The 72,089-nt window shown below is 38.8% G+C and overlaps 3 protein-coding genes and 1 pseudogene across 3 annotated transcripts; 2 read left to right on the forward strand and 2 right to left on the reverse strand.

The window, feature by feature from the left end:
- Window positions 1–3,287: 3,287 nt before the first annotated feature.
- On the reverse strand, window positions 3,288–5,640 carry DEFB129 (defensin beta 129). Its single transcript, XM_004746703.3, is given in 3 exon segments — window positions 3,288–3,406; window positions 3,408–3,855; window positions 5,583–5,640. Coding segments are annotated over 3 exon segments (570 nt in total). The 3' UTR covers window positions 3,288–3,342.
- A 23,506-nt stretch (window positions 5,641–29,146) lies between these two features.
- Window positions 29,147–30,947, forward strand: LOC101687764 (annotated as a pseudogene).
- A 3,918-nt stretch (window positions 30,948–34,865) lies between these two features.
- On the forward strand, window positions 34,866–37,102 carry DEFB128 (defensin beta 128). Its single transcript, XM_045084221.1, has 2 exons — window positions 34,866–34,914; window positions 36,867–37,102. The coding sequence occupies exons 1-2, from the start codon at window positions 34,866–34,868 to the stop codon at window positions 37,100–37,102; spliced, it is 285 nt and encodes a 94-aa protein (XP_044940156.1).
- Window positions 37,103–67,010: 29,908 nt separating this feature from the next.
- DEFB127 (defensin beta 127) lies at window positions 67,011–69,066 on the reverse strand. Its single transcript, XM_004782498.1, has 2 exons — window positions 69,018–69,066; window positions 67,011–67,264 (listed from the first exon to the last, which is right to left on the reverse strand). The coding sequence occupies exons 1-2, from the start codon at window positions 69,064–69,066 to the stop codon at window positions 67,011–67,013; spliced, it is 303 nt and encodes a 100-aa protein (XP_004782555.1).
- Window positions 69,067–72,089: the final 3,023 nt, after the last annotated feature.

Raw genomic sequence — 72,089 nt, forward strand, 5'->3', positions numbered from 1 at the left:
TTCCAGCAGCAATGGTAACTGCTGTGATCCACTCAACTACTATGCTGGAATTAGAAGTCAGACTCATGGCTTGCAAAGTATGTACAGGGACACTGAGCACAAACAGACTTGCCTCCCCTGCATAGCAATATTTGATTTATTAGTCAACTCAAATTATTAGTAAACTCAAACCCAGTGTTTGTGCAAAAATCCAAATTATTTGACAACAATTAAGTAATCGTTCTATGCTTGTTGCCTTCCTCTGTGTTCTGTGAGTTTTATTCTCATAATTAACAGTCACATCTGACCACCATTTTAATAAACTAATATCTTGGGTTTGAGTATAAAAATCCTAGTAAGGTTGTTTAGCCTTGTCCAAAGTTGGTGACTGATAAACCCAGAACAAAAGCTCAGGGTATTCTCAGAGACACCTGTGGTTCCTATGTCTTTTTACTTAGAGCTCAGAAAGGAGGAGGAAAAGTGTATCATCTCTTTTATGGGCTGTATCAGTCTGCTTGGGCTGCTATAACAAAATACCACAGTTTGGGTGGCTTCAACAACAGAAATGTATTTTCTCACATTCTCACATGTATTTCTCACTTTCTCACAGTTCTGGAAACTGGAGTTTAAGATCATGGTATTGGCAGACTTGATTTCTGCTGTGGTTTCCTTCTTAGCTTGTAGCTGAGAAGGATATTCCCCAGTATTACTCATCCTGAGAAGAAGGGTAAGTTCCATGATAGGACTCAGAAGAAGGCCTTACATTTAGACAGGAAAGAAATTTCTTTTCTTTCAGAGGGTAGACAACGAAGAGGGCACTCCCAGCTGTTGGAAGGTAAGCTGGATATTCAAGAGTTTGGCAAGTAGTGTAGCAGGGAGGGAATCTCATGTCTGTAAGATATTTGGGCTTCTTCAGGGGAACACATGTTTAGCAAGAGTTGAAATTATTCTTCATATGGCAACTCTTTTGTGTTATACAAAAACTTCCAGGAACATGTTTTATTTTTACTTTTTATTATTCTATCTATCTATCTATCTATCTATCTATCATCTTTAAAGATTTTATTTATTTGACAGAGAGAGACTGGGATAGAGGGAATACAAGCAGGGGGAGTGGGAGAGGTATAAGCAGGCATCTCACGGAGCAGGGAGCCTGATACAGGGCTTATCATGACTTGAGCTGAAGGCAGATGCGTAAAGACTAAGCCATCCAGGTGCCCCTTATTTTGTATTTATTTAAACATTTTTTTCATTTAAATTCAATATAATTAACATATACTGTATTATTAGTTTCAGACGTAGAATTTAGAGATTTGTCAGTTGTGTAAAACACCCAGTGCTCATTCCATCAAGTGTCTTCCTCAATGCTCATCACCTAGTTGCTTTTTACCCCACCCACCTCTTCTCTAGCAACCCTGTTTATTTCCTAAAGAGTCTCTTGTGGTTTTTCTCCCTCTCTGTTTCCATCTTATTTTATTCTTCTTTCCCTTACTCTATGTTCATCTGTTTTGTTTCCTAAGTTCCACATATGAGTGAAATCTTATGGTATTTGTCTTTCTCTGACTTTGCTTGGTGTGATACCCTCTGGTTCCATCGACAGCATTGCAAATGGCAAGATTTTGTTCTTTTTGATGGCCAAGTAATATTCCAGTGTGTGTGTGTGTGTGTGTGTGTGTGTGTGTGTGTGTGTGTAACATCATCTTTATCCATTCATCTGTTGATATAAAGCTAGACTCTTTCCATAGTTTGGCTATTGTGGACATTGCTGCTATAAACATTGTGGTGCAGGTGCCCATTCAGATCATTACATTTGTATCTTTAGGGTAAATACTCAGTAGTGCAATTTCTGGGTTGTAGGGTAGCTCTATTTTCAACTTTTGAGGAACCTCCATGCAGTTTTCCAGAGTGGTTGCACCAGTTTGCATTCCCACCAAAAGATCCTTGCCAACATCTGTCATTTCCTGACTTGTTAATTTTAGCTATTCTGACTGGTGTGAGGTGGTATCTCACTGTGGTTTTGATTTGTATTTCCCTGATGCTGAGTGATGTGGAGCATTTTTCATGTGTCTGTTGGCCATTTGTGTGTGTCTTCTTTGGAGAAATGTCTGCAGGAACATATTTTAAAAAGATTGTGGGAAAATCTTTGCCTTGGTTAGAGTGACAGTGTAGTAAAGAATCAGTAGGTTAAGAAAAGGTAGTCTCTAAATTGAGGGAGGTAGTGGGTAGTAGAGAGGAACATGCTCAAAAAGTGGAATAGGGGTCTATGCTGTTTTAATTTGGGCAATAAGAGAAGTGTGATGTGGGATAGAAGAAAGTAGATTCTGGGATATAATGCCATGTTTACATTTCTGTTTTGTGAATGATTAACAGATGCTCATATATGGATACATTCTATACCACAGCCCTTAGAAACATGGCTGGCTTTTGATTAGCATCATCTCCTTCACCTAACAGTTCAGTAGATGCTTGAAAGTCTCTAACTTGATGCTGTCCAGTATAGTCGCCACTGGCTACATGGGACTATTGAGCACTTGAACTGTGGCCAGTATGAATTGAAATGTGCTATAATATACATGTGAGATTGCAAAAACTTAGTGCAAAAACAGAATGCAAAAAACTCAAATATTTTTTATATTGATTATATGTTGAAATGATAATATTTTAGATTTATTGCATCAAATAAAATTTATTATTAATATTTGTTTGATCTAGTTTTACTTTTTTAAATGTAGCTATTATAAAATTCAAAATGACCTATATGATTTGCATCTGTGGTCTGCATTATGTATCTTTTGGAAGCACCACTTTGCCTATTGCCTGTTGTGCCTTGGGAAGTGCTTTGGGCTGGAGATAGAAATCGTATGCTTCTCCTTTATTGCTCTTCCCTTCCACTTTTCCCCTGTATTTTTACCTTAAGTGGCTCCATGAACTAGGTTAAGCTCTTGGGTTAGTGGGGAAGGTAGACTTGCCCCCCCTTAACCCCCCACATTCTGTTTTTGTATTTGGACTTTTCTACAAAATCTGTGAAAAAAATAATGTCTCTCTCTCTTTTTTTTTTCCCCCTGTTACCACAAGGAAAGCACATCTTATGAGAACCATAAACCCTTGTTAGAGCCCTAATCTGAGCTATCCATGAGCCAAATTCAATGCTACCCTCACCATTCCTGGTGCTTGCTTTTTCTTGGACATGCAAACTAAAGTTCCATTCCTCTCCAGTTCCACCTCCTCTGTGATGTTTCTGTAAGAATGATAACATTATATAAACTATAAGTGCTTAAATAGTATTTATTGAATGACTGATGACAGAGGAAACAGATCTGTGTTTCATGTTACAGCTAGCAAAGAAGAGAAGAACTTGGTGTTTTAAGGGAAAGGCCCACATCCCTGCTCATCTGCTTCCTCCAGCTCCAGTCATGTCGTTGGTAGTGTCTAAGGGTGGTGGTGCTGGTGGTGGGAAGTCAGCAGCTAAGTTTCTGCTTTCTTTGGTGTCTCTCTTGGTAGAAATAGCAGTATATGAAATCTTTCCTGAGAATACAGGGCTGGTGATGGCAGAGTTTACATTGGTGGTGTTTGGAATGATGAGGGTGTTGATGTTGGCAAAATGGTTGATGCTCATGATTTGGGGGAAAAGAGGTAAAATCTTATTTTTTGTTTGTATCTCAGCATCAGAATTCTTGGTAGTTTGTAGGTGTTCTTGGTAGCTCTCTCCAAGTGTGTGGGACATTTCATTTTGCATGTAGTTTTTTATCATTTGAACCACTTTTGGTCCAATACAACATTTTTTCTTCTTGCATTTCTGTATCTCTTTTTCATCCACACCACAGTGGTCTTTGCATCTTCCAAAACCCATTAAACATCTTCTCAAGCCAAAGTACTCTGCACAAAGAAAAGAGAAAACCATTGGGCTAAGGTTACTAACTATATATGATGTTAAGACTGCTGAAGGGTGAGGCATAGAATAAGAGGATGTTTATTAATGATAAGTGCAGTGTTTAGGGATGTTGATGGAAGCACCTGGATGGCCAAGAAAGTCTCTGCATACCCCTAAAATCCAAAGGGGTGGATCTGTACACCCCTAAAACCCAAAATAAATCTCTCTAGTCCCCCTCATTGAGTAACTTTAAAAATCTAGAGCACATAGAGGAAAGGAGAAAAGGAACACTTTTTTTTTCTTCAGGATAAGATTTTAGACCTACAGCTTAGACCCTTAGACACTTACAGAGCATCACTATCTCTCTTCATGATCCTAGAAAATACCAACAAGAACAAAGCCTGTCATAAAACTAATCCAAGGAAGACTTTCAAAAGGGATCAGTAGGATTTTCAGCAGTGCTGACTTCTTGCCAAACGTAGTGGTCCATGACTTCACTCTCCTTGACAACCGCTTGACCTGTGGTTCCTGGGGCATGGTGTTCTATCTTTTGTAGTCTCTCTGGACATTCTGTTCCTCAGAGGCCTTATTTATCATCACAGCCTTAGCCTCATCTCTATCAAGGTAACTCCCACATGGTTATCTACAGCTCCAGATTCTCTGCTCATTTTTAGTACTTCATGTGCATCTGCTGAATTTTTTTCATCCCAATGCCTCGCCTTTTTTTCTGAATCAAGAAAGTTCTCCCTCACTCTGTAATCTTAACAACTGATTTCCCGTGAATAGCTAGAAGCTTATATAGGACCTAATATTCACATACATTTTAATTTCATTTCTCTCCAGAGACAAAATAGTAAAATTCTTATATTTCAAGCAGCTACATTGATTAAACTGCTACACCCATGTGGAATTAGGGGCTCAAAGTGGCTAAGAGACTTTACCCAAGATGACACAGCCATACTTGCTTATGTTACTGCTCTTCTCTTAAGGTCCCAAGATAAAAACATTAGAAATATATTGACTCTTTCACTTTCCCTTCCCTGACCCATTGTCAGTTATTCTAAATATCAGGGTGATTCTTCTGTTCTGAACAAATTCTCAGAATTTGCTTCTCTATTCTTTCTAAAAAAACAGTGACCAATCATCTGCTTCAGGCTTTTGCCAAAATGTATTCCTAGATGCCCTGATGAGTGATTTGGGGGTTTCCAAGAAGACAAACCCTGAGAAGAAGGATGAAACTCTGTAAAAATCTGAAAAAGTTGTGAGGGAGAACATAGACCTATTTCCTGGATCCTTAGAGGAGATTTTTTTTAGCACAAGGGTAAGGACTTCCTCCTTGTTATACCAAGGTATAAACTAATATGAACGTTTGCTTCAAAAGATGATTTAAACTAGAAATAGAGCAGAATTGAGATAGATTTGGCTGAGTCCCAGATGATAATGATATAGACAGCAGGAAAGCAGCCTTTATATGTTGGATAGTTTCTGAATACACAGAAAACATCCTGCTTTCTCTGTAATTCCCTGTGTATCCCCATCAGACAGAGTCTAGGGTGGTTGGGGCTTATGGGATGCATGGGGGATGGTGCATGACTGAGGCAATAGTTAAACTCTTCAGCCATCAGTTTGGGCATCTCCTCTTTTCAACATTACTTGGGTTCCCATTGTCATGGACAGCCACATCCCTGCTTCCTAACACCGACCCCTTCAAAAACTCAGGATTCCATATTACCTGTGTTCACCTGGTACTGTAGCATGAGGCTGGCAAAGATAGGAAAAAGGAGCTTCATGGCTGGGTGCCAGAGAGGAAGCCTTGGATCTGGGTTGGTGTTCTTGAGCTCCAGCCTTTATTGGCCTCTTCATGGCCTTAGGCCATGAGCAGTGAAGTGCAGCCAAAGCTCCTAGCAGTTGTGTTTTCACTGATGCTGTCTGAGAACAGCCTTTCCTGAACACTTACTTCTATGCAATACATTCCCTGCTCTTGATCTTGGGGGAAACATAAGACATATAAGATGTGAAAGAAAGTGTAAGCCTTTTGCATCCCTTCTTTTTTTTTTAAATTTATTTTTTATTTTCAGCATAACAGTATTCATTATTTTTTCACCACACCCAGTGCTCCATGCAATCCGTGCCCTCTATAATACCCACCACCTGGTACCCCGACTTCCCACCCCCTGCCCCTTCAAACCCCTCAGATTGTTTTTCAGAGTCCATAGTCTCTCATGGTTCACCTCCCCTTCCAATTTACCCCAACTCCCTTCTCCTCTCTAACTCCCCATGTCCTCCATGCTATTTGTTATGCTCCACAAATAAGTGAAACCATATGATAATTGACTCTCCCTGCTTGACTTATTTCACTCAGCATAATCTCTTCCAGTCCCGTCCATGTTGCTACAAAAGTTGGGTATTCGTCCTTTCTGATGGAGGCATAATACTCCATAGTGTATATGGACCACATCTTCTTTATCCATTTGTCCGTTGAAGGGCATCTTGGTTCTTTCCACAGTTTGGTGACCGTGGCTATTGCTGCTATAAACATTGGGGTACAGATGGCCCTTCTTTACACTACATCTGTATCTTTGGGGTAAATACCCAGGAGTGCAATAAGTGAGCATGGCAAGAATAATATATTTGTTTTTCTATTTGTCAGCTAATTATGCCCAAGGCACTTAACATGGGAGAGTCAGAAGCATAGAAATTGCTATAACCATCAAGTTTTGGAAGATTGTCTCTGTCTAAGCAATCTCCACTGTTTAGTAGGGGCACTGGATCAACATTAGAGCTCAGTGCATGCATGCTGAATGAGTTTGTTGGAGGCAGCTCCTGGCATAACTTTAACTTCTTTTTTTATTGAGATATAACTGACACATATTTGTTTCAAGTGTACAACAAATGATTTGATATGTGTGTAAACTGTGAAATGATTATGTTTGTAAGTCTAGTTAACACCCATCACCACACTTTTAATACTCTCTAGCAACTTTCAAATATAAAATTCAGCAATATTAACTATAGTTACCATGCAGTGCATTATACCCCTGGACTTAATGATTTTGTAACTGGATATTTGTACCATTTGACGATCTTTACCTGTTTTACCCACTCGCTCCTCCTCTGTACCTTGGCAACCACCAGTCTGTTCTCTGTATCTGTGAGTTCATCTTTTATTTTGATGCTACATATAAGTGAGATCATGTGGTTTTTGTCTTTGTCTGACTTAATTCACTTAGCATATCCTCAGTGTCCATCCATTTTGTTGCAGATGGCACTGTTTTCCTTCTAATGGCCAAATAGTATTCTGTTATATATATTATATTTTCTTCGTCCTTCATTCATCAATGGACACTAAACATTGCTTTTATATCTTGCTATCGTAAATAATGGTGTAATAAATTTGGGGATGCATGCATTTTAAAAAAAATTTTATTTATTTTTAAAATTTATTTTCAGTGTTTCAGAATTCATTGTTTATGCACCACACCCAGGGCTCCATGCAATACATACCCTCCATAATACCCACCACCAGGCTCACCCAACCTCCCATCCCCGGCCCCTCCAAAACCCTCAGATTGCTTTTCAGAGTCCACAGTCTCTCGTGGTTCGTCTCCCCCTCCAATTTCCCCCAACTCCCTTCTCCTCTCCATCTCCCCATGTCCTCCGTGTTATTTCTTATGCTCCACACATAAGCAAAAACCATATGATAATTGACTCACTCTGTTTGACTTATTTCACTCAGCATAATCTCTATGTTTTTGAGTTAATGTTTTTGTTTTTTTTCAGAAGAGTACCCAGAAGTGGAATTTTTGGATCATGTGATAGATCTGTTTGTAATTTTTTGAAGAATCTCCATGCCATTTTCCATAGCAGTTGCCTCGATTAGCATTCCCACCAAAAGTACACAAGGGCCTTGTTTTTTCCATATCCTCACCAACACTTGTTATTTCTTGTCTTTTTGATAATAGCCATTCTAACAGGTGTGCGGTGATATTTCATTGTGATTTTGATTTGCATCTCCCTGATAATTAGTGATATTGAGCACCTTTTAATGAACCTCCTGGCCCTTTGTACATCTTCTTTAGGAAAATATATATTCAGATTCTCTACCCATTTGTTAATCACATTTGTTTTTGTTGAGTTGTATGAGTTCTTTGTATATTTTGGATATTAAATCCTCTCAGATATATGATTTTCAAGTATTTTATCCCATTTGGTAGATTGCTTTTTCCTTTTGTTGATGGTTTCCTTTGCTGTGCAGAAGCTTTTTAGTTTAATGTAGTCCCATTTATTTATTTTTGCTTTTATTGCCTTTGCTTTTGGTGTCAGACTAATTTCTTTGGTTTTAGTTATAACATCTCTTCCATTTCTGATTTTATTTAAATCTCTTTTTTTCTTGGTGAGAAGATTTGTCCATAAACAAATTATCTTTTCCAAAAAACAGCTCTTAATTTCTTTGATCTATTCTATATTTTTTAAATTCTTATTTCTCTAATTAATTCTTATTTTAATTCTTATTTCTCTAATCTCTAATTCTTAATTACTCTAATCTTTGTTATTTTCTTTTCTATTTCCCTGAATTGTAAACTTAGGTTGTTTATCTGAGACTTTTCTTGTTTCTTTCTTTTTTTTTTTTAAGATTTCATTTATTTATTTGACACAGAGAGAGAGACCACAAGTAGGCAGAGAGGCAGGCAGAGAGGGGGGGCGGGAAGCAGGCTCCCTGCCGAGCAGAGAGCCCGATGCAGGGCTCTATCCCAGGACCTTGAGATCATGACTTGAGCTGAAGGCAGAGGGTTAACCCACTGAGGCACCCATGTGCCCTATCTTTTCTTGTTTCTTAAGATAATCTTGTATCATTATGATTTTTCCTCTTAGGACTGCTTTGCAGCATCCCATATGTTTTGGTATGTTGTATTTTCCTTTTCATTTGTCTCAAGGCATTTTTTTATTTCTCTTTTTATTTCTTACTTGGCCCATTGGTTTTTCAGTAGCATGTTGGTTAAGCTATATTTACTTGTGAATTTTCCAGTTTTCTTCATGTAATTAATTTCTAGTTTCTATACAATTACAGTCAGAAAAGATGTTTGAGGGGGTCTCAGCTGGGATGACTGAGTTCGTTAAGTGACTGACCCTTGATTTCAGCTCAGATCATGATCTTGGGGTGTAAGATTGGACCTGTGTCAGGCTCTACATTCTGCTGAATGTCTACTTGTTTCTCTTTCCCTCTCTCTCTGCTTACATTCTCTACTCTTTCTCTAAAATAAAAATAAATAAATAGATAAAATCTTAAAAAAAAGAAAAGATGTTTGATATAATTTCAGTTTTCTTAAGTTTACTAAGACTTATTTTGTGGCCTAACATATGATCTATCCTGGAGAATGTTCTATATATGTTTGAGAAGAATGTATAGTGTGTTGATTTTGGATGAAATGTTCAGCACATGTCTGTTAAATCTGTCTGGTCTAATGTCTGGTTTGACCCTTATGTTTCCTTATTGATCTTTAATATAGATTATCTATTCATTGATGAAGGTGACTTATTAGTCTCCTACTATTATTGTATTGCAATTTCTCCTTTTAAGTCTGTTAGCATTTGCTTTATCTATTAGGTGCCGCTATGTTGGGTGCATAGACATTTAGAAACGTTATGTCATCTTGTTGGATCACTCCTTCGTCTTATATAGTTACTTTCTTTGTCTCTTACTGTTTTAGCCTTCGAGTGTATTTTTTCTAAGTGTAGCTGTTCCAGTTTTCCTTTGGTTTCCATTAGTATGAAGTATTCTTTTTCATCCCTTCATTTTCAACCAGTATGTTTATTTACATCTGAATTGAGTCCATTGCAGGTAGCATTTAGTTGGGTCTAATTGTTGCATCCATTCAGCCACTTTATGTCTTTAGATTGGAGAATTAAGTCCATTTACATTTAAAGTAATTATTGGTAGGCATGCACTTTTTTAGTATATGTGCTGCCGAAGTGAGCACAGTAGACATGCGCTTTATGTTAATTGTTTTCTGAATGCTTTGTTACTCCTTGATTCCTTTCCTTTTGTTCTCTTCCTTTGTGATTTGATGATTTTCTATAGTGTTATGCTTAGATTCCTTTCTCTTAATCTTTTGTGTATCTATTGAAGGTTTTTAGTTCATGGTTACCATGAAAGCTTACATAAAATATCTGATAACAGCCGATTTAAATTGATAACAGTTTAAATTCAAAAGCATTTTTTAAAAAGATTTTATTTATTTAGTTGACAGAGAGAGAGAGATCACAAGTAGGCAGAGAGGCAGGCAGAGAGAGGGGGGGAAGCAGGCTCCCTGCTGAGCCGAGAGCCTGATGTGGGGCGTGATCCCAGGACCCTGAGATCGTGACCTGAGCTGAAGGCAGAGGCTTTAACCCACTGAGCCACCCAGGCACCCCCAAAAGCATTTTTTTTTAAGATTTTATTTATTTATCAGAGAGAGAGAGGGGGAGAGAGCGAGCACAGGCAGACAGAATGGCAGGCAGAGGCAGAGGGAGAAGCAGGCTCCCCGCAGAGCAAGGAGCCCGATGTGGGACTCAATCCCAGGACGCTGGGATCAAGACCTGAGCTGAAGGCAGCTGCTTAACCAACTGAGCCACCCAGGCGTCCCCCAAAAAAGCATTTTTAAAAAGGATTTTATTTATTAATTTGCAGAGAGAGAGAGACAGAGCAGGAACACAAGCAGGGGGAGTGGGGGAGGGAGAAGCATGTTTCCTGCAGAGTAGGGAGCCCGATGTGAGGCTCAGTCCCAGGACCCTGGGATCATGACCTGAGCCAAAGGCTGAAGGCCAATGCTTAATGACTGAGCCACCCAAGTGTCCTCAAATGCATTCTAAGACTCTACAATTTCTCTCCCCTTCCTATCTGTTTTTTTTGATGTCACAATTTATATTTTTTATTTTGTGTATCCATTAACAAATTATTATGGTTATGTTACTTTACTACCTTTGTTTTTTTAACCTTCATATAGCTTTATAAGTAATTGACCCATCACCTTTACATTACATTGTTCTGAATTTTACTATATATTTACTTTTACCAGTGAAATTTATACTTTCATGTTTTCCTGTTACTAATTAGTTCCCTTTCATTTCAGCTTAAAGAAGTCCCTTTAGCATTTCTTGTAAGGGTGGTCTACTTGTGATGAATCCTTTAGATTTTGCTTATCTAGAAAACTATATTTCCATTAAATCTGAAGGACAATTTTGCCAGGTAGAGTAGTCTCAGCTGGCAGTTTGTCTTTCAGTGTCTTACAAATGTTGTGTGTGCCTCTTTACTCTGGTTTGTAGTTTCTGTTAAAAAAATCTGCTCATAGTCTTATGGTGAGTCCTTGTGGATAACAAGTTATTTTCTTCTGCTGCTTTTAAGATTCTCTTCTTGTCTTTACATTTTGAAACTTTAATTATAATGTGCCTGGTGTGGGTCTCTGTGGGTTCATATATTTTGGAACTCCCTGGGCTGCCTGGATCTGGATGTCTGTTTCCTTCCCAGGGTTAGGGAAATATTCAGTCATTATTTCTTCAAATAAATTTTCTGTCCTTTTGTCTTTATCTTCTCTGACACCCTTATAATGTGAATGTTGGTCCGCCTGATATTATCTCATAAGTCCCTTAAGCTTTCTTCTTTATTTTTCATTCTTTTTTCTTTTTGCTGTTCTGATTGGGTGAGTTTCTGCTGTCCTTTGTGGTCACTGATCCTTTCTTTCACTGCATCTAGTCTGTTGTCAGACCCTCTATTGTATTTTTCAGTTATTATATTCTTCAACGCTGTGACTTTTACTCTGTGATTTTTAATATTTTTTATTTCTTTGGTGGAATTCTCACTTTGTTTATCTAGTCTTCTTCTGAGCTTGGTGAGCAACTTTATGACCATTATTTTGAACTCATTATCTGGTAAATCACTTATCTGTGTTTCACTAAGATCTTTTTCCTGAAGTTTTATGCTCTTCCTTTGTTTGGAACATATTCCTCTGTTCCTTCACTTTCCTTGACTCTGTGTGTTGGTTTCTTTGCATTAGATAAAACATCCACCTCTCCCAGTCTTGAAGGATTTGCCTCGTGTAAGAGATGATCCTTATTTTTCAAACCTACCCTTGCTTTGACTCTCAAATCATCATGATTGTCCAAGCAGGTTACTTTATTTTTAGTGGCTACCAATAGCTGAGGTGTGACAAGACCTGTTAGTGTTCCAAAGGGAAGGATCTCAGTTAGCACTTAGGTTCAGGCTGATTGGAAGCCTGATTCTCAAGCAGCAGCTTTTAAAATATCTGAGTATACTTTTTCTAGGAGAAGACTGGGAGATGGGCATTCCTGTCTGCTCCCTCTGTACTGGGCTGGTGATTGGCCATTTGAAAGCTATTCTTTTTTTTTTTTGCTACCATCTCACTGAACCTGTGAACACAAGACTCACCAGCCACCAGAGCCAGGCTCTCAAGAGATGTGTTCTCTGGGTGGCAGACATAAAATCTGTGGCACAGATGTATATACACAAGCTCCTTGAGACACTGATAACCTGGGGCAGGTCAGAGGGAGAATATGAAGATGGTACCTGCTGGTCTTCCTGTCTCTGGTGAGGATTGCTGTTGCCCCCTAGATGTGTGTTTAATTCGAAGTCTATCTCCAGGCTATTGCTGTGAAGGAAGCTAATAGGCCTTTTTCACAGAAAGACTGGGGATGCATTTCAGTCTGTTGTCACTATGCTGGGCCCTTTAGGAGAGAGGGTGTAACAGGCTAAGAATTCTTCCTTTGTAACAGTGCTGCAGGCCTTGTGAGCACAAGCCCCACTGACTGCCAGAGCCAGGTGATAGGAGATGTCCCCTGTGTGGCAGCTGCAAAAATCTGGGTGCACCGTGAGTACACAAGCTTCTCCCTTGGAGATACTTGTGACCCAGAATGAGGCAGAGGCAAAGTAAAAAGATCGAGGCCACCAGCCTATCCCCAAAGAGCACCTCAGTAAACCTCTAGATGTTTTCTAAACCAGAAGTTCCAAGATAAGAAATAAGCTTCTTTCACAGAAAGACTGGGCATGTGTTTCAGTTTGCTGTCTCTGCATTGTGCTCTGTGGGGTTGGTAGCTAGCCAAGAACTGTCTCTCCATTTGTTGCAATCCCATGGGGCCCATGGATACAAGCCCTGCTGGTCATCAGAGCCAGGCAATCAAGAATTGTCCCCTGGGTGGCAGCCACAAAAACTGGGGCACCAGTTGTAAAAACAAGGCACAATTCATGTGTATAAACTCCCCTCTTGGCAATAATGGTATTCTATAGCGGCGGAGGGAGAGAGCAAAGATAAGTGCCTTTCTCTTGAGGTCTCTGGAGAGGATTACTGTTGGTTCTTAGATGTGTGTTTAATTAGATACTTGCTTCTTAGCTGCAGCTCTGAAGCTAATAGAGCCCTTTCACAGGGAGACTGGGCACCTCAGTCTGTTGCCTGTCTTCTCTGCCTTGGTGTTGGTAGTAGGTTAAGAATTCTTTCTCTCTTCTTGTCCTGTGGGATCTGTAAGTGTAAGTCCTGCTGGCAGCTAGAGGCAGGCAGTCTAGAGGTGTCCGCTGGGCAGCAGCAGCAAAAACTGGGGGGGCAGATGCTATACAAGCTCTTTTCTGGGGGATATGGGCGAGCTGAAGAGAAGCAGAGGGATAACACAAATATGGCACTCACCAGCTCCAGTCTCTGGAGAGTATTTCAGTAGTCCCCAGGATGTGTGTTAAAATAGATGCCTACCATGCTGGGGGGCGGGCGGCATTTATAGGGAGATTGTGTCTGAGCTTCTCCTACCTACTTCAGTGTGTAGGTCCATTTGTCCAATGTGTAGGAGTTATTCAGCTAGTCCCAGGCTCCTGCAGAAATTGTTCTGTATGTAGCTGTAGATTCAGTGTGACTATGGAAGGAGCATGTCTGCTTTATGACAATTAAAAAATACTAAAATAAGCCTTGGATCTTTTATGGGTCACTAATTATCTAGTGAAAAAATCCATCTATTTTTTAATTTGTGTTTTTAAATCCTTTACCATGATTATCAGTAAATTTGGATTTTGGCCTACTGTTTTAGTATTTGTTTTCTGTTTGTTCTCTGTTTTTTTAATCTCTCTATTTCACCTTTCCTGCCTTCTTTTAGATTATTTGAACACGTTTCTAGTATCTCTTTAAATTTTTTAGTTTTTTTTTGACCATAGAGTATTTTGGTGATTTCTCCAGGGATTACAATATATAAACTTATCTTTTCATAATCTACATAGAATTAATATTTTATCATTTCAAGTGGAATGTAGTATTCTTACCACTATATAAGTCCCATTATACTACCCTCTTTAGGTTGTCATATGTGTTACATTTATGTATAATAAAAGCCCCATGAGACATATTATAGTCATTGTTCTCTGTTGCTATACATATCTTAAAGCTCTTAAGAGAGTAAAGACTAGTCTATTAGCTCTTAAGAGAGTAAAGACTAGTCTTTACTCATATACATATCTTTACTCTATACATATCTTAAAGCTCTTAAGAGAGTAAAGACTAGTCTATTATATTTACCAGAATATTTACCATTTCTGTTGCTCTTCCTTCATTGTTGAAGTTCCAGTTCCCCCTGTTTCACCCTCCCACCCACCACCTTTTTTGGGAAGAAATTTCTTCAGCATATTTTTTTGAGCAGGTATGCTGGTTTTCCTTTATCTGAAAATGGCTTTTTTAAAAAAACATTTTATTGGGATATTATTGGCATACAAAATGTGTATAAACTTAATGTATGCAATTTGATGAGTTTGGAGATAGGTAGGTATACACCTATGAAACCATCACCACAATCAACATCATGTCATAACCATGTATGACCTCCAAAAGTTATTTAAAATCTATTTAAAATCTTCTTACATTTAAAATCTATATTTTTACATTTGAACATTTAGTATTTTATCATTTAAAATCTATTTTTTATTATTTTAAATTAATTTAAATTACTTTTTATTTATTTTTAAAAAAGTTTTATTTATTTAAGTAATCTCTACACCCACTACGGGGCATGAACTCAAGATCCTGAGATCACGAATCACATAGTCCTCCAACTGAGCCATCCAGGTGCCCCTAAAATCTATTTTTAAATTTATTTAGTGATAAGAACACTAAAAACATAATAAATACTGTTTTAGTAAATTTTTTAAAAAAGATTTTATTTATTTATTTGACAGGGAGAGACAGGCAGGTAGGGGTGTGGGGGAGGTAGGCTCCCTGCCTAGCAGAAAGCACGATGTAGGGCTCCATCCAGGACCCTGAGATCATGACCTGAGCCAAAGGCAGAGGCTTAACCCACTGCGCTACTCAGGTGCCCCTGTTTTAGTAAATTTTTAAGTGTACATTGTAGTATTGTTAACTATGTTCATTGTGCTATACAGTACTTATGTTTGCATAACTGAAACTTTGTACACTCTGACCAAAATTTCTCCCATTTCATCTTCCCTCCAGTCCCTGGTGACCACCATTTTACACTCTGTTTTTGTGATTGATTAATGTGGATTCCTTATTTCAGTAGGATCAGGTAGCATCTGTTCTATGTCTGGCTTATTTCACTTAGCATAATGTCTTCCAGATTCACCCATGTTGTCACAAATGGAAGGATTTCCTTTACTATTAAGAGGGAATGATATTCTAGTGTATATAAATACCATATTTTCTTAGCCATTCATTCATCAATGGGCATTTAGATTACTCCATGCATTGGCTATTGTGAATAATATGCAGTGAATATGAATACAGATATCTCTTTGAGACAGTGATTTCACTTCCGTTAGATATATACCCAGGAATAGGATTGGTAGATAATTATGGTAGTTCTATTTTTAATTTTTTGAGGAATCTCCATACTGTTTTCTATAGTGACTCAATTCACATTCCCAACAACAATGTACAAAGGTTCCAAATTTTTGCATATCCTTGCCAATACTTGTTAACTTTGTTTTATTGATAATAGACATCCTAAGAGGCACAAGGTGATAATCTCATTGTGGTTTTAATTTGCATTTGTTTCTCTAATGATTGTGTTGTCAAGCACCCTTTTCTTATACTTCTCGGCCATTTGTATATTTTTGGAGAAATTTCTATTAAGGTCTTTTACCCATTTTTAAAAATCAGGTTAATTTTTTTTTTTTTTTTGGTACTGAGTTGTAGGAGCTCCTTTAATATTTTGGATATTAATTTTCTATCAGATACATGGTTCAAAAATATTCACTCCTATTCTATAGATTGCCTTTTACTCTATTGGTTGTTTCCTTGAGTAGGAGCTTTTTAGTTTGATATTTTGGCAATTGTTTGCTCCTCTCCACTCTTCCCCTTCTTTTTTTTTTTTAAAAGATTTATAAATTCATTCATTCATTTATTCATTAGAGAGAGAGATTGAGAAAGAGAGAGGATGAGCAGAAGGGGCAGTGAGAGAGGAAGAAAGAATCTCAAGCAGACTCATGCTGAGTATGGGGCCTGATGTGGGGCTTGATCTCCTGACCTGTAGATCATGACCTGAGCCGAAATCAAGAGCTGGATATTTAACCAATTGAAACATCCAGGGACCCTAAGACTTTATTTTTTTAAATTAAATGTTAGGTTCATTGCAAAATTATTGGGGGTGGGGAGATCCAGAGATCTGTCATATACTCCCTGCCCCTGCATGTGCATGGTCTCCACCATTATCAACAAACTCTGACAGAGTGCTTTACTTGCTACAGTTAGTATATAATAATCACCAAAAGTCCATAGTTTACATTACGGTTTATTCTTGGTGTTATATTTTCTATGAGTTTAGGCAAATGTATTGACATGGATTCATCATTCTAGTATCATAGAATAATTTTACTGTCTTAAATACTTAACTATGCTCCACCTACTCATCCGTCCCCCCATCCCAATCCCTACAGCACTAATCTTTTTGTTTCCATAGTTTTTTCCTTTTAGCAAATGTCATACAGTTGTAATCTTGCAGTTTGTGTCTTTCTGAAATTGGCTTCTTTCACTGAGTCATATGCATGTAAGTTTCCTCTGTATCTGCTCATGGCTTAATAGCTCATTTCTTTTTGGCACAGAATAATATTCCATTGTCAGGATATATCAGAGTTGTTATCCCTTTACCTTCTAAAGTATATCTTGGTTGTTTCCACATTTTGGCAATTATGAATAAAGCTGCTTTAAACTTCCACATGCAGGTTTTGTGTGGGCATAAGTTTTCAACTCCTTTAGGTAAACACAGTTTTCCCCTAGTCTCCAAAACTGGAGCATTTCTATGAAGCCTTTTGTGAGATGAAACGGTGTAAAGTGAAGAGATAGTTATCATTAATTTTTTTTAAGGATTTTGTTTATTTATTTGACACAGACAGAGATCACAAGTAGGCAGAGAGGCAGGCAGAGAGAGAGGAGGAAGTAGGCTCCCTGCTGAGCAGAGAGCTCAATGCGGGGCTTGATCCCAGGACTTTGAGAACATGACCCGAGCCGAAGGCAGAGGCTTTAAGCCCCTGAGCCACCCAGGCGCCCCAATTATCATTAATTTATATGGAAAAATTTGAGGGTTTTCCCAGACCTTAGAAGTAACTTTTCTTAGGCGTTTCTGAGATCTTTAGACACGTCTTGTCAATTAATGCACAGAAGAAATCGAGGTAAAGCACAGATGCTCATGGATCCAGTTTAAAGCTCTGGCAGCTTGATGCTGAGATGCTGAGAGGCTGACTGTAGATGTGGGAGAAGGGGCTTGGCAGCATTGCCATCGTTGCTCAGGGTGCATGCCGCCTCTCTAACAGCTTGCTGCAAAACAAATGCTGAAAGCTATTTTCACTTTTTTGCCTTTTTTTGTAAAAGTAAGAATCCTCTTAAGATTTCTTTTGGTGCTTTGTCGATTTCTATATCACCAAAGCACCAAAAGAAATCTTAAGAGGATTCTTACTTTTACAAAAAAAGGCAAAAAAGTGAACTCAGCCGCAGCAACATCTTCCTAGGAACAACGCCAAAGGCAAGGGAAGCAAGGGCAAAAATGAACTATTGGGATTTCATCAAGATCAAAAGCTTTTGCACAGCAAAGGAAACAGTTAACAAAATCAAAAGACAACTGACAGAATGGGAGAAGATATTTGCAAACGACATATCAGATAAAGGACTAGTGTCCAGAATCTATAAAGAACTTAGCAAACTCAACACCCAAAGAACAAATAATCCAATCAAGAAATGGGCAGAGGACATGAACAGACATTTCTGCAAAGAAGACATCCAGATGGCCAACAGACACATGAAAAAGTGCTCCATATCACTCGGCATCAGGGAAATACAAATCAAAACCACAATGCGATATCACCTCACACCAGTCAGAATGGCTAAAATCAACAAGTCAGGAAATGACAGATGCTGGCGAGGATGCGGAGAAAGGGGAACCCTCCTACACTGTTGGTGGGAATGCAAGCTGGTGCAGCCACTCTGGAAAACAGCATGGAGGTTCCTCAAAATGTTGAAAATAGAACTGCCCTATGACCCGGCAATTGCACTACTGGGTATTTACCCTAAAGATACAAACGTAGTGATCCAAAGGGGCACGTGCACCTGAATGTTTATAGCAGCAATGTCCACAATAGCCAAACTATGGAAAGAACCTAGATGTCCATCAACAGATGAATGGATCAAGAAGATGTGGTATATATACACAATGGAATACTATGCAGCCATAAAAAGAAATGAAATCTTGCCATTTGCGACAACATGGATGGAACTAGAGCGTATCATGCTTAGCGAAATAAGTCAAGCGGAGAAAGACAACTATCATATGATCTCTCTGATATGAGGAAGTGGTGATGCAACATGGGGGCTTAAGTGGGTACGAGAAGAATAAATGAAACAAGATGGGATCAGGAGGGAGACAAGCCATAAGTGACTCTTAATCTCACAAAACAAACTGAGGGTTGCTGGGGGGAGGGGGTTTGGGAGAAGGGGGTGGGATTATGGACCTTGGGGAGGGTATGTGCTTTGGTGAGTGCTGTGAAGTGTGTAAACCTGGTGATTCACAGACCTGTACCCCTGGGGATAAAAATATATGTTTATAAAAAATAAAAAATTATTAAAAAAAAAAGATTTCTTTTGGTTAGTGGAAACAGTATTTTTTTTTTTAAGATTTTATTTGTTTATTTGACAGAGAGAGATTGCAAGTAGGCAGAGAGGCAGGCAGAGAGAGGAGGAAGTAGGCTCCCTGCTGAGCAGAGAGCCCGATGCGGGGCTTGATCCCAGGACCCTGAGACCATGACCTAAGCCAAAGGCAGAGGCTTAACCCACTGAGCCACCCAGGCGCCCCTAGTAGAAACAGTATTAATGGATACTGTTCTTATCCAATTATGTGGTTCGCAAATATTTACTCCTATTCCATAGATTGCCTTTTCACTCCATTGATTGTTTCCTTTTTTGAGTAGGAGCTTTTTAGTTTGATGATTCAATCAGAAGTCTTTTGTACAAGTTAAGTGGTATAACTGAACTTTGGGGAAGTAGGGGTTACCTTTGTGAGGAAGCACAATTGCTGAATCATAAGTAAGAGTATGTTTAAATTTGTGAGAAACCACCAAGCTGTCTTTCAAATTGGCTGTGCCATTTTGCATCCCCACCAGCAATGAATGAGGTTTCCTTTTGTTCCACATCCTCATTAGTATTTGGTGTTGTCCGTGTTCGGATTTTGGCCATTCTAATAGGTGTGTAATGATATCTCGCTGTTGTTTTAACTTCAATTTCCCTGACGACGTGTAGCAATTTTTCACATGCTTATTTGTCATCTGTGTATCTTTGTTGAAATGTCTGCTAAAGTCTTTGCCCATTTTTTTACTTGAGTCGTTTATTTTTTTATTATTTAGTTTTAATAACTCTTTGTATATTTTGGATAATAGTTCTTTATCAGATGTGTCTTTTGGAAATATTTTTCCCCAATCTGTGGCTTGTTTTCTCATGTTCCTGACATTGTCTTTTGCAGGGCAGAAGTTTTTTATTTTAATGAAGTTTTCTTTATCAATTACTTAGTCATGGATCGTGCCTTTCGTCAGTCATGAAATACTTCAGCTCTAGGGGTTTTTTGGAGTGGGGAGTGACAAGGGAGAGAGGGAGAGAGAGAATCTTAAGCACGTTCCACATCCGGTGTGGGAGTCTGATGCTGAACTTGATCTCACAACCCAGAGATCATTGCCTGAGCTGAAATCAAGAGCTGGACGCTTAACCATCTGAACAACTCAGGTGCCTCTAGGAATTTTTTTAAAGTGATTTTTTAAAACTTATTTTAAGTATTGTTTTCCTAGTTTTGTTTAGTTGTCTATGTTTTCTTGTAGTTCACTGAACTTCTGTAAGAGGATTATTCTGAATCCTTTGTCAGTCAGTTCACGTATCTCTATTTTTAAGGATCAGTCATTGGAATCTTAGTTTTCTTAGGGGTGTCATGTTTCCCTGATTCTTTGTGATCTTGTATCCTTGTATTGGTGTCTAAGCATCTGAGGAAGCTGTCATCTCTTTTAGTCTATACAGGTTCAGTTTGGATGGAAAGACCTTCAAGACTCAGTTCAGCCCTGGGTTCTGGATGGGTTAGCTCATACTTTCACTGGCAGGTGGGGCTTGCTATAGGGTCTTTGGTTGGATGGAGCTTCTGCTTGTGCTGTGAGCTTTGGTAATGCTGCTGGCTGGGCTCCCACCCACTGGCTGGGTTCTGTAGTTGTAATTTGTACTTTGTGAAATGATGCTTCTAGCTGGATTTTATGTTAAGTGAAGTTAATTTCACTTTATGTTTTAAGTGAAGTTGCAGGCTGTGCTTCATAGTTGGCTGGGGCTACTGGCTGAGGCCTGCAATTGGGCAGGGCTGCACGTTGTGCTCTGTGGTTGGTTGGGAATGATGGCTTTGCTCTCTGGTTCAGTGGAGTCACTAGCTATTCTTTGTGGTTGGGCAAGGTCCCTGACTGTGTACCATGATCAAGCAAGTACCTAGTCTTTCAATTGTCCCAGTATTCTCCAAGATAGAAGTAGGCTTCCAGGGAGTGACCCCGAAATGCTGGAGAGGCTGAATGTCTGCTTCTGGTCCTCTTTTCTCCACTGGAGAAATCATAGACCCAGAAGATCACTCTTGGTGTGGCATTCTGTTGGCCTGGGGAGGGGTGATATGGTCGAAGTGAACTTACTTCTCTTATCTTTCTAAAGTAGATTTTCTTATTTTTTGTGCTTCAAAGGACATGCTTCAGCCACACTCCCAAGTTCTGGGATTTTCAAAAGGCGTCTTGTTTGTGGATATTTGTTCATTTGTATTTCTGTGAGGAGGACTTGATCCAGGAGCCTCCTATTCTACCATCTTGCTTATTTCAACAGCAGAAGTGCATTTGGTTGCAAGGTAGAGACTGAATCTGAGTATGTTCATAAGAGTGACAACGGGGATGGAGAGAATAGAAGAGCTTTGAATAGAGAGAATATTTAGAACACTGTGTGTAAAGTAGGAAGGAGGGATCTTAGGAATGCCTTTCAATTTCCCTTTAATACTATGCTTTCCATCTCCTCTCCTGAGCGAACTCCTACTTCTCTCTCAAGTCTCTGCTTAATTGTAACTTCCAATGCAAGGTTGTTTAAATCCTAGACTATTGTTGACCACTTAAGGCTCTTTTTCATTTAATGTCTTCATTAGATACTTATTAAGCATATATCATGTCTTAGGGGCTGGCAGTATGTACCACAGGCAGTTCCCAACATCATGGAGTTTACATTCAAAATGGTTTGAAATAATGAGCAAAACCAGATATTACTTTTACTTTCATCAAGCCTTCTCTTGAATGGCAGTCAAATGGCTGCTGCTGAGTGCTGTGTAAATATTGAAAGTGACAAATTCAGATATTGTTAATCTGTACAGCATCTGTACAGCTTTGTGATTTTCTCTAACATTCTTATCAGGGTTGGGATTTGTGTTTGTTTGGTGGTGAAGAAAGCAAATACTTAAAATGATCTAGGGTTGGGGTGCCTGAGTGGCTCAGTTGGTTAAGTGTCTGCTTTCTGCTTGGGTCATGATCCCAGGGTTGTAGGATGGAGCCCCATGCTGGGCTCCCTGCTTAGTGCGAGATTGCTTCTCCCTCTCCCTATTCCCCTCCCCCCATGCTGTGCTCTTACTTGTTCTGTTTTTCTCAAAAGAATAAATAAAAAATCTTTAAAAAAAAAAAAAAGGATCTGGGGTTGAATTTTTTCCTTACAGATAGGTGCAGAAAATAATAGTGTTTGGATTCTTAAGATGTTGTCAAGAAAGCAATTGAAGTGATGAATCATGGAATGGACACTGATAAAGAAAAGTGAAGAAGGAAAAGTCTGATCAATGCATGGAATTTATTTGGGTCAAGGGAGTACACATCTTGATGAATTCAAGAAGTTTTCTATAATAACAAAATCAGGGAGCTAAAGATGTTTCTGGGTGTGATTACAGAAGGTAGAGTTAGGCAGAATGGATTTCATTCAGCTTGCACTGCTGATGCATTAATGAGACCCTGGAAAAGTCATACCAAACCTCTGAGCCTCACTTTCCTCAATTAAAAATTGCTGGCAATGACATCAAACTCAAAGTGTTACAAGTTTTAAGTGTGATAACTTAAGTAGCAATCTGCACATGGTTGGTGTCCACAGAATATTTGCTCACTACTGCTTGATGCCATGCAGCTACCTTTTATTCCTTTCTTCTCTCCTGTTGTTATTGTTAGAGGCCTAACAGAGTTATTCTCCCATGAAATAAGATGAGGAATAAAGAATTGAGCAGGACAGACAGGTTAAGGAACTTGAAGAGACTAGAAGATAAAAGACCTTAAGAACAAGAGCTTAGCAAGGTCAGTTCCTTCATCTAGGTCACATGAGTAGGGATTTCAGGGATCGAGGTAGTCCCAAGTGGGAAGTACAATGGAATCTTCAGGGAGCCTCTGATAACTCCTCTGTCTGGGCAGATAGATCCCAAACTCTTTGTACCTGTGACTTATCTTTCCTAGTCGTACTAATGGGTCTTCACCTCAGGGCACAGCATGATCTGCAACCACTTGCATACCTATACTTCTGCCATGGTCCAGAGAGCAAAGCTTTAGGAGAGAGTTCCCCTAAGCTCCCTGTGAAGCTTGCATGCTACTGAAAATATGCACAGGTAATTGTGGAGTGGATGCAAAGTATGTGCTCTTCTAAATCCCCAGAGGAGAAAATGGTGTACGTGTCAGAAACAAGATAGATTTCTAAAACTACATAATAGCAGCAAAAGCAAGTTGAATGCTTTTCAAGTTCTTTTTTTTTTTTGTTTTGGGACAAGGAACAATGGTTTTTTGCATTGTAATAGCAAATATAAAGAAAACATACCATTTTAGTACAATACTTTGGCATTTTGTGGAATCCCAGACTGGATGGAGTCTTGATTACTTAGCCACATAATTACTTTTTAAATTTAGACTCTTGAAGAAAAATGCATTTAGACTTTTGAATTACTTTGGTACAAAAATGCTTTTTCTTGTTGAATGCTTGGATATATAACAAGAGTTGTGCTTTCTTTTTGGTGATTATTATTCGTGAAACAAGAAGAGTGTTGACTCTTATATATCATCTGATGTCTATGCCCTTCTCTAATAGATGTGTGACACTTTCTTTTAGCTGCTCCTCATCTCTCAACTCTTCTGTAGCTCTCTGTATCTTTTAGCCTTCTGCCATACCTGTGGCGACTCTGACCAGCTTTCCCCTGAAATGCATCCTCCCCTTCCATAGTATATAATTGTCACTTGGGAAATGTTGCCAAAGTCCCATGCCCCCTGCATCTAAGTGTGGTCATGTGATTTGTTCTTACCAATGGAATGTGAGGAGAAATGATTGGTGTCACTTTCAGGAATAGGCTTTTAAGAATTAAGACTTTAAGAAGACTTTTAAAGGGCGCCTGCGTAGCTCAGTGGGTTGAGCCTCTGCCTTTGGCTCGGGTCATGATCCCAGCTTCCAGCCCTGTGTTGGGCTCCCTGCTCAGCAGGAAGCCTGCCTCTCCCTCTCGCACTCCCCCTGCTTGTATTCCCTCTCTTGCTGTGTCTCTGTCAAATAAATAAATAAAATCTTAAAAAAAAATAAAAGAAGACTTTTAAGTCATTCCTATGACTTCCTTGTATTTCCATACTTTGGCACCAACAGGCTGGATCTCATTGATCTATTTATGAGAAACATAAAGAAGGTGTATGAAGTTGTTAAATGATCGGGGTTAAGGTCTCCTTACAGTGGGAGATGTGGATCTAGGTAGAAAGAGGCTTACTGATGTGTGTGAATTGTGGCAGTGCCTTTCTGCAGTGTAGCTAATGGGAACCCAGTCCCTGTGCTGCTGCACAGCATAATACGGCTTGTTAGGATAGATCATCAGGGACTCTTGTACTTGGTAATAGAATGATGTAATGCCCATCACCAGGTGGTTATTAAGGAGGGCAGGGATAGCATGGAGCACTGGATGTTATAAGCAATGAACCGTGGAACACTATATCAAAAACTAATGATGTGCTGTATGGTGACTAACATAATATAATTTTTAAAAAGATTAATGAAAAAGAAAAGATTGGCATAATGCATTCTTCAGGAACATAATGCTTTATCATAATCTATTATCACATCAGGGAGCACATTGAATGTCCTAGAGCACCCTCTGGAGGAGTGACAGGATGTTTTACCGGTGTTTTTTGTAGGGTGAGTCCCAGTCTCATTTTTACTGTAGATCTTATTTTCTTAAGTGCTATGGGCAATGTTTGTGGCCTTCACTTTTCTAGTTATTAACTTCTAGATCAGTTTAGTTTCTGTATAAAATCATATAGAACTTTGCCACTTTAGAAACAAAGTGGATTATATATAAAACTATAAAAAAAAGAATCACTCTGGCTGTTGGAGTACACGATGGGTGACAGGGAGGCCAGGGAAGAGAGTCCCATAGGAACAGGTAGGAGACAATGGAGAATGAAGCTGAGACAGAAAGTGGAGCTGGGGAGTGGGGGATGGGTGTGGAGGGTTTGGGGTGGTTAGTGGAGGAAATAGCAGCAGATGAAACATCTAGGAATCTGTTCCAGTTACCATTGTATGTGGGTGTGGACACAACCTCCCCTCCCAATTATCTCATGTACCCCCAAATTATAGAGTAGGTCTTTCTTAAAAGGACAAAGGGAAATTTTCATCCCTGGGGATAAATTGAACTCCTGGCTTAGAATACAAGGACTTTGGTGGACATCTAAGTCTAACATTTATATGTTACAGATAGGAAGAGTGAAGCTAAAGAAAGAAAAGGGAATTATCCAGGGATCATCCAGCAAGGTCGAGAATTTGAGTCCTCACTGATTCACAGACCAGTGATCTGTTATTTTATCCCTGAAACCTTTCTCATCCCCCTCTTCAGAAGACACTGAGATTAAAAGTTGGTTGTATAGACTTCTACACATCTTTTAAGGCCTTTAGAAAGAGAAACATTTAGTACATTTAAAAATTATTATTTTTTATTGACGTGCAGTTGATATTGTATCAGTTTAAGGTGTACAGTGACACTGTATAAGTTTAAATTGTACATTTATGTACTGTAATATGATTACTGCTGTACTGTTAGCAAACACCTCTGTCTTGTCCTATAATTGCCATTTTTGGGCTCTTTTTTTACATTTTTAATTTTTTATAAAACAATTTCTTTTTAAAAATTATTTATTGTTTTATTTGAGAGAGAGTGTGCTTGTACTCGTGCGTGTGGTCGGGGAAGGGATAGAAGGAGGGAGAAACAGACTCTTCATGAAGCAGGGAACCCAAAGAGGGATTCAATTCCAGGACTCTGGGATCATGACTGAGCCGAAGGCAGATGCTTAACCATTTGAGCCACCCAGATGCCCCTATAATAAAACAATTTAGGGCACCTGGTGGCTCAGTTGGTTGGGCAACTGCCTTTGGCTCAGGTCATGATCCTGGTAGTCCCAGGATCAAGTCCCACATCAGGCCCTCTGCTCATCAGGGAGCCGGCTTCTCCCTCTGCCCCTTGCCCCTTTCATGCTCACGCTCTCTCTCTCTCAAATAAATAAAATCTTTAAAAAAAACCAAAACAAACAAACAAAAAAACCAATTTCAAACTTATAGAAAAAAAATACTGCAAAATACACCATATCCTTTACCCAGATTCATTTATTAAGATTTAATCTCAGCAATTTTGAAGTATATAATACAATATTCTCTTCTATACTTAATATGCTGTGTTGTAGATCGCCAGGATTTATTTATCAATCCATTTCTCTCACACACAGTCCCAGGTAATCACCATTCTACTCTCTGTTTCTACAAGTTTGGCTTTGGCTTTTTTTAGTGATACCATGCAGTAGTTTTATCCCTCTATTGGAATTTTCTCACTTAGTGTAATGCTTTCAAGGTCCATTTACATCGTCAGAAATAGCAGGATTTCCTTCTTTTCATGACTGAATAATATTCCATTGTATGTATACATATAAACACATCTTCTTTATCCCTTCATATGGAATAAAGCTGTTTTCATTATGGAAAAACAATCTAATGCATCCTTTGAGGCATATATATATATATATATATATATATATATATATATATATATTTGAGGCCTATATATATATATATATATATATATACACACATACATATTCATTGGGGAGCTTTCTTTGACCTGTATTCCATGAGACCCCCAGACTGGAATGGGAGCCCCATATTTTTATAGATTTTGGCATGGCCCTATCTTTTCATCTTTTAAACCTCTGGTCTTTTTTGTTGGTGGTGATGGTGGTCAGTGATATGCTGTATTTTTTTCTTTTTCTTTTTATCTTTGACCATCCTCACCCATTTCTTCCACCTCTCACACCTTTACTCTGGCATCCACCAATCTGTTCTCTGTATCTGTGAGTTTTTTTTTTTTTTTTAAGATTCCACATGGAAGAGAGATCATATGGTATTTGTCTTTCTCTGTCTGACTTACCTCATTTAGCATAATGCCCTCAAGGTCCATTCGTGTTGTCATGAATGGCAATATTTCATTCCTTTTTATGGCTGAATAATATTCCACTGTGTATATGTGTGTGTGTGTCTGTGTGTGTATATGCACAATTCTTTATCCATTTACAATTTCTTTATCCATTTCTTTATCCATTTACTCATCATTGGACACTTAGGTTGTTTCCATATCTTGGCTGTTGTGAATAATGCTGCAATGAAGATGGAGATGCATATATCTTTTCAAATTAGTGTTTGTATTTGTTTTTTATTTTGTTTTTTTTTTTAAAGATTTTATTTATTCACTTGACAGACAGAGATCACAAGTAGGCAGAGAGGCAGGCAGAGAGAGAGGGAAGCAGGCTCCCTGCCGAGCAGAGAGCCCGATGCGGGACTCGATCCCAGGACCCTGAGATCATGACCTGAGCCGAAGGCAGCGGCTTAATCCACTGAGCCACCCAGGCGCCCTGTATTTGTTTTTTAGATAGATACATATTATAAAATTTCGGGACCAAATGGCTATACTGGTAGATTCTACCAAACGTTCAATGAAGAATTAATATCTATCCTTCTCAAACTATTCCAAAAAACAGAAGAAGGAACTCTTTCAAACTCATTCTATGAGGCTAGTATTACCCTGATACCAAAACCAGATAAGGACACTAAAGGAACAGAAAACTGTAGGCCACCTCTCTCTTTATATCCTATTTTCATTTCCTTTAGGTATGAACCCAGAAGAGGTATTGCTGAATCATATGGTAGTTTTATTTTTACTTATTTGATGGACCTTCATGTTTTCCATAGCAACTGAACCAATTTGCATTTCTACCAACAATTTTTAAAGACTCCCTTTTCTCCAAATCCTCACCAATACTTGTCATCTCTTATCTTTTTGTTGATAGCCATTCCAACAGATATGAGATGATATATCATTGTGGGTTTGGGTTTTTTTTTTTTTTTTTTTTTTTTTGCATTTTCCTAATGTTTAGAGATGTTGAATATCTTTTTTTTTTTTTAAAGATTTTATTTATTTATTTGACAGAGAGAAATCACAAGTAGATGGAGAGGCAGGCAGAGAGAGAGAGAGGGAAGCAGGCTCCCCGCTGAGCTCGCCGGATGCGGGACTCGATCCCAGGACCCTGAGATCATGACCCGAGCCGAAGGCAGTGGCTTAACCCACTGAGCCACCCAGGCGCCCCAAGATGTTGAATATCTTTTTATGTACCTTTTGACCATTTGGGTGTGTTCTTTGGAAAAATGTCTATTTCTTCTACCAATTTGTTAGTCAGATTTTGTTGTTGTTGAGTTGTATGAGTTCTTCATATATTTTGGGTGAAATTTCTTATCGGATATCTGGTTTGCAAATATTTTTTCCAATTCCATAGGATCCCTTTTCATTTTGTTAATTGTTACTTTTGCTGTGCAGAAGTTTTTTTAGTGTGATGTAGTTCCACTTGTTTGTTTTTGCTTTTGTTACTTGTGCTTTTTGTGTCATATCTAAAAAATCATCATCAGGACTAATGTCCCTAATTATCAATTAACATTTATTTCTCATTACTAACATATGATCTTTTTATTTTATCTTATGTTCCTCTGACCTGACAGTTTTCATCAATAAAAGGCTGGAAGAATCAGACAGACATGGGTAGCCCTATACACACACACACACACACACACACACACACACACACGCCTCACCTGGAGAAAATTCTCATTTTGACATGCTGTGGAATGCTGCATCAAAGTCACAGGTGATAGCTCTTCTATTATAGATTCACCTTTCATGGTACTATTTAACTATCAAAAAAGAACAATAACAGACCTGTGTGTTGCCAGAATTTCAGGTGCGAATTCAGCTGTTACCAGCTCTGAAAGTTTTATTTAAAAAATTTTTTTTTAAAGATTTTATATATTTATTTGACAGGCAGAGATCACAAGTAGGCAGAGAGGCGGGCAGAGAGAGAGAGAGGAGGAAGCAGGCTCCCCACTGAGCAGAGAGCCTGATGCGGGGTTCAATTCCAGGACACTGGGATCATGACCTGAGCCGAAAGCAGGGGCTTTAACCCACTGAGCGACCCAGGCGCCCCAAGCTCTGAAAGTTTTAAAAATATGTCTCAGGGGGGCACCTGGGTGGCTCAGTGGTTAAAGCCTCTGCCTTCGGCTCAGGTCATGATCCCAGGGTCCTGGGATCGAGCCCCGCATCTGGCTTTCTGCTCAGCGGGGAGCCTGCTTCCCTTCCTCTCTCTCTGCCCGCCTCTCTGCCTACTTGTGATCTCTGTCTGTCAAATAAATAAATAAAATATATAAAAAAAATATGTCTCAGGAAGGTGATTATGGGAAGTGGACAATATCCAATAGTGATGAAAGTGAGGAGGAAAAGCCAAAACTAGACAAGTCTCTACTTCTCCCCTCCCCCATGCTGGGCAGGGAGCAGGAAATGAACCAAGATACACCTGTTCTGAGACTAGGAAAGCTGCCTATAGAAGAAAATCAATACTTGTGAAGTTCAGCAACACAGATTGACAAGTTTCACCTCTCCAAATGTGAAGAAGTCTTCACCTCTCAAAAGAAGAGTAGTTCCCAGGAAGATCTAGGTTGGTGTCTCTCTAGCAGCGACAATGAGCTGCAACCAGGAACACAGCAGAAGCAGGCTAAAAACATAGTGGTAAAGAGGAGAGCAGCATCTCTTCTTCCAAAGACAGTGCTGTCCAAAGAACTAGAAATCACAGTCCTCCTGCCCACCATGGATTAAAAGAGGAGAAAGAGGAGTATGAAACCTCAGGGCAAGGCCAAGACATTTGGGACATGTTGGATAAAGGGACTCCCAATTTTACCTCACTAGAGTCTCCGGAATTAAGCCAAGTTATAACTCTGGAGCCCTCCACATCAAGGATATTCTATCTCCTCTATTTGGGGCACTTGTATCTTTAGCTCAGTTTAACTACTGCTTTGATATGGGCAGGCTCATAAAACAGTATCCACCAGAGTTCAGAAACCAATCCTGCTTGTGGATGGAGATAAATGAGAAGCTAAGGCTCACTTACATATCTAGGCCAGGCCTTATGAAAACATTTCCCTCTTGCAGGAAAATGATGTTACTATTGTATGAAGAAGTCCTCTGGGTTGTCATACACACCTCCAACCTTATCCATGCTAACTGGCACCAGAAAACTCAGGGAATATGGTTGAGACCCTTACACCCATGAATTATCCATGAAACCCACAGATCTGGAGAATCAGAACACATTTTAAAGTTGGTATCATCAGCTACTTGATGGCTTACAATGCTCCTTCACTCAAGAAGTGGATAAACACCATCCACAAGCATGATCTCTCTGAAACCAATGTTTATCTTATTGGATCAACTGCAGGATGCTTTCAAGGAAGTCAGAAAGATAATTGGGGACATTTTAGGCTTAGAAAGCTTCTGAAAGAGCATGCCTCATCCATGTCTAAAGGAGATTCTTTGCTGATAGTAAGTCAGTTTTCAAGCATTGGGTCTGTGGGAGCTGATGATTCAAAATGGTTGTGTTCTGAGTTTAAAGAGGCTTGGTGAAGCTGGGAAAGGAAAGCAGGACCCCAGGAAAAAGTGCCATTCCTCTTCACTTGATCTATCCTTTTGTGGAAAATGTGTGAACCAACTTAGAAGGATATCCAGCTGGGATGTCGCTTCCCTATAACATCCAGACAGCTAAAAAACAGAATTGGCTCCCTTCCTATTTTCACAAATGGTTGGCTGACATATTTGGCCACAGCAATGCTATGCCACATATTAAAACATATATGAGACCTTCTCCAGGCTTCAAATTGCTTGGTTCCTTGTCACAAGGAATTTGTCCAAGGCCACCTGGGGAGCATTAACGAACAGCACCCAGCTGATGATCCATTCCTATGAGCTTGGGGTCCTTTTCCTGCCATCAGCATTTGGCCTGGACAGCTTCAAAGTAAAACAGAAATTCTCAGGGAACAAGGAGCCAGTGGCTGTCTTTCCTGTGCCATATGACCTGGCTCCAGAACTGTATGGAAGAAAAGACCGGCCATGGATTTGGAACATTCCTTATACCAAAGCACCAGATACACATGGGAATATATGGGTTCCCTTCTGAGAATCTTAAAGGACTGTGAAATTTAGGTATAAGACTTCAAGCCCCAGATAACACATGTTCTTATTTGTACCAGATGTTCAACCTTAAAGTTTTATCTACACCCCTAACAAAACTCTCTATGGCTCAAACAAAAACAAAACAAATAAAACTTCAGATTCACTTTGATTTTTTTAAAGATTTTATTTATTTGGGGCGCCTGGGTGGTTCAGTGGGTTAAAGCCTCTGCTTTCAGCTCAGGTCATGATCCCAGGGTCCTGGGATGGAGACCGGCTTCGGGCTCTCTGCTCAGCAGGGAGCCCGCTTTCCTTCCTCTCTCTCTCCTGCCTCTCTGCCTACTTGTGATCTGTGTTGGTCGAATAAATTAAAAAAAAAATTAAAAAAAGATTTTATTTATTTGACACACAGAGAGAGATCACAAGTAGGCAGACGCAGGCAGAGAGAGAGAGACGGAAGCAGCCTCCCTGCTGAGCAGAGAGCCCAATGACCTGAGCCCATGACCCTGAGGTCATGACCTGAGCCGATGGCAGAGGCTTAACCCACTGAACAACCCAGGTGCCCCAGATTCATTTTGATTTTATAAAATTATCTGAAACACACTGCAGCAGGAAGAGAAACCGTAACATCATTTATTTCCTATATCTTAATCTTTTAGTAGTTCCAGAGAAAAAAGGAGAAAAATAGTTAAGTGGCATATTTAAACTACTTAAAGCACTTATATCTTTAGTATTTAAGAAAATATTGCTTATGAGCCAATATTAATTATCACATGAGACGTTGATATACTTTTTGTGTAGGGTTTTACAATTATTGTCCAAACACACACATAAAAGATCCAAATGCACATTTCATAAAATATGACACATTGCTAGTAAGGTCTCAAGAGTACAGTGGAATGAGAAGGAACAGTAATATATAGCAAATTGCAACCTGTTGGGTCCCACAATCTTACCCAAATGAATTTATTTTGTGAGATAATTTATGGATTAAAAACAGACTCTTAAAATGAATAATGTATTTCTAAATTATATCAACCTTCTGCAAGAGATGCTTACATGTTTTGTTTCTATGATATTGTTTGCCTGTTTTCTACTAGGTCATTTGCCATTTTGTTACTGATTAGTAAACATTCTTTATATATTATGGATATTAATCCTCTTATAGTATATAGTGCATTTATAAGTTTTATTTTACTCTGATTATCTTTTAATCTTCTACTGGTTTGAACCTTTTCCTGCATGCATTTTGTTATTAATATGTTAAGCATTTTATGTAGTCAAATTTTATAATTTTAATTTTTAAATTTAAATTTAAAAAATTTTAAGGATTATTTATTTATTTATTTATTTGAGAGAGAACCAGTGAGAGAGCGCATGAGAGGGGAGAAGGTCAGAGGGAGAAGCAGACTCTCTGTGGAGCTGGGAGCTCGATGCGGGACTGGATCCTGGGAATCCAGGATCATGACCCAAGCCGAAGGCAGTTGTCTAACTAACTGAGCCATCCAGGTGCCCGAAATTTTGTGATTTTTAATAATTCTATTCTGTCCTCATTATTAGCTTTATTTCCTTTGAGGTCATTTATCCTTATTGTTCATTTAAGTTCTTCTCTTATATTGTTTATTTTCCTGAAACTATCTGATGACATATATTTAGGCATAATGCTGGATTAGTAAAGGCAGCTGAATGTGGTTCCTCTGTACTGGTCATGTCCCTTTTGCCAGTAGGCCCATTTCTTTCTTTCTTTTTTTTTTTTAAAGATTTTATTTATTTATTTGACAGACAGAGATCACAAGTAGGCAGAGAGGCAGGCAGAGAGAGAGAGAGAGGGAAGCAGGCTCCCTGCTGAGCAGAGAGTCCGATGCGGGGTTCGATCTCAGGACCCTGAGATCATGACGTGAGCTGAAGGCAGTGGCTTTAACCCACTGAGCCACCCAGGCGCCCCGGCCCATTTCTTGAATTGGAAGAGTGAGTGTAGACATTGTTTGAGTATTATTATATGTGTGCTCAGGGAGTGTTGACTAGCAGACTTTATTTTAAACAGAGTAACTGAAAAGCAAACAAGCCTACTTTAATCTTACCTCTCATACAGTTGTCAAATTTCTTTTGGAGGGAAATATTTAGAAGGCTAAACACCAGAATGTTAACAGAGGTAAGATTATGGGTGGTTTTTTCCACCTTTTTGTTTATCTGAGTTTCTGATTTTTCTAGCATTAAATGTTAATTCAGCTTCCTCACATCCATAAATGAAGAACAACAAAAGAATTTTGCTTAACTCCTCCAGTCTTTATAAGAGGGTATTAATAGTCCTATTTCTTGCCTGGATTCAGCCTATTCAACAGTTTGGGAAGATAACATCTTAACTAGAATTCAGAGATTATTTCTAAGAAATGAAACACATTTAAAGTAAGGTATTAAAAGCAATTTGTATGACTGTGGGTCACAGTGGGATGTGCAGTAACAAATGTTGATGAGTGATTTTTTTTTTAATGACCATGACTAAAATGCAGCAAATTATTCAATTTAGCCTACTCAAGGGGAAATCTATTATTTAGTCACAAAAGACTTTGAAAATGAGGAGACTGTGTATATATACCATGGAATATTACTCACTGGTAACTAACATAAACATAACACAAACACACACACACACACACACACACACGCACACAAAAGAGCTCCAAATTGAATGAAACCAGTGGCCTGCCCTTGAGGGGCTCATAGCTTATTACAGATGAACAAATAATTGGAACATGACATATTATGACTGTCAAGAAAAATATGGACAAGGTACAGTGTTGACATAAAGAAGGGAGTTTGCAGCTCTGTTTAGCTGGATCAAGGGAAATTTCATAGATGTGGAGATGATTGATTGTAGTTTTAAAGGAAAATTGGGAGCTCACTGGGACCAATTTAATGGATAAGTGGGAGAGCATGATGTAAGTTTGTGAAGAGGGATTTAAATGTGCAAAGAAACAGGTTATGGAAGTAACAAGTTGGGTTGAGGTGTCTACACTAATTTGTAGAAACGTTAAGTGGTTCTGTAAAATGCCTAGGAGAGGTGAGCAGGGACCAGTTCATAATGAGTTGAACACTGTGCTAAAGAGATTTGATCTTTTGAAAGACTTCATTTGTAGAATTGGGCTGAACTGGGAAGACCTATGGGAGACTCTGAAAAAATAGCAGTTTATCTAGCTAAACCTAAATGCAGTCTTACTCCCAGAGGGCTTTCTGGAAGTTTCATACATTAAAAAGTGTAATTATTGGGTTACCTGGGTGGCTCAGTCGTTAAATGTCTGCCTTCGGCTCAGGTCATGATCCTGGGGTCCTGGGATCAAGCTCAGCATTGGGCTCCTTGCTCAGTGGGAAGCATGCTTCTCCATCTCCAACTCCCCCTAGTTCAAATAAATAAATAAAATCTCAAAAAAAATGTGATTATTATTGGATGTGCATATGTGTCTCCCTTGATTAGTTCATGATTTAATTAATCTTCCAAATGGGTAACTTTTGTGAGTAAATGGTGGCATTAGCTGGGTGGGATATTGGAATGAGAGGAATAAACTAGGACTGATTCACACAAACAAGAACATATCCTACCAGACTTGATTCAATTGGGCTGATGGCCCAGGTGGAGAAATCAATGTTCCTGCTCTCTGGGAGCTCTTATTCTTTTTCTTTTTATTTGTTTGGGAGCTCTTATCTCGAGCAAAGAAGAGTAGGTGTAAGGTAATGGAACCTTCTGTGACTATGACCTCCATATATGGGAAAGAAGGTGGTATGGACTTTGATTTCCAGTCCACCCATGTGGGTTAAAATGAGAGCTCAGAATGCTGATAGCACCAAAAGCTCTTGTCTCACCTTGAAAAACTCTGTGTGACAGAGATCACTAGACAAAGAAATTGTGCTGCCACTTTCTCTTGGGAAGTCTGTAAACATGAAGCTATTTCTGGTTCTCATTATTCTGCAGTTTGAGGTACCAATAGGTAACTTGTCCCAATGTACCATGAAATCCTAGGAGATATTACTGTTTGTAGGAGTGGGGTCAGGGCCCTTGAGATTGTTGATATCTTGCCAATATCAAAAGTACCCAGTCTCCTTAAGCCTGTGTCTTAGAAGAAAGTATTTGGGGAGGTAAGAGGTAAGAAGACATCAGACATCCTCTCCAAACGTAGGCATGAACCCTGCATCTAGAATTATCTTTATAATGTTGAATATGGTTTTCATTCAGGAACCCTACCATCTGTTTTTCCACTTAAACTCTGCCTTTACAATAGTAATGAGAAGAGCAAAAGCTTTGGAATCATGTAGATGTGAGGTTAAAATGTATCTTGATCACTGATTCATTGTATGAACTGAGCTAATTATTCCCTTTTTTTAAAGATTTATTTATTTATTTTACAGAGAGAGCGAGAGCATGAGGAGAGGGGTGGAGGGAAAGTGAGAGAATCCTCAAGTAGACTCCCTGCTGAGTGCAGAGCCCAGCACAGGTTCAAATCCAGGACCCTTAGAGTTAACCTAACCAAGAGTTAGATGCTCAATTGAGTGAGCCATCCAGGCACCCCTGATTATTCCCTTTGAATCTAAGTTTTCTCATCTGTCAATTGAGTATAATGACACAGTTTCATAATGATTGAATTTCATATGAGGAAATGTCTTTGTTTTCCCTTTGTTCCAGGAGCTTGTCCAAATTTGTGTACAAGGGCACATAAAGAATGTGAAATAGGTGATCTAGGCCCTCAGTGCAATACTCCAGATAGGCGACAGTTTGGATCTCTAGGGAGATGGGTACACATGGAATTGAGTTTGATCCGTGGGCAACACATTTATCTGAGATCAAAAAGGAGGATGGAGAGAGAGAGAGAAGGAAAGAGAGATTGAGACTGAATCCAGGAGGATCATGGTCATGAAGACATAGAAGCTGAATAAGGGAATTTCTCAGCAGCATTTATTGCTGAGACCCATGAAGTCTTGGCCTTAGCAAAGGGAGATTTCTACTCTTCATATCAGTGAGTGTGAAACCCTATTTCTCTCTTAACTTAAGAAGTCCTGTTTGTGGTACTTTTTTAAAAGTTAACTTGTCTCATGGGGCACCTGGGTGGCTCGGTGGATTAAGCCGCTGCCTTCGGCTCGGGTCATGATCTCAGAGTCCTGGGATCGAGCCCCGCATCGGGCTCTTTGCTCAGCGGGAGCCTGCCTCTCTCTCTCTCTCTCTCTGCCTGACTCTCCGCCTACTTGTGATCTCTCTGTCAAATAAATAAATAAAAATCTTAAAAAAAAAAAAGTTAACTTGTCTCTGAATAGTGTGGTGGTGGCAAGTTGGTACTCTATGGGGACACTGAGCTAGAATAAGGCTGAGGGAGTGCTGACTTTGGAGTATGGAAGACAGAGTCAGATTTTCCAGAGTCCAGGAGTGGGACATAGCTCCAATTGATAACCATGAATTGTTCTCTCTTCCTTTTTGTCATGTAAGTACTAATGTCTTCAGAGCCAACTGAGTTTCAGCTAGGAGCATGGACTTTTGATGTTCTTAATTTGTTGGATGATTTTCTTTCTTTCTTTCTTTTTTTTTTTTAAATATTTTTATTTATTTATTTGACACAGAGAGAGAAAGAGAAGAGAGAGAGAGAGAGGTATCACAAGTAGGCAGAGAGGCAGGCAGAGAAAGAAGGGGAAGCAGGCTCCGTGCTGAGCAGAGAGCCTGATGTGGGGCTCGATCCTAGACCTTGAGATCATGATCTGAGCCGAAGGCAGAGGCTTCAACCCACTGAGCCACCCAGGCACCCTTGTTGGATGATTTTCAAGGAGGAGGCTCTTAATTTTCTCTTATCAGCAAAAGGTTCACTTCGGAAGCACAGGAGGCCAAACCTGTGGGTACCACATACTACTTCTACTCTGTCTTAGAAACTAATCTTCATTCAATGTTTCCTATGCACAGATACAGCATGCCCCAGAAAATGCTTTAGTAATATAATAGGCTACTGCTGGAAGAAGTGTGAAATGGGGGAAATATATGAAGTGGCATGTCTAAATGGGAAATTATGTTGTGTAAATGAAGTCAAAATAAAAAAACACAAGAAAGCCCCAGAGTCACCCTTCTCTTTACCACAGCCTGATGGGAAGATAGACTATGTCATTTTACCCACCACCACACTTCTCACAGTGCAACTATAAATTGAGCATTTGCTTCACTGGTCTCCACTCTTCCTAAATCAAAAGTACCACCTCCTTTGACAGCCAGGAGTAAGAAATTTATCTACTTCTTCTGTGAACTTGATTCTCCATGTAATAAAATTTTATGCTTTTCTCTGGATTTATTTATTAATGTATTCACTCATTTTTTAAAAAAAAACACTTTAACTATAAATGGATAATCATGTTCCAGGCATTATACTGGTAAGATGGGTGATACAGAGATGAAATGAAAATGTTGGTATAAGTGGGAGTTAGCTCCTCCATTTTCTATATTTCATAGCATTTCAAGTACTACTCCTCTTTTAAATGAAGTTTCTTGGGTGTAAGCAGATCTAAATGTCCCAACTTTGTGTGTGTAGGATGAAGAAGGGTATTGTTAACAACTGAGAATTCATTAAAAGAAGGCAAGTCAGGGGCGCCTGGGTGGCTCAGTGGGTTAAGCCGCTGCCTTCGGCTCAGGTCATGATCTCAGGGTCCTGGGATCAAGTCCCGCATCAGGCTCTCTGCTCAGCGGGGAGCCTGCTTCCTCTCTCTCTCTGCCTGCCTCTCTGCCTACTTGTGATCTCTCTCTGTCAAATAAATAAATAAAATCTTTAAAAAAAAAAAAGAAGGCAAGTCATTGGAACATTTCATAACGTTTATTAGCCAGCTCTAATGGGCAGTGATGACACCTAGTGATAATTCCAATACAGGTTTCCCCTACTATCCAAAAGTAGAGTGATTCTTTGAGAACCTTTATAGGCCAGAATTGTGTAAAATGAAGAAGCACTTACCATGAATTTATATAATGGAAAATTTTTTGAGTGTTCCAGACCCGAAAAATAACCTCTTAGGCTTTTTTGATACCTTAGGACACATCTTGCTAAGGGATGCCCAAAGTAAGCCAAGATAAAGCAATGATGCTCACAGACACAGCTCAAAGCTATGGTGGCTTGGTGCTGGGATGCTGAGTACAGTCCTGAGGAAGGAGCTTGGTGAGGCCACTCTTGCTGCTCAGAGTACCCATGGCCTCTGTAATGGTTTGCTGCAAAACATACACTGAGTGCCATTTTTTCTTTTTGGCTTTTTATGCAAAAGACAGTATCTTCTTCAGATTTCTTGAACGTAATGAAAAAAGGTACTAATGTGGGTCTTTTGTAAAAGTGAAGTGGTGTAACTACAAACTTTAAAAAAGCAGGGGATATCTATACATCATATGAAGCTTATTTAATGTGTGTCCTCCATTTCCTTTTTAATAGCAATCAGACCACTCAGTCGACACAAGTTTTAGACAATATTACCCTTAGAATCTTGAAAACATTACATATTCAGTTGTTTGTTTGTTAATAGTGTGAAATCTGCAAGCTTTCAGTTATAATAAAATCTGAGCATCTAATGTGAAATGCAATGACCATGGTTTAGAACACTGTATTGTGTAATTAAAATATGCTAGGACAATAGAATTTAAATGTTCTCACACACACACAAAAAGAAAACCAAAAACCACCAAGTAAATATGGGAGGTGATGGGTGTGTTAATTAACTAGCTGGGGAGGGAGTCCTTTCATGACATACACATATATCAGAACAACATGATGTACCTTTTAAATATCTTAAAGTTTGTGAGTCAGTTATACCTCAATGAAGCTGAAAAATAAGTAAGTAAATAAATAAAATACTATGAAATTTAAAGCCTTATAAATGAGAGAGACATATTTAAGAAGCTCCTCATGAGCTAGATACAATCTTAGTAAGTCATGATGCTCTCTAGATGAACAGAACAGAACATTTTGTGGTACCATCCACTGATGTTGCTTGGTTAAGGTACTGGTCATAAATAACCTTTGTGGAGCTACCTTTTGCTCATCTGAGATAACTCAATGGACCTTATTCCTCCACGTACAGCTCACCATGTGCATCTCATTTCACTGGGAGGACAGGGAGACAAATATTTAGATAGCTATGGCAACATTTTAAGAGCCTATAAAGACCTTCCTTTTAGCAGTTGTGGCTTTTAAGAATCTTGGAGAAGTGTATAGGAAACAAGGACCAGACTAAATAATAGAATTAGAAATTATTTTGTTGGTGAATTCACCATGGAAACCGATCTAGGACTATTTCAGTCTAATTATCAAGATACCCACATAAGAAAGCCCTTTCTTTATTGCAACACTTCATAAGCTCCTCTTTTTCAGTCTTCTATCTCTATGGGTTACCAGCGGCATTTTTAAGGAGCGTCCATTTTGTCACTATGATATGAAGATGGGTCTTGCCCACTGTCTTTAATTTACATGTGTCCTCTACTCTACACGAGTCCCTTGATAAATTAGATAAAAGAATCCATTTTGGCTTAGTTAGTATGAGATCAACCAGTAAAGTGTTGCAGAGTCAGGGAGAGAGGTATAATGAAAGGAACAAACAAATTAAGCTTTGAATTCTGCTTTGAATGGGTGGAACTAATCTTTGCTTTGACTTTTCCTTGTTATCCTTTTTATACCCCCTTCATACTCATAGAAGAGTGAATGTGGTCAGTATTGATAGGCACATGTTTTTTTGGTTGACTTTATTTTTATACACAAATTTAAATTGAAATCCTATATTTTTATTATATACCTTTCTGGCACAGGCAGTATTATTGGTTATTTTTCTCAAATCTGTTTTAGGACATCCTTCAAAATCTTATTCATTGGACATTTTGAAATTGCTGGAATGTTTCAGATAGATTTTTCTACTAAGTCGCAGCAGTTGGGACCACCCACCTCTTTGGGGGTCTTGGATAATGCTCATGAAAGGTGCTGGAGATTAAATTATTTATTTATATCCACACTCACACCTTCTTAGAAAATTTGCTCAGCCTTTCTCAGGGAGCTTATTTCAATGGGCTCCAGCAAGAGAGTTGAAGGCCAGAAAACCTTATTATTTTGGCTACAAGTAACTGGACCGGGATGGATGACAGATGTGTACATAGAGATTGAACTTCTTCAGATTTCCAAGTTGGATCCTGGTAAACTGATGAATAGGAGAAGATGGAGGGAAAGAGAGAAGGAGTGAAGGAAAGCGAGAGGGAGGGAGAGAGAAGGAGAGGGGGAGAGATTTCTAGTTACTGGTTCTAGTCCTTTAGGCTTCATGTATTTGCTAAAATTTCTTATAATTAGGTCCTTCTTTTCTAAAATGGGCTTGAGTTGGTACATGTTTCCTATGACCTCATATCCCAGATATGAAAATTATATGTAGGGCAAGTTTTCGGGCACAGAGGTACAAACAGGGTTTTCTCATTAGTAAAAATTAATTAGTGAAGAATAGAATAATGACAGTGGCAGTGATTCAGACCCACTTCAACAACTAGTTTTAGAAATTCCCAGGTACTTAACAGAGGCCATGTTCAAAGCAACTTTATGATGATATTTTGTATTCACATATAAGTTCTAAGTTAGCTTCATTTACTTGGAGACACTTAGGAATATGTAGGTACTTATTACCTCATTTTGGTACTTTTCAAACTTTTAAAAAATAGCTAATAAATATTAGGAAACACAATTGGGTTAGTGGAAAATAGTTATAAGGGATAATAACTCAGATATTTAAAAAAAAAACCCTTCCAAATAGTGCGTGTCAGATAAATATGAAAAGCCCAGATGTCTTTAAATAGTATTTCCTGAGTCCAAGAATCAGGTTGCGTAAGACTTATGGACATCTGAAATCCTTATCTAATGGAAAAATGGAAGCACAGAAATGATATGATAGCTCTCTTTGAGCATTTTTTTTTTTTTAACTTTCAACCAGGTAAAAGTTGGAAGGCGAATTTTTTGTAACTTCTACAAATTAAGTTACAATTTGTAGCGAAAGTAAAATATAGTTAACCAATTTGAAGTAATAAAATATAAATTTAGCAATGTATCTATATCCTTTGGTTAAGAATAGAAAGTTCCCTCCATCTTCAACAAAACATTTTAAGTAACATGCAATTAATGACTGGCAGACACACAGAATATCACCCAGAGTTTGCACAAAACCTATCTTTATTTTTGTGTGTGTGTATTTTTTCTTTTATTCACATATATTTTTTTAAATTTATTTTCAGCGTAACAGTATTCATTGTTTTTTGCACCACACCCAGTGCTCCACGCAATATGTGCCCTCCCTAATACCCACCACTTGGTTCCCCCAACTTCCCACCCCCCACCCCTTCAAAACCCTTAGGTTGTTTTTCAGAGTCCATAGTCTCTCATGGTTCACCTCCCTTCCAATTTCCCCTCAATTCCCTTCTCCTCTCAATCTCCCCATATCCTCCATGCTATTTGCTATGCTCCACAAATAAATGAAACCATATGATAATTGACTCTCTCTGCTTGACTTATTTCACTCAGCATAATCTCTTCCAGTCCCGTCCATGTTGCTACAAAAGTTGGGTATTCATCCTTTCTGATGGAGGCATAATACTCCATAGTGTCTATGGACCACATCTTCCTTAACCATTCGTCTGTGGAAGGGCATCTTGGTTCTTTCCACAGTTTGGCGACCGTGGCCATTGCTGCTATAAACATTGGGGTACAGATGGCCCTTCTTTTCACTACATCTGTATCTTTGGGGTAAATACCCAGGAGTGCAATGGCAGGGTCATAGGGAAGCTCTGTTTTTAATTTCTTGAGGAATCTCCACACTGTTCTCCAAAGTGGCTGCACCAACTTGCAGTGTACCAACTTCCCACCAACAGTGTAAGAGGGTTCCCCTTTCTCGACATCCTCTCCAACACATGTTGTTTCCTGTCTTGCTAATTTTGGCCATTCTAACTGGTGTAAGGTGGGATCTCAAAGTGGTTTTAATTTGAATCTCCCTGATGGCTAGTGATGATGGACATTTTTTCATATGTCTGATAGCCATTTGTATGTCTTCATTGGAGAAGTGTCTGTCCATATCTTCTGCCCATTTTGTGATATGATTGTCTGTTTTGTGTGTGTTGAGTTTGAGGAGTTCATCATAGATCCTGGATATCAACCTTTTGTCTGTACTGTCATTTGCAAATATCTTCTCCCATTCCGTGGGTTGCCTCTTTGTTTTGTTGACTGTTTCCTTTGCTGTGCAGAAGCTTTTGATCTTGATGAAGTCCCAAAAGTTTATTTTCGCTTTTGTTTCCTTTGCCTTTGGAGACATATCTTGAAAGAAGTTGCTGTGGCTGATTTCTAAGAGGTTACTGCCTATATTCTCCTCTAGGATTCTGATGGATTCCTGTCTCACGTTGAGGTCTTTTATCCATTTTGAGTTTATCTTTGTGTATGGTGTAAGAGAATGGTCGAGTTTCATTCTTCTACATATAGCTGCCCAGTTTTCCCAGCACCATTTATTGAAGAGACTGTCTTTTTCCACTGTATATTTTTTCCTGTTTTGTCAAAGATTATTTGACCATAGAGTTGAGGGTCCATATATCTGGGTTCTCTACTCTGTTCCACTAGTCTATGTGTCTGTTTTTATGCCAGTACCATGCTGTCTTGGCGATCACAGCTTTTTAGTAAAGCTTGAAATCAGGTAATGTGATGCCCCCAGTTTTATTTACCAAACTTTGAAAGAAGAAATAACACCTTTTCTCCTGAAGCTGTTTCAGAAAATTGAAGCAGAAGGAAAACTTCCAGACTCTTTCTATGAAGCCAGCATTACCCTGATCCCCATCCAGGCAAAGGCCCTACCAAAAAGGAGAATTTCAGACCAATATGACTGATGAATATGGATGCTAAGATTCTCAATAAGATCTTAGTAAACAGGATCTAATAGCACATTAAAAAGATTATCTACCATGACCAGGTGGGATTAATCCCTGGGCTACAGGGATGTTTCAACATTTGCAAATCAATCAATGTGAGAGAACAAATTAATAAGAGAAGAGAGAAGAACCACATGGTCCTCTCAATTGATGCAGAAAAAGCATTTGACAAAATCCAGCACCCGTTCCTGATTAAAATGCTTCAAAGTATAGGGATAGAGGGAACATTCCTGAACTTCATAAAATCTATCTATGAAAGACCCACAGCAAATATCATCCTCAATGGGAAAAAGCTTTCAGCCTTCCCGTTGAGATCAGGAACTCGACAAGGATGCCCACTCTCACCACTCTTGTTCAACATAGTATTAGAAGTCCTAGCAACAGCAATCAGACAACAAGGAGAAATAAAAGGTATCCAAATTGGCAGTGAAGAAGTCAAACTCTCTTCGCAGATGACATGATTCTTTATGGAAAACCCAAAAGACTCCACCCCCAAACTACTAGAACTCATACAGCAATTCAGCAACGTGGCAGGGTACAAAGTCAATGTACAGAAATCAGTGGCTTTCTTATACACTAACAATGGAAATACAGAAAGGGAAATTAGAGAATCAATTCCATTTACTATAGCACCAAGAATCATAAGATACCTGGGAATAAACCTAACCAAAGAGGTAAAGGAACTGTACTCGAGGAACTACAGAACACTCATGAAAGAAATTGAAGAAGACACAAAAAGATGGAAGACCATTCCATGCTCTTGGATCGGGAGAATAAACATTATCAAAATGTCTGTACTGCCTAGAGCAATCTATACTTTTAATGCCATTCCAATCAAAATACCATCGGTGTTTTTCTTTTCTTTTTTTTTTTTTTTAAATCGTCGTGATTTTATTTTTATTTTTTTTAAAGATTTCATTTATTTATTTGACAGAGATCACAAGTAGGCAGAGAGGCACGCAGAGAGAGAGAGAGAGGAGGAGGAGGAAGCAGGCTCCCTGCTGAGCATGGAGCCCGATGTGGGACTTGATCCCAGGATCCTGGGATCATGACCTGAGCCGAAGGCAGAGGCTTTAGCCCACTGAGCCACCCAGGCGCCCACCACCGGTGTTTTTCAAAGAACTGGAAGAGTTGGAGCAAATAATCCTAAAATTTGTATGATCCAAGCATTCTTAAGCAAGGTGGTCTTTAGGTTCCAGGTGTTTGAGTTCCTTCCAAACTTTTCCTTGTGATTGAGTTCCAGTTTCAAAGCATTGTGATCTGAGAATATGCAGGGAATAATCTCAGTCTTTTGGTATAAGTTGAGTCCTGATTTGTGACCCAGTATGTGGTCTATTCTGGAGAAGGTTCCATGTGCACTTGAGAAGAATGAGTATTGTTGTTTTAGGGTGGAATGTTCTGTATATATCTGTGAAGTCCATCTGGTCCAATGTGTCATTCAATGCTCTTGTTTGTTTATTGATTTTCTGCTTTGATGATCTGTCTACTACTGAGAGAGGTGTGTTAAGATCTCCTACTATTAATGTATTCATATCAATATGACTATCTTGATTAATAGTTTTCTTATGTAATTGGCTGCTCCCATGTTGGGGGTGTGCATATTTACAATTGTTAGATCATCTTGGTGGGTAGTCCCTTTAAGGATTATGTAGTGTCCTTCTGTATCTCTGACTACAGTCTTTAGTTTAAAATCTAATTTATCTGATATGAGAATCACTACCCCAGCCTTCTTTTGAGGCCCATTGGCATGAAAGATGCTTCTCCATCCTTTCACTTTCAGTCTGGGTGTATCTTTAGGTTCAAAATGTAGACAACATGGGGATGGGTTCTGTCATTTTATCCAGTCTGCAACCCTGTGTTGTTTTATGGGGGCATTTAGGCCATCCACATTGAGATTGATAGATATATTTTTATTGACATCGTGTTACCTTTGAAGTCTGTCTTTCTTTCTGTAGATTGTCTCTATATTTCTGTTCCATGATATTTTTAGGATTTTTTCTTTTATAGAACCCCCCTTAATATTTCCTGCAGTGTTGGCTTGGTGGTTGCATAGTCTTTAAAGCCTTGCTGGTCTTGGAAACTATCTCTCCATCCATTTTGAATGTCAGTCTTGCTGGATAAAGTATTCTTGGCTGCATGTTCTTCTCATTTAGTGCCCTGCATATATCTTGCCAGCCCTTTCTGGCTTGCCAGGTCTTTGTATACAGGTCTGACGTTATTCTGATGGGCTTTCCTCTGTACATAAGGAGCTTCTTTGTCCTAGTTGCTTTCAAGAAGGTATGCCTACAATTACAATTCTTCATTCTTACTATTAGGTGTCTTGAGGACTTTCGAGAATCTATAATCTTGGGGAAAACTGTTCCGCCTCTAGTACATGAACGCTGGTTCCATTCGTGAGGTTGGGAAAATTTTCATGGAGAACTTGTTCCACTATATCTTCTAGACTTCTTTATTTCTCCTTGTCTTCAGGGATTCCAAAAATTCTGACTTTGGAACGTTTTATGGCATCATTTATTTCCCTGATTCTCTTTTTGTGGCTTCTAAGCTGTTTGTTCCAGGCTTCCTCCTGATCCTTTCTCTCTGTTTGTCCTCCAGATCACTAATTCTATATTCTGTCTCAGGTACCCTAGCTTTTAGAGAATTTAGATTAGATTGGAACTCATTGAGAGCATTGTGAACCTCTTCCCTGGTGGCTTTCAGTTCTGCCCTAATCAATTCTGTTTGGTCATCCATGGCTTTCTCCAACCTAGCTGTTGCCTGGATAATTGTTAGCCTGAATTCTCTTTCCGACATATTGTCTATGTTGATAGCCGTTAGCTCTGTTGCAGAAGGCCCATCCTCTGTATTTTTCTTCTGTTGGGCATTCCTCCACCTAGTCATTTTGGTGAGAGATGACTGAATGGATGTAGCTGGATGTATTGACTGTGGTGCAGTTAAGGTGCACCCTGGAATGCTTCTGAGCAATCAGAATTCCCCACCCAAATGAGAGAAAAAAGAAAAGAAAAAGAGAGAGAGAGAGACAGGAAAAAAAGGCAAGATAAAAGAGAAGGTTCAGCCCAAATGGGCCCCAAGGTAAGATTTATGAAGTATACAAACAAAAACAGACAAACAAAAAAGACTGATAAAAGTATATGACAAGAGAAAAAAATGTATATATATAAAAGCAAAAAAAGGAAGAACTTCATCAAAAAGAACCCCAAGTATAAGATTTATATACTATCAGGACAAACATAAATACACAGAAACACTGGCGGAAGAAAAAGATGGTAGAGTGGTTATAAATTCTCAGTGTGTGAGAGGAAGATTATTTGGATTCTTCCTGGATGTATCTTGATATCTTTGTTAAAGGACTGAACTTTCCTAAGATAAAGGGGGATTAAAAATTGGTTTACATATAGGGGTAGCATTGATTGGGGAAAGGGGATTACCTTGAAGTTTAACTCTATACGAATATTAGAAAATAAAAATAAAAAATAAACTAGAGTAAACTAAAATTAAAAAAAATTTAAAAAATAGAAAAGCAAAAGACAAACACGGGTATATGTATCAAAAAGTTCAGGTTAAAAAGTTATTATGGAATTTGATGTACTGGACATTTCACTGTGATGGTAAATAGGTTAAAAAAATTACCTATATAAAGAAAAATGAACCAGAATTGTGGGAATGAGTTAAAAATAAAAGTTGTATCTATGAAGTAGTGGTGGTGGTTCTCCTGTCGTCTTTTATTTTTTTTTCTTTTTTTTTTTTCCTGGTTGGTTTTCTGGGGGAGGGGCCTGCCACGTGGGTTTTCAGTCAATGATGTTCCCTGAGTTAAGTCCTCCCACCTCCCTCAAGGGGGTGGGTTCTGAGGAAACTGGTTTTTCAGGCTTTTGTTCTCTGGAGGTTTTTATGTTTGTTCATTTGTTTTCTCTTGCCTTGACAGCTTTTGATGGTTTTTGGAGGTTTAGAGGAAAGCAAACTGCACCCCAACCTCCCTCTCAGAGAGAAACCTCAGTCTGCTCCCCTGTGGATGCTACAGAGCACATAAGTTCCCCCTCTGCTGCTGGCAGAGCAGGTTCTGAGTCGTGGTCCCTGGGGACACAGGAGCTCCTGCTTGTACCCAAAACAACGGCAGTGGCAGCTGTTTGGGCTACCTCAGACCGCCAGAGAGGTTCCAAGCAGCAATCAAACACTGAGATTTTCCTGCTGGCCCGGGCTGAGAGTGCCTGGTCTTTCTGGGTCCGAGAGCACCAGGCTGGCGCCTGCGCGCACCTCTCCCAGGGGTTGTGTGTGTGGGGTGCGCGCATCTTAGGCTCTGATAGCATGGCGCAGGTCTAAGAGCACCAGACTGGGCCTTCTCGCACCTCTCTCAGGGGAGGTGTGGGCGCATGCATCTCAGGCTCTGATAGCACGGCGCAGCGTTCTGCCATATGGCACCGCTCCCAGCCCCTCACGGAAGCTGGACCCCACATGTTCTTGGGCGCACCAAGACCTGGTTTCTCCATTGCATTCTCTTTAGTTCAGTGCCAGGGGTGGCTATCCTGGGTCCGGGGACTTAAGCCCCTGTCCCTATTACCCCGATTCCCACAATTTCCCCCCACGATCCTTTGCTCTTTTTGAGTGCTTTCAACCAGACTCCAAGTTCATGCTGGTCCCCAGACGCAGGGCACTCTCGTGTTGGGGTATTACTTTCCAATTGGTCGCCTCTGGTGGCTCCCTCCCCCTTTTGTTTATCTTCTCATATCAGTCCGACATTCTCACTCTGCTTTACCTGCCCACTGGCATCTTCTGCCCCTGTAGAGATCCAGACGTGTATAATTCTGATCTCAGGCTGATTTCTTGGGTGATCAGAGTTCTTTGGTAGGTAATCAGCTCACTTTAGGGTACAGGTTGAAATGGCGCCTCCTCCTACTTCCCTGCCATCTTGTCTCCCCATCTTTATTTTTAAAAAGTGTACAGTGAATATTAGACATTATTCAAATTAAAATCTTTGGGGCTTCAAAGGACACCATGAAGAAAGTGTAAAGGTAATTCACAGAATGGCAGAAAATTTTTGCAAATCATTTATTTGATAAGGGACTTGTATGTAGAATATATAAAGAATTATTACAACTCAATAATGAAAAGACAACCCAATTAAAAAATGGACGGAAAATAACCTTTATCTTTTTGCACATTGGGCCAGCTGGTAATGCTGGGAAGTCAATACATTGCAATCTGCTGTCACTGTTAGGGATTTTGGCTCTGTGGAGCAGGACCTTAAAGATAGCCACAATGGAGGAAAATGGTGATAATGAAAAAAAATGGCTGCTTTGGAGGCCAAACTCATCAAATTGAGTATTTGATGAGTAAGTGATTCAATTTGCCACGTGATAAAACTTTAAAGGCACAGATCAAACCAGATGAGGGTTGGTTACCTTTAAATATAATGATAAAATTCATCTATCTATTTAACTTTAATGTACTAGTGGAAGCACTGAGCAAATCAAAGGCAGGACTCATGGAAATAAATGAAGCTAAAACTAAAATCAGAAGTTCACCAAGCAAACCTTACCCGCAAGTAACGGATAAGTATAAAAATGATGTTAAAAAAAGGATGTGTTTACATTAAAAGCTTCCCAACTGATTCAGTGCTTGATGACATAATAGTGGAAAGAGATAAAGGTCAAATACTAAATATTCCAATGAAAAGATCATTGCACGCAGTATTTAAGGGATCAATATATGCTGTGTTTGATAGAATTGAATCTAAGAAGTTTGTTTAGAACCCCTGGCCAAAAGACAGGGACTTGACTGCTTCAGAAAGAGAAGTAACAGAAGCAGAAGAGGAAGAGGAAGGAGTGATTGGGTGGCTCAGTTGCTTAAGCATCTGCCTTCGGCTCAGTTCATGATCTTGGGGTTCTGGGATTGAGTTCTGTGTTGGGCTCCCTGCTCAGTGGTGAGTCTGCTTCTCCTTTTCCTTCTCCTTCTATGATCTCTCTCACTTTCTCTCAAATAAAATCTTAAAAACAAAAGAGGAAGAAGGAAGAGAAAAAAAAAAAGGGGAAGGGAGAGGAGGAGAAGGATGCCGAGGAGGAGGAAGATGGGGAAGAGGAGGAAGACGAAAAAGAGGAAGAAGAAAGAAAACAAAGTGAAGTAAACTATATGCTAAACAAGATCAGGAGGAAAAATGAAAGATAGCAGAAAATGCTGAAATGAAATCTCTAGCAGAAAGGATCGGATGGAGATAAATCATGAGAAACCATGTGTGGATTCTGAGAAACAAACTGAGGGTTTTGGAGGAGAGGGGGATGGGGGGTTGGATGAGCCTGGTGGTGGGTATTAATGAGGGCACAGATTCATGGAGCACTGGGTGTGGTGCATAAACAATGAACTTTGAAACACACACACACAAAATTAAATTAAAAAAAGTATTGGATGCTTGCTGAAATTTGGGGGAAACTTAGATGATGAGACCTTTAGAGAAGATTTGCGCATCTTTCTCTTAAATCATGGTGAAATAAAATGGATAGACTTTGTTAGAGGAGCAAAAGAGGGAATAATTCTACTTGATGAAAGAACTGAGGAAGCATTGGATAAAGCCAAAGGTGCAAATAACGGTAATGTACAATAAAGGAACAAAGAAGTGACCTGGGGATGGGGCACCTGGGTGGGTCAGTCAGTTAAGTGTCTGCCTTCGGTTCGGGTCATGATCCCAGGATCCTGGGATCAAGCCCCACGTTGGGTGTTCTGCTCAGCGGGGAGCCTGCTTCTCCCTCTGTCTCTGCCTGCTTGTGCTCCCTCTCTATCAGGTAAATAAATAAAATCTTAAAAAAAAAAAAGTGACCTGGGATGTACTAAAGGAAGAAATGGAACAAGAAGCATTGAAAAAACTCATAAATCAGCAAGAATCCCTAAACAAAAGGAAGCCTAAAGGTCTCAGATTTAAAGGATAAAGAAAAGGAAATAAAGCTGTCTAGGATGGGTAAAGGAAAAGTTCAGTTTCAGGGCAAGAAAATGAAATGTGATCATGATTATGAAGGTGATAAAAATGGTGCAGCTGGACAAGGAAAAAGAGCAAGAAAAGAAACAGACAAGAACGTGCATTGAAAGAACAGAAAACACAAAATGGTGCTGGAGACTGGCAGTTTAGGAAACAAAGTGTTTATTCATTTTATTTTTAAAATTTTTAAATTATTTTTAACTTTTTATTTTTTTAGTTTGAGATGTGGTGTTCAATAATTTATTAGTTATGTATAACACCCAGTGCTCATCATATCATATGCTCTCCTTAAGGTCCATCACCCAGTTACCCCACCTCCCCTACCACCCCTCCTCCAGCAATCCTGTTTGTTTCCTATAGTTAAGAGTCTCTCATGGTTTTTCTCCCTCTCTTCCCATTCAGTCTTTAGTCCTTTCCCCTATGATCTTCTGTGCTGTTTCTTATATTCCACATAAGAGTGAAACCATATGATAATTGTCTTTTTCTGATTGACTTATTTCACTCAGCATCATTATGCCCTCCAGTCCCACCCGTGTCGTTGTAAATGGTAAGCATTAATCTTTTCTGATGGCTGAGTAATATTCATTTTAATTAGATTTTAAGTTGCTTTTGTCTTTGGAGGCTTTTATTTTTTAAAAAATAATTTATTTATTTATTTATTTTTAAATATTTTATTTATTTATTTGACAGAGAGAGAGAGAGAGATCACAAGTAGGCAGAGATACAAGCAGAGAGAGGGGAAGCAGGCTCCCTGCTGAGCAAAGAGCTGGATGTGGGGCTCGATTTCAGGACCCTGGGATCATGACCTGAGCTGAAAGCAGAGGCCCAACCCACTGAGCCATCGAGGCACTCGTCCTGTAACTTTCTTTTCTTTTCTTTCTTTCTTTTTTTTTTTTTTTTAAGATTTTGTTTATTTGTCAGAGAGAGAGGGAGAGAGAGCACAGGCAGACAGAATGGCAGGCAGAGGCAGAGGGAGAAGCAGGTTCCCTGCCGAGCAAGGAGCCCGATGTGGGACTCAATCCCAGGACGCTGGGATCATGACCCAAGCCCAAGGCAGCTGCTCAACCAACTGAGCCACCCAGGCGTCCCTTGGAGGCTTTTAAAAAGAAAACTGAATTGGGTCTCCTTTAGTGTCACTTGTAAGAAAGGAAAACCTTTTTTGTTGTTTAGTGTGTCTCTTTTTGTTATCCAAATGAAGATTAAAAAAAAAAATGTGGGGCGCCTGGGTGGCTCAGTGGGTTAAGCCGCTGCCTTCAGTCCAGGTCATAATCTCAGGGTCCTGGGATCGAGTCCTGCATTGGGCTCTCTGCTCAGCAGGGAGCCTGCTTCCCTCTCACTCTCTCTGCCTGCCTCTCTGCCTACTTGTGATCTCTCTCTGTCAAATAAATAAATAAAATCTTTAAAAAAATAAAAAATAAATGTGTGGGGGTGCCTGGGTGGCTCAGTGGGTTAAGCCTCTGCCTTCGGCTCAGGTCATGATCCCAGGGTCTGGGATCGAGCCTCGCATCGGGCTCTCTGCTCAGGAGGGAGCCTGCTTCCTTCTCTCTCTGCCTGCCTCTCTGCCTACTTGTGATCTCTGTCTGTCAAATAAATAAATAAAATATTTTTAAAAACATGTGTGGCTCTGTTTGTGTTACTTTAAATGATTCAAGTATCAAAAAGACTCTTCCACCTAATTGCTTTTATAATATGAGAATGTATTTGTACAAACTAATAAACATATACCATGTGAAAAGCAAAAAAAAAAAAAAAAAAAAAGATGAAAGATCTGAGAGACATTTCTCCAAAGAAGATATACAAATGACTGATACACACATGAAAAAAATGCAACATTACTAGTCATCAGATAAATGCAAGTCAAAACCATAATGATATACCATTTCATACTCACTACGATAGCCATAATCAGACAGGCAGATAATAACAAGTTTTAATGTGCATGTAGAGAATCTGGAACACTCATACCCCACTGGTGGGATATAAAATGGTGCAGCCATATTGGGAAACATTCTGGTAGTTCCTCAAATGTTAAACAATGTAAACCTGGTGATTCACAGACCTGTACCCCTGGGGATAAAAATATATGTTTATAAAAAATAAAAAATTATAAAAAAAAAAAAAAGATTTACTATATTATCCAAAAGTTGCACTTCTAGTTATATATGCAAGAAAAACGAAAACATACTTCCAGAGATTGTACATGAATGTTCATGACACCATTATTGGTAATAAATAGCCCAGGTCACATGCTTATACCCTAGGAGCTATTATGGATTGTACGGACCCATTCCTACAACTAAAATAAGAATTGTGTTGAAAAAGTGTTGAGAAGCCAAAAACCTGATAGTTGTCCATTACACCAGTTTTTCGATAAGAATTCAGGAGCAGAACCTCTTCCTTTTCATGCAGGTGTAGCTAGGTAGATTTTCAGGGACAGAAGCAGAGTAATTGGCCTAGACTTAGAGATACCACTAGAGACAGTATAGGTGTACGCACTATAACCTACAGTGCTTATTTTTTGAAGAAAACAGGGAGACAGTGCTCTTGGTTTACAGTTTAAGGAAAAGATCAATATTTCTTAGGGCAATGTCTCAGCTTCAGAGCCATCTCAGCCCTGATCACACCACATCTCCAGATATAGAGAAGATATAGTCTCCTTTCCCTCTATGACTGGGTTTAAGAGAGGGAGAGAGTAATTTGGGGCATGCAATTGTAGCAAGTCTGTGGACTGTAGGTGACTTGGGTAACTGTATTTTAAGGAAGAAGGATCAGTACCGTCTATTGTCAGTGAAACAAAGGAGGATTTATATATGATTTCCACAGATTCACTGTGTACTCTGAATGTAGGATCCTGTTGTCCACTTGGTGTGTTGTCAGGATCTCACTGAGCTTCACTTTTCAACTCTATGTGCCATAATTGTTAAACTGTACCACTGGTTCAATCCATGGCTTCCAGAACTCATTTAAGGGGCTTAAATCAGAAGCTGGTGTTGTGATAATGAGACAACACAAGGACACATACTATCCTTCAGGAAATGACATTATTGTCATTCAGTTTCTCATGTCACTGGGGGCTGAAACCATACAGTCATCCTCCCTCCCACCACATCCAATGAATAAGCAACTACTATAAATTACAGCTAAAAATACCTCTCAAATCTATCCACTTTGCAATCTTTGCTATCTTAACTTTGGTCCAAACCCCCTCTCTCCTGGCCCACTGTAATACCTTTTATCTTTTCTTTCCCTATCCACTCCCAGTTTCAATGCATTTTATGTACTCAGTACGGAACCATTAAAAAAGTGCAGACCTGACCACATCATTGCATGCTTAAAATACTTAATGGCTTCCTATTCCTCTTCAGTTAAACATTAAAATGATCTGTTAATCTCTGCCTATTAGTCTGTTGGTCTCTGCCTATGTCACCAACATAATCCTTCGTCCTGTTCTCTGCCCACAAGCCCTGTTACTCCATTTTTCTTTCCTTGCATGTGGCTGTCCAGTTGTCCAGCACAATTTGTTGAAGGAACTATCTTTTCTCCATTGAATTGATTTCCCTCCTTTGTCAAAGATCAGTTGACTATATTTATGTAGGTCTGTTTCTAGGCTCTCTATTCTGTTCCATTGATCTACTTATCTTTCTCAATAATACGACACTGCCTTGATTTTAGCTCTATAGTAAATCTGTATGTCTGGTAATGTCAGTCCTCAGACTGTTCTCTAAATAACATATATGTTTTAATAATATGTGCACACCAAATTGGCACATTTAAAAATTATTTATGTTTTAATATATATTGTATTCTACAGGGAGGTTAATTGAAGAATTCCAGGTTTTACAGCCTGCATCGACACAGGTGGATTCAGATATATGTGTTTGTTTTAAAAATCAGTTCATAGTGATTCAACTTGCTTCAGGTCCCATTCATGTTTCCAAACCTTCAAGTACCATGTGTTTCTGTAAATAGTGGATTTGAACTCATCAGTGATACCATAGTGATTGTAAAGGTGAAGGAATAGTACTAGAGTTAGTTAATTCAGTTCTGTCACTCTATGTGACCAAATTTATGTTTATCCAAATGGTGAAAGAGAATGCAAGTTGTAATATTTTTGCATGGTTATTACTAATTTCAATTCATATATGAAGTATTTTTTTGAATTTGCAGTCAAATGCTCTACCACTGAGCTATACCCCCTGTTTTTCTGAATTTGAATTGTATCTTTAAAATTGAAATTTATTCTTCTTTTAGGTCTTATTTTAAAATTAAAAAATAAATCAAGGAAATTATTACTAATTTTATACAATTATTGTAGACAGATTTTGTTGTATGGCAATGAAAAGTGACCCACTCTGGGTATCAACTATGCCAGGGACTCCCCCCTACCCTATTCTACTCCATCTTCCACAGATTACTGTCACTGGGGAGGGGAGAAGGAAAGAGTAAATTTCTCTTTATGTGACTGGGCAACACTGCACCACGCTCTTGCTCTGTGAGGTAATTGATGTCTTTTGTGTGGCAGGTATTTAAATTCTAGCTTGCCTGTGCGGTACACGCGTCATTCTTTGAGATGCTCTTCAGGTACCTCCTACTGCCCAGTTTCTCTTTTTCCTCAGTGTTATTAAGATAGAATTGACAGGGGCGCCTGTGCAGCTCAGTGGGTTAAAGCCTCTGCCTTCAGCTCAGGTCATGATCCCAGGATCCTGAGATTGGGCCCCGAAGCTGGCTCTCTGCTCAGCAGGGAGCCTGCTTCTCCCACTCTCTCTGCCTACCTCTCTGCCTACTTGTGATCTCTGTCTGTCAAATATTTTTGACAGACATCTTAAAAAAAAAGATTCAACAAAAGATAGAATTGACAGCTAACATTGTGTAAGCTTGAGGTGCACAATGTGATGATTTGGTGCATGTATATTTTACAGAAGGATTACCACAATAAGGTTAGTTAATACCTCGATAACCTCACATCATTTTTATTATTATTTTTTGTGGTGAGAACATTTATGATCTACTCTCAAAGCAATTTGCATGTATCGCAGTATTATTAACTATAGTCACCATGCTGTATATTATATTATATCCCCAGAGTTTATTCATTTTTAAAAAGATTTTATTTATTTGAGAGAGGGAATGAAAGCAAGAGAGATCACAGAAGGAGAGGGAGAAGTAGTTTCACTGCTGTGTGGAGAGCCTGATGCGGAGCTCCATTTCAGGATCCTGAGATCATGGCTTGAGCCTAAGGTAACGCTTAACCACTGAGCCACCCAGGTGCCCCAACCTTATTAATCTTAAAACTGAAAGTTTGTACCCAGCATCTCTCCATTCCCTCCAGCTCCTGGCAACTACCATTCTCTTCTCTGTAACTATGAGTTTGGCTTTTTCTGTTTCTACATATAAATGAGATCATATGGAATTTGCCTTTTTCTGTGAATTATTTCACTTAGGATATTTCCCTTGAGGCCTCTCTGCTTTGTTGCAAAAGGCAGGATTTCCTTATTTTTAAAGATGCTCTACCAGTGAGCTATACCCCCCGGTTTTCTGGATTTGAATTGTATCTTTAAAATTGAAATTTATTCTTCTTTTAAGGCTGAGTAATAATCTGTTGTGTGTGTGTGTATCTATATTTACATCTGTATCACATTTTCTTTATTCGTTTATCCTTTGACAGGTACTTAGGTTGTTTTCATGTCTTCGTTATTGTAAATAATGCTTCAGTGAACATGGAAGTGTAGATGTCTTTTTAAGATAGTTTTAGAATTTCCTTTGCATATATACCCAGAAGTAGTTGTTGATCTAGCAATATTGTAGTTCTTTTTAATTTAAAATTTGTTTATTTTATTATTTTTATAATAATATATAGAATTTTGCTAGGTTTATTTACCTAATTTATTTTGAGTATAGTTGACAATGTTACATTAGTTTCAGATGTACAACTTAGTGATTTAATAAGTCTATACATTTTACTATGTTCACCACAAGTGCAGCTACTAACTGTCTGTATTTTTAATTTTTTGAGGAACCTTCTATAATAGTTCTCTTCTACACTGTTTTCCATGGTGGCTATTCCAGTTTGACTCTCCACCAACAGTTACCCAAGGATTTCTTTTTCACCATATCCTTACCTGTACTTGGGATCTCTCATATTTTTGATGGTAGTCCTTCTAACAGGAGTGAAATGATATCCCATTATAGTTTTGTTTTGTATTTCCCTGATAATTAGTGATGTTTAATACCTTTTCTTGTACATGTTGGTCATTTGTATGCCTTTGGAAAAATGTGCATCCAGGTATTCTGTACATTTAAAAATTGGGTTGTTTGAATTTCTCCTATTGAGTTGTATGATTTCCTTATATATTTTGAATATTAAAAAATTAGGGGATTATGGAAATCATAACAATATGAATATGATTAAAAAACTGTAGAGTGTATTTGACGTTATGGTCTTTAGATGGGGAATTGGATATTACTATTATCAGAGTTTAAGAAAAGACCACAAGTCCATCTGTCACAAGCAGATAAAAAAAGACAAAACCACTAACCATTAGGAATGCAATATACATTATTTATTAAGGAGACAAGTAAGCAGACACTTTCCCTACCTAACTACAGAAAAAAGGAACTGAAAGGACATTTAGATTCAGAGAGTGATTATAGAAGATAAAGCATGATGGAATGGAATGGATACATCCCAGAAGACTACTGCCCACTAAGTATCAGTAATTATATACATTTTTATTTTCAGAATTTAAGAACTAGAGAATTGAATTCTTAAGTGGATTGATGAGTCCCAATGTAGTTTGTAATATAGTTTGAGCCAGTCTGTATAAAATGGGAAAAACTGGAATAAAGCAATGAGATTTTAAGAAATCTGAATGAGTTTAGTTAAAAATCTGTCCTTTCCCCTCCTATGCCATATGTACATATTTCTTGATGGTAAAATTTCACTTTTGGAATGATGGTGATATTTAATGATAAATTAATAAATGATGGTGATAATTGGCAAATTTTGTAAATAAAAATATATATATTTTTAAAATTTACTGATTTAAGAGACCCAGGGTGAGAAGAACATAACAGAGGTCAATACAGAGAGAGTCAATTATCATATAGTTTCACTTATTTGTGGAGCATAACAAATAGCGTGGAGGACATGGGGAGTTAGAGAGGAGAAGGGAGTTGGGGTAAATTGGAAGGGGAGGTGAATCATGAGAGACTATGGACTCTGAAAAACAATCTGAGGGGTTTGAAGTGGCGGGGGGATTGGAGGTTGGGGTACCAGGTGGTGGGTATTATAGAGGGCACGAATTGCATGGAGCACTGGATGTAGTGAAAAAATAATGAATACTGTTATGCTGAAAATAAATAAATTAATTTAATTTAAAAAAAAGGAAAAAAAAGTAATTGTCAGTTTTTTTTTAATTTTTAATTTTTTATAAACATATATTTTTATCCCCAGGGGTACAGGTCTGTGAATCACCAGGTTTACACACTTCACAGCACTCACCAAAGCACATACCCTCCCCAAGGTCCATAATCCCACCCCCTTCTCCCAAACCCCCTCCCCCCAGCAACCCTCAGTTTGTTTTGTGAGATTAAGAGTCACTTATGGCTTGTCTCCCTCCCAATCCCATCTTGTTTCATTGATTCTTCTCGTACCCACTTAAGCCCCCATGTTGCATCACCACTTCCTCATATCAGGGAGATCATATGATAGTTGTCTTTCTCTGCTTGACTTATTTCGCTAAGCATGATATGCTCTAGTTCCATCCATATTGTCGCAAATGGCAAGATTTCATTTCTTTTGATGGCTGCATAGTATTCCATTGTGTATATATACCACATCTTCTTGATCCATTCATCTGTTGATGGACATCTAGGTTCTTTCCATAGTTTGGCTATTGTGGACATTGCTGCTATAAACATTCGAGTACACGTGCCCCTTTGGATCACTACGTTTGTATCTTTAGGGTAAATACCCAATAGTGCAATTGCTGGGTCATAGGGCAGTTCTATTTTCAACATTTTGAGGAACCTCCATGCTGTTTCCAGAGTGGCTGCACCAGCTTGCATTCCCACCAACAGTGTAGGAGGGTTCCCCTTTCTCCGCATCCTTGCCAGCATCTGTCATTTCCTGACTTGTTAATTTTAGCCATTCTGACTGGTGTGAGGTGATATCGCATTGTGGTTTTGATTTGTATTTCCCTGATGCCGAGTGATATGGAGCACTTTTTCATGTGTCTGTTGGCCATCTGGATGTCTTCTTTGCAGAAATGTCTGTTCATGTTCTCTGCCCATTTCTTGATTGGATTATTTGTTCTTTGGGTGTTGAGTTTGCTAAGTTCTTTATAGATTCTGGACACTAGTCCTTTATCTGATATATCGTTTGCAAATCTCTTCTCCCATTCTGTCAGTTGTCTTTTGATTTTCTTAACTGTTTCCTTTGCTGTGCAAAAGCTTTTGATCTTGATGAAATCCCAATAGTTCATTTTTGCCCTTGCTTCCCTTGCCTTTGGCGTTGTTCCTAGGAAGATGTTGCTGCGGCTGAGGTCGAAGAGGTTGCTGCCTGTGTTCTCCTCAAATTTTGATGGATTCCTTTCCCACATTGATGTCCTTCATCCATTTTGAGTCTATTTTTGTGTGTGGTGTAAGGATATGGTTCAATTTCATTTTTCTGCATGAGGTTGTCCAATTTTCCCAGCACCATTTATTGAAGAGGCTGTCTTTTTTCCATTGGACATTCTTTCCTGCTTTGTCGAAGATTAGTTGACTGTAGAGTTGAGGGTCTATTTCTGGGCTCTCTATTCTGTTCCATTGATATATGGGTCTGTTTTTGTGCCAGTACCATACTATCTTGATGATGACAGCTTTGTAATAGAGCTTGAAGTCCGGAATTGTGATGCCACCAATGTTGGCGTTCTTTTTCAATATCCCTTTGGCTATTCGAGGTCTTTTCTGGTTCCATATAAATTTTAGAATTATTTGTTCCATTTCTTTGAAAAAGATGGATGGTACTTTGATAAGAATTGCATTAAATGTGTAGATTGCTTTAGGTAGCACAGACATTTTCACAATATTTATTCTTCCAATCTAGGAGCATGGAACATTTTTCCATTTCTCTGTGTCTTCCTCAATTTCTTTCATGAGTACTTTATAGTTTTCAGAGTATAGATTCTGTGCCTCTTTGGTTAGGTTTATTCCTAGGTATCTTATGGTTTTGGGTGCAATTGTAAATGGGATTGACTCCTTAATTTCTCATTCTTCTGTCTTGCTGTTGGTGTAGAGAAATGCAACTGATTTCTGTGCATTGATTTTATATCCTGACACTTTACTGAATTTCTGTATAAGTTCTAGCAGTTTTGGAGTGGAGTCTTTTGGGTTTTCCACATATAGTATCATATCATCTGCGAAGAGTGATAATTTGACTTCTTCTTTGCCGATTTGGATGCCTTTAATTTCCTTTTGTTGTCTGATTGCTGAGGCTAGGACCTCTAGTACTATGTTGAATAGCAGTGGTGATAATGGACATTCCTGCCGTGTTCCTGACCTTAGCGGAAAAGCTTTCAGTTTTTCTCCATTGAGAATGATATTTGCGGTGGGTTGTTCATTAATGGCTTTAATGATATTGAGGTATGTGCCCTCTATCCCTACACTTTGAAGAGTTTTGATCAGGAAGGGATGCTGTACTTTGTCAAATGCTTTTTCAGCATCTATTGAGAGTATCATATGGTTCTTGTTCTTTCTTTTATTGATGTGTTGTATCACATTGACTGATTTGCGGATGTTGAACCAACCTTGCAGCCCTGGAATAAATCCCACTTGGTCGTGGTGAATAATCCTTTTAATGTACTGTTGAATCCTATTAGCTAGTATTTTGTTGAGTATTTTCGCATCTGTGTTCATCAAGGATATTGATCTATAGCTCTCTTTTTTGGTGGGATCCTTGTCTGGTTTTGGGATCAAGGTGATGCTGGCCTCATAAAATGAGTTTGGAAGTTTTCCTTCCTTTTCTATTTTTTGGAACAGTTTCAGGAGAATAGGAATTAGTTCTTCTTTAAATGTTTGGTAGAATTCCCCCGGGAAGCCGTCTGGCCCTGGGCTTTTGTTTGTTTGGAGATTTTTAATGACTGTTTCAATTTCCTTACTGGTTATGGGTCTGTTCAGACTTTCTATTTCTTCCTGGTTCAGTTGTGGTAGTTTATATGTTTCTAGGAATGCATCCATTTCTTCCAGATTGTCAAATTTATTGCCGTAGAGTTGCTCATAGTATGTTCTTATAATAGTTTGTATTTCTTTGGTGTTAGTTGTGATCTCTCCTCTTTCATTCATGATTTTATTTATTTGGGTCCTTTCTCTTTTCTTTTTGATAAGTCTGGCCAGGGGTTTATCAATTTTATTAATTCTTTCAAAGGACCAGCTCCTAGTTTCGTTGATTTGTTCTATTGTTTTTTTGGTTTCTATTTCATTGATTTCTGCTCTGACCTTTATGATTTCTCTTCTCCTGCTGGGCTTAGGGTTTCTTTCTTGTTCTTTCTCCAGCTCCTTTAGGTGTAGGGTTAGATTGTGTACCTGAGACCTTTCTTGTTTCTTGAGAAAGGCTTGTACCGCTATATATTTTCCTCTCAGGACTGCCTTTGTTGTGTCCCACAGATTTTGAACCGTTGCATTTTCATTATCATTTGTTTCCATGATTTTTTTCAATTCTTCTTTAATTTCCTGGTTGACCCATTCATTCTTTAGAAGGATGCTGTTTAGTCTCCATGTATTTGGGTTCTTTCCACACTTCCTTTTGTGGTTGAGTTCTAGCTTTAGAGCATTGTGGTCTGAAAATATGCAGGGAATGATCCCAATCTTTTGATACCAGTTGAGTCCTGATTTAGGACCCAGGATGTGATCTATTCTGGAGAATGTTCCATGTGCACTAGAGAAGAATGTGTATTCTGTTGCTTTGGGATGAAATGTTCTGAATATATCTGTGATGTCCATCTGGTCCAGTGTGTCGTTTAAGGCCTTTATTTCCTTGCTGATCTTTTGCTTGGATGATCTGTCCATTTCAGTGAGGGGAGTGTTAAAGTCCCCTACTATTATTGTATTATTGTTGATGTGTTTCTTTGATTTTGTTATTAATTGGTTTATATAGTTGGATGCTCCCACGTTGAGGGCATAGATATTTAAAATTGTTAAATCTTCTTGTTGGACAGACCCTTTGAGTATGATATAGTGTCCTTCCTCATCTCTTATTATAGTCTTTGGCTTAAAATCTAATTGATCTGATATAAGGATTGCCACTCCTGCTTTCTTCTGATGTCCATTAGCATGGTAAATTCTTTTCCACCCCCTCACTTTAAATCTGGAGGTATCTTTGGGCTTAAAATGAGTTTCTTGGAGGCAACATATAGATGGGTTTTGTTTTTTTATCCATTCTGATACCCTGTGTCTTTTGACAGGGGCATTTAGCCCATTAACATTCAGGGTAACTATTGAGAGATATGAATTTAGTGCCATTGTATTGCCTGTAAGGTGACTGTTACTGTATATGGTCTCTGTTCCTTTCTGATCTACCACTTGTAGGCTCTCTTTTTGCTTAGAGGACCCCTTTCAATATTTCCTGTAGAGCTGGTTTGGTGTTTGCAAATTCTTTCAGTTGTTGTTTGTCCTGGAAGCTTTTCATCTCTCCTTCTATTTTCAATGATAGCCTAGCTGGATATAGTATTCTGGGCTGCATGTTTTTCTCGTTTAGTGCTCTGAAAATATCATGCCAGCTCTTTCTGGCCTGCCAGGTATCTGTGGATAAGTCAGCTGCCAATCTAATATTTTTACCATTGTATGTTACAGACTTCTTTTCCTGGGCTGCTTTCAGGATTTTCTCTTTGTCACTGAGACTTGTAAATTTTACTATTAGGTGACGGGGTGTGGGCCTATTCTTATTGATTTTGAGGGGCGTTCTCTGAACCTCCTCAATTTTGATGCTCGTTCCCTTTGCCATATTGGGGAAATTCTCCCCAATAATTCTCTCCAGTATACCTTCTGCTCCCCTCTCTCTTTCTTCTTCTTCTGGAATCCCAATTATTCTAATGTTGTTTCATCTTATGGTGTCACTTATCTCTCGAATTCTCCCCTCGTCGTCCAGTAGCTGTTTGTCCCTCTTTTGCTCAGCTTCTTTATTCTCTGTCATTTGGTCTTCTATATCACTAATTCTTTCTTCTGCCTCATTTATCCTAGCAGTGAAAGCCTCCATTTTTTATTGCACCTCATTAATAGCTTTTTTGATTTCAACTTGGTTAGATTTTAGTTCTTTTATTTCTCCAGAAAGGGCTTTTATATCTCTCGAGAGGGTTTCTCTAATATCTTCCATGCCTTTTTCGAGCCCGGCTAGAACCTTGAGAATTGTCATTCTGAACTCTAGATCTGACATATTACCAATGTCTGTATTGATTAGGTCCCTAGCCTTCGGTACTGCCTCTTGTTCTTTTTTTTGTGTTGAATTTTTCCATCTTGTCATTTTGTCCAGATAAGAGTATATGAAGGAGCAAATAAAATACTAAAAGTGTGGCAACAACCCCAGGAAAATATGATTTAACCAAATTAGAAGAGATCCCAAGTCGTGAGGGGGGAGAAAGGGGATAAAAAGAGGTTCAAAAGGAAGAAAGAAAAAAAAAAAAAAGAAAAAAAAAGAAAAAAGAAAATAAAAAGAAAAGAAAAGAATTTAAAAAAAAAGAAAACAAATAAGAAAAATATAAAAAGAAAAAAAATATATATGTTAGATAAACTAGTTAAAAAACGTTAAAAAAGAAAAAGGTAAAAGTTAAAAAAAAAATTTAACCAGAAGGCGAGAAGAAAAACAAAAAATGAAAAAGAAAAAAATTTAAATTAACTGCAAGACTAAAAATAATCACAGGGAAAAAGCCATGAGTTCCGTGCTTTGCTTTCTCCTCCTCTGGAATTCTGCTGCTTTCCTTGGTATTGAAACCGCACTCCTTGGTAGGTGAACTTGGTCTTGGCTGGATTTCTTGTTGATCTTCTGGGGGAGGGGCCTGTTGTAGTGATTCTCAAGTATCTTTGCCCCAGGCGGAATTGCACCGCCCTTATCAGGGGCCGGTGTGAGTAATCCTCGGGTTTGCTTTCAGGAGCTTTTGTTCCCTGAGCGCTTTCCATAGAGTTCCGGAGGACGGGGAATACAAATGGCGGCCTCCTGGTCTCCGGCCCGGAGGAGCCAAGAGCCCAGGGCCCCACTCCTCAGTGCGCCCTCAGAGAACAGCGCCCAGTTACTTCCGTGTGCCTGACCTCCGGCCGCGCTCCGAGCTCACCGAGCCTGCGACCGGTTCAAGGTAACACCGAGCTGTGAGCTTACTGTCGGCTCTGTTTCTGTAGCCGGCTTTCCCGTTCCAGTACCCGCAAGCTCTGCGACACTCAGACACCCCCGATCCTTCTGTGACCCTGTGGGACCAGAGGCCACGCTGACCCCGCGTGGGCTTCGCCCCGGTTTAGCCTCTGGAGCGATGTCCCTCAGCGGAACAGACTTTTAAAAGTCCTGATTTTGTGCGCGGTTGCTCCGCCGCTTGCCGGGAGCCGGCCCCTCCCCCCGGGGTCTATCTTCCCGTCGCTTTGGATTCACTTCTCCGCCGGTCCTACCTTTCAGAAAGTGGTTGTTTTTCTGTTTCCAGAATTGCTTTTCTTCTTCTCTTCGATCTGCCGATGGATTTTCAGGTGTTTGCAATCTTTAGATAAGCTATCTAGCTGATCTCCGGCTAGCTGAAGTAGTCTCAGCCTGCTACTTCTCCGCCATCTTGACTCCTCCTCTGTAATTGTCAGTTTTAAGCCATACAAAATCTCATGGCAAGACAGAGGATCGTGTTGAGAACAAATTGTGTGAGGGACAAGTGTGTAAAAGTTTCTGTGTAGGTTATTTTTTGTTTTTTTTTTTTTTCAAGTTGTGTTGTTTGACTTGGTTTATATATCATCAAAGTAATCTTACTATATATGTAACTATAACTAATTGAGAAAATTAGTCTTCATTGTCTTAATATCATCAAGGTTCTATTTGTGTACTTACCTAAGTAAAGTGAGAAGGTTCATAACATAATAATGAAGGTACTATATGCCAAAAACTTCTGGGACACTGCTAAAGCTGTGTATAGGAGGACATTTATAGCTTTAAAATACTCATATTTTATAGGGATAAAAATATATGTTTATAAAATACTCATATTTGAAATGAAGAAAGGTTAAAACTAAGATCAACATCACCTAACTTCACCTAATATTAGAAAAAATAAGAACATATTAAAACCAAAAGAGTAGAAATAAGGCATTATATTATACACCTAAAACAGTGAATTTTATAGCATGTGAAGTTTTTGAAAAATGAGGGGCGCATGGGTGGCTCAGTCAGTGAAGCAGCTGCCTTTGGCTCAGGTCACAATCCTAGGGTCCTGGGGTCGAGCCCCAGATTGGGCTCCCTGCTCTATGGAAAGCCTGCTTCTCCCTCTCGGTCTGAATGGAGCTCTGCCTGCCTCTCTGCCTACTTGTGCTCTCTATCTCTCTGTCAAATAAAAAAATAAAATCTTAAAAAAAAAGAAAAAAAAGCATTAATGAAGATATTAAAGGACTGGAAACTAGAATAAAAATTAGCAAAGAAAATTTGTTTTTTAAAAGAATACTCAAAGTAATAAGTAAATAGTCTTACCAAGAAAAAAAAATAGAAGAGTTATAAATAAACAATATCAGAAATGGAAAAGGAGACATCACTACATATCCTATAGGCATTAAAAAGAAAAGGAATATAATTATTTTAGGCTGATACAGGTTTAAAAACCTTAATAAAATGGGAGAACTAATAAAAGCAAAAATATGAGTTGACTAAAAAATTGCCATTGTCCTTTAACTTTTAAAGAAACCTAACCTATAATTTTAAAATTTCCTATAAGAAGTTGAATCTCAGTGGATTCTATCAAACATTCAATAAAGAAATAACACGAGAATCTCTTAGATAAATATGAGAAAAAGAGAGTATGACCAAACTGATTTTGTGTTTAATTTTTAAAATCTAATGAACTTAAAAAAAAAAGAGCAGTTTTATGTGTATAGAAGAGATACAAAGATAGTACAGAGAGCTTCTGTGTATTCATCAACCGGTTTCCCTTATTATTAACATCTTACATACCATGGTACATTTGTCACAGCTAAGTACATTATTAACTAAGCTCTACACTATTCCAGCTTCATTAGTTTTTCCTTACTGTCCTTTTCCTATTCAGGAGTTCATCTGGGATATCACATTACTTTAGTTGTCATGTCTCCTTATCTTTCTCTGGTCTTTGACAGTTTCTCAGAAATTTGTTTTTGATGAATTTGACAGATTTGAGGAGTACTGGTTAGATATTTTGCAGAATGCCATTGTATTGGGGTTTTTCTGAAGATTTTTCTCATTGTTAGACTGGGGTTATGGATTTTAGGGAGGAAGACAGCAAAGGCGAAATGCCATTCTTATTACATCATTTCACTTGCTCATGCTATGAACATGATTTCTCCATAGAATCTGAAGGCTATCCATTGTAAAATTACCTTTTTGTCACTTTCCATACTCTACCATTAGGAGGCAAGTCACTAAACACAGCACTCACTGAAGGGAGAGAGGCAAAGCTCCACCTCCTTGAGGAGGGAGTATCAACATAAATTACTTGGAGTTCTTCTGTATATGAAATCTGTCTTTTCTCACCAATTTATTTTGTTTAATTATTTTTCAGATCAGTATGGACTCATGGATATTTATTTCTATATTGTTTTATAATACAAAGCTATGTTATTTTATTGCTCAAATTGTCCCAACTTTGGTCACTCAAAATTCATTCAGTGTGACTTATGTGTCTCAATAACTTGCCCAGCCTTCTGATTTTTAAAGCACTTCCTTGCTTTCTGACACTACAAGATACTCTGGGCTCATCATGTATATTCTCTGCCCCAACCCTAGAAAAGGAGGTAAGAAGTAATTAAGAGAACAAGCCACAAATCTGTGTGGTGGATGTTACCTTGGTGAAATGACATAAGAAACAAAACTGTAAATGAGTGCGAAATGTAGTTGGAAAGGAAATTTTTCATGTTAATCATATCCAGAAGCTATATCTTTAAGAGTTAGGTGGACTATTTACATGGATTATCATTATGTCATCTTGCTTATCTAGATGGCAATAAAGTCTCATGCAATACTGCAATTGAAACCAATTTCTAAATCCTTTACATTTCCTCCAAACTCCAAAGAGCTCCAATCACCAAAAGGATCCATTACTAGTGGTAACATACAAAGCATCAACAACAAAGGAACAACTAAAAACTTCTGTCTTGGAGTTATATGTTTATTTCTGCCTATACCTTATATAGCGTGCTCCAGATAGTGAAGTTCTATCTTTCCAGCTTGCTGCTTTTACACAGAAGCTGAAGAAATGAGATTTCCTCATAGAGCTCCATGATTGGGAACTCCATTCATCAACCAAACAAAGTGCATGTATATTTTCCTGAAATGTCCTGTTTGTTCCAATTTCTTCCCATTTGTTGATTTAAAAAAAAAAAAAGAGTCTATCCATTTATTTGACAGAGAGATCACAAGTAGGCAGAGAGGCAGGCAGAGAGAGAGAGAAGGAAGCAGGCTCCCTGCCGAGCAGAGAGCCCGATGCGGGGCTCGATCCTAGGACCCTGAGATCATGACCTGAGCCGAAGGCAGAGGCTTAACCCATTGAGCCACCCAGGTGCCCCACATTTGTTGATTTTATTCTGTTCATGCAAACTGTCTTCTCATGAACACTCACTGGTTGAAATCCTACACATTTCAGAAGTCACCACTATAATCTTAAACTCACTTGTGATTTTCCCTGAATACTTGGTTTCACCTTTCCCTCTCTTGAATTCCATGACAACTTTCCTGAGTTTCTTGTTCCAGTCTTCCATGTTACAGATTTTTTAGTGCGCTGATTATATCCCCTTTCCAAGGGGGGAGATTCTGAATTGTCCTTATCAATTCATCCCTTGGTATATTGAGTGTTCAGTCTCTTAAAGAACAAACGAGTCAGAAAACAGACAGCTTTATTAGAATCTGATGTAAGGTCATTGGGGGGGGGTCAAGGAAAAAGAAAGGAAAAGATGTGGAGATCTTCACCTTTATTGGACTAGGGTGAGAAATAAAGGAAAGGAAAATTCTGCTGGATTTATGTAGAATTTGCCTTGGGTCTTAGATAATCTTCTATAAGTGTATCATCATATTGAGGGAAAGTCATTGCATATGTTCTTGGCTTTGGAGGAGGTGGCTTTGTAATTTTTCTACGTGCTTCCAATTCCACGATATTGAGGCAACAATATCTTCCATTTTCACATAGTACTTGACGTATTTCACTTATTCTGCATATTTTCCTGCAATATCCTTGTATATATTCACCCCAGCATCTCTTAAGTTGTTCAGCTACTGTGCATATAAAGAAAAGGCCAAGATTAATGTTTGAGACTAAAAGGAAACTTTGGTAATGGGGAAGACAGATGATGTTTATAGAGGTTAAGTGTATGGGAGATCCACAGGCATATACTCATAATAAGATCCTAAGAAGGATGCTCCGAGAAGGTAAACCTCAGTGTTTATGTATAATTGATCACTCATATTTATTTTCTCTTGGGTTTTGAATTTCCATCCTATATCTGATGGATTTCTTCGAGAGCATCAGATCTTGTTTTGAAAAATGAAGGAACTAAAACTTTGATTTCAGGCTATGGAACTGTATACTCCCATCTGGGAACCTCAACACATCTATCTCCATTTGAATGCTCCCAGGGCACTACCTTTTTACTACTGCCCCACCTATGTATTTATATATGAGTCAGATTATGCTTTTGGGTTCATACTCATTACCATGGTCTAGAATGACTGTCTTATTGTCCAGTTATTTTTTCCTTTATAATTTTCCCCCTTTTAATTCTCAGCATTGTACATTTTTGCCACTGCATATCTTTCTTTGGCTTCTGTGTCATCACAATAATCTTGGACTTGTTTTACTCTCTCTGAGTCCTCATTTTCCTTCCCCCTCTAGAAGCAAGAATTTCTCAGTCCCAGAACTTTGCTCCCCTTGATATATATTCTTTTCTTTAGTGATCCTAAATACATTCAGTGATCTATGGAGTTAAGATGTTCAGATTTTGGCTCTGGGCTTGCACAGTCCCCTGAGATAGAGCCTAGATGGATTCCACCAAGAGCATCAGGTTTTTTTTTCTTTTTCTTTTTTTTTTTTCTGAGGCCAGCAAAGATGCTGCCTCTAACTCCAGATTCTAGAACTCCTTTCTTTGATTCCTAGGAGTTTGATGGGCCAGGGACAGACCATTACTAATTCTGTAAGAAGAGTCAAATATAAGAGACCTGCTTTTGGAAGAGGAAGAAAAACTAAATTTTAAGTTCTTAGTATGTGTCAAGCCTTATGCTAGATGACTTACAAATCTTATTTAGTAAAGCCTCCAGGATCCGTGTGTCATTACCTCCACAAATGAGGAAACAGGCTTAGAGAGGCTTTACCATTTATCTGAGGTTGACAAACTAGTAGACATTGAAAGCATATTTCTTAAACCTGACTCCAAAGTTTGTGCTTCCTTCACTATTTACACTCTGTAGACTAAAATATATGTTGGAGTGGATGAAAACATGGCTGGGTGTAAATAAAAACTGTGTCCAAATAAATAAAGGCATTCCTAGATATTGGGCTCATTCCTTTTTATAATGACACCTTCTCAGAAGAAAATTATGGCCTATTTTCTTTTTTTATTTTTTAAGATTATTTATTTATTTGACAGAGAAAGATCACAAGTAGGCAGAGAGGCAGGCAGAGAGAGAGAAGGAAGCAGGCTCCCTGCTGAGCAGAGAGCCTGATGCGGGGACTCGATCCCAGGACCCTGAGATCATGACCTGACCTGAAGGCAGAGGCTTTAACGCACTAAGCCACTCAGGTGCCCTATGGCCTCTTTTCAACTCTGTAAATACTGCTTCTTAAGAACAGTACAATGGTTATTAAAAAAAAATAAAATAACAGTGCTGTGGTAGAAGGCATCAGGAGGAGGAAATTTCTGGCAACACTGGGTAGAGTTCAAGCATTCCAAGGGGCCCTATCTCCTAACTACCATGAAGTATGAAATTCCCTTTCTTCTTGGAAATACTCTATTTCCGGAAAGCTCTGGATTACCTTTGGACTTCTGGAACAGCAGAATTGCAATGATCAGGAGGAGCTTCATGGCCAGACTTCCCATAAGAGGTGGCAGACAAAGCTCTTTGTCCAGTAAGTTGCACACTATGTCACCTTCCTCAGAGACTTGGAGTCTTATGCACCAAACTAGAACAGATGGTATGATATGAAGTGTGTTCCTAAACGCCTGAACTGTGGACTTTGCACCACGTAGGTAGGCACAGGAAATTTGAGGTTACTCACTTTACTCCCACATGGAATTCAGAGACACAGCATGTTCTATCTCATCCCATGTGATGCCTTCTGTAGGCTGTAGACTGCTGGTGAGAATAATCTGTGCTTTCTCTACTTTGGCTCTCTACCCTGCTAGACCAGGGTAGACATGTGTTCACTTCTAAGTATGAATAAAGTAATTTAAATAATGAGGGCTATTCCATTTACTGCATTCATCTAAGTCTAAGATCTCTGAGTGTTGTGTCTATCACTTCAGTCCATCCAAAGGGTAGCTGATTTTCATCCCCATATCTTAGATAAGTTTAATTACTCACAGACAAGCAATATACAGTGATAGGAGAATAATAGAATAACTAAAATACAATTTCACTTAGAATCAGCAAGGAGGAGAAAAGGTAGACATAACATAGCATATAGCATCATCCTGATGGACAACAGCAAGGGTTTCTTTCCTACCAGTGTAGAGAATTCTTTAGTTTGTATTCTCTCTGTTCTGCTCTTTGGGAAGATGTCTCTAGTCCATTGATCTCAGTGGCCATTTTTCTTGGAGAAGGTTTGGGGAGAATTATTCTGGGAGATGTGCTACTTTAGCAACACATTTCCTACTAGTGCAGGTTTAGAAAACTATACAGAAACAAAAGCAAAAATAAACTTTTGGGACTTCATCAAATTCAAAAGTTTCTGCACAGCAAAGGAAACAGTCAAGAAAACATAGAGGCAGCCCACGGAATGGGAGAAGATATTTGCAAATGACAGTACAGACAAAAGGTTGATATCCAGGATCTATCAAGAACTCCTCAAACTCAACACACACAAAATAGACAATCATATCAAAACATGGACAGAAGATATGAACAGATACTTCTCCAGTGAAGACATACAAATGGCTATCAGACACATGAAAAAATGTTCATCGTCACTAGCCATCAGGGAGATTCAAATTAAAACCACATTGAGATACCACCTTACACCAGTTAGAATCGCCAAAATTAGCAAGACAGGAAACAACATGTGTTGGAGGGGATGTGGAGAAAGGGGAACCCTCTTACACTGTTTGTGGGAATGCAAGGTGGTGCAGCCTCTTTGGAGAACAGTGTGGAGATTCCTCAAGAAATTAAAAATAGAACTTCCCTATGACCCTGCCATTGCACTCCTGGGTATTTACCCCAAAGATACAGATGTAGTGAAAAGAAGGGCCATCTGTACTCCAATGTTTATAGCAGCAATGGCCACAGTCACCAAACTGTGGAAAGAACCAAGATGCCCTTCCACAGACGAATGGATAAGGAAGATATGGTCCATATACACTATGGAGTATTATGCCTCCATCAGAAAGGATGAATACCCAACTTTTGTAGCCACATGGGCGGGACTCAGATTATGCTGAGTGAAATAAGTCAAGCAGAGAGAGTCAATTATCATATGGTTTCATTTATTTGTGGAGCATAACAAATAGCATGGAGGACATGGGGAGTTAGAGAGGAGAAGGGAGTTGGGAGAAATTGGAAGGGGAGTGAGCCATGAGAGTCTATGGACTCTGAAAAACAATCTGAGGGGTTTGAAGTGGCGGGGGGGGGGCATGGGAGGTCGGGGTACCAGGTGGTGAGTATTATAGAGGGCATGGATTGCATGGAGCACTGGGTGTGGTACAAAAATAATGAATACTGTTATGCTGAAAATAGATAAAAAACAAATTTTAAAAATCTTAAAAAAACTATACAAATGATTTTGTTACCCAGACTTTGATTTCTATGCCATTGTAACTATTTGAAAGATAACACACTTCATTTCGAATTACTTACAGTCATTTTCATGTCTAACCAATCAACAAATCATTTTGAATCAGGGCACTGATACCTACAGAATAAGCTTTTGGAGATTATACCAACTGTATATCTTTCTAAGCTCCTCCCTTAACAGCCTCTCCCTCAGACTCTAGCCATAAGAATTTCAATACAGTAGCATCTAGACAGTGTAGATGAATTAATTCAGAGTGATTCCCATGCATATATAGTGGTGTCAATGTATATTTTTGTGTAATGCCACTAGCAACACTTGCCTATCTAAATTTAGAAATGTTCACAATAGATAATTGCATTAATGCAGAGTTGTGGTATGCCCAAGTAAAGGACTGAAAGAAGAACAAAGAAGTCCTAGTTACTGGTTAGAGAGCTATTGAAATAGATCTTGGACTCTCTTCTGGATGTATAAAGATTGTTTGTTCCAGCTCTTTGAAAAATGCTGGTGGAATTTTGATTGAGATGGCATTGAAAGTATAGATTGCTCTAGGCAGTATAGACATTTTAACTATGTTTATTCTTCTGATCCATGTGCATGGAATGCTCTTCCATCTTTTTGTGTCTTCCTCAATTTCTTTTATGAGTAGATTTATAAAGAAACATAAGCAGTGTGGCTAATAAATTGATCTTTGAGTTTTAAAGATAAGTTTCTTTATTTTTTAAAAGATTTTTTTTTTTATTAGAGAGTGATTATGTGTGAGTACAGGGAGGGGCGGAGGGAGAGGGATAGAGAGAATCCTCAAGTGTGTTCCTCACTGAATATGGTGGAGCCTGACTCGGGGCTCCATCCCACTACCCTGAGATCCTGACCTGAGCAGAAACCAACCAGGGGCTTCTAAAGAGTTTATTTATATTAACAAAATGTTTTGCATGTGCAATGGAGAGAACATTCTGTATCTAATACGCACTGTGTTTTTCACCAATTCGTTGATTAGAAAATTTACATTCTTTTGTTCCACAGATAACATTAAGACTGCATCTTAGGGGGAAAAAAAAGACTGCATCTTGGAAAAAGTGTTATCTCTATACTCCCATTTCA

Source organism: Mustela putorius, unplaced genomic scaffold (genome assembly GCF_011764305.1).
Source record: "Mustela putorius furo isolate JIRA1106 unplaced genomic scaffold, ASM1176430v1.1 tig00000743_pilon_pilon_pilon, whole genome shotgun sequence".
In the NCBI taxonomy this organism is placed as follows: domain Eukaryota; kingdom Metazoa; phylum Chordata; class Mammalia; order Carnivora; family Mustelidae; genus Mustela; species Mustela putorius.

What these genes read in the sequence shown, in the direction of transcription:
- DEFB128 (XM_045084221.1), top strand. Translation starts at nt 34,866, where the DNA reads ATGAAGCTATTTCTGGTTCTCATTATTCTGCAGTTTGAGGTACCAATA. An exon ending in GCAGTTTGAGGTACCAATAG is followed by an intron (nt 34,915 to 36,866) that starts GTAACTTGTCCC and finishes TCCTATGCACAG; the next exon opens with ATACAGCATGCCCCAGAAAA.
- DEFB127 (XM_004782498.1), bottom strand. Translation starts at nt 69,066, where the DNA reads ATGAAGCTCCTCCTGATCATTGCAATTCTGCTGTTCCAGAAGTCCAAA. An exon ending in GCTGTTCCAGAAGTCCAAAG is followed by an intron (nt 67,265 to 69,017) that starts GTAATCCAGAGC and finishes TTATATGCACAG; the next exon opens with TAGCTGAACAACTTAAGAGA.